Source organism: Hyposmocoma kahamanoa, unplaced genomic scaffold, assembly GCF_003589595.1.
Source record: "Hyposmocoma kahamanoa isolate Upper Pololo Valley unplaced genomic scaffold, ASM358959v1 138, whole genome shotgun sequence".
Lineage (NCBI taxonomy): Eukaryota > Metazoa > Arthropoda > Insecta > Lepidoptera > Cosmopterigidae > Hyposmocoma > Hyposmocoma kahamanoa.
The window spans coordinates 2,134,971-2,207,059 of record NW_020653492.1 but is presented as its reverse complement, the minus strand read 5'-3'; the positions used below and the strand labels follow the sequence as shown (position 1 = coordinate 2,207,059).

Here is a 72,089-nt window from a genome sequence, read left to right as displayed (position 1 = left end):
ATAATCTCAATGGAGCAATCATAATGGAATTGCCAATGGTGTAAAAAAAAATAAGAAGAATTGGGAGCCTGGGCAATGCTGTCCACGATTGGTCCCCACGGTGCCAATATAGCGACGACTTGAGAACACTGGAACCTTTGCTCTGCAGTTAAAAACTTACAGCTATTTGAAAAACAAGATGCAGTTTATATTAATAGAGAAACGCTGGAAGAAAAAACTTAAATTTAATATAGTGCCTATTTGCCCACTAGCGTACGCATATTATAGAGAGCTGCCGTTAATCTACTACCAATGTTTCAAATAATTTCAATCCTTGAAAATGAAACGTCTTATTCGTATCTAATTTCCCTTTTTATATGAAACCAGGTGCTGGGACGAACAAGTCTCGCGCTTAATGGTAAGCGACACGCTTGTCCATAGCAGTTGTAGTACCACTCAGAACTTTAAATTGTAAAGGTCTGTGGGGCACAGTGCCCGTCATCCTGAGACATAAGTCAACAAGCCCCACGTGCCTGTAATTTCACCAGTACATTTCAAAACCGTTTTAGTAGCAGTAGAGCTCCTTGTGAAAGCGTTCGTTCAGGGAAGTACTGCCACCTTACCTATTTCTGCCACCATGCCGTATTAACATTACTGCGTTCCTGCGTTTACTGCGACTGTTAGGGACACTGACTTTATTTCTGAATTTATTTTCTTACAAACGAAATTAAAAGCAGTTGAAAAATGTATTTCGTATAGTATACGTGTCTTTAGTAGTTCAGTTAATATAAAAAGTCATATAAAAAATCATTTTTATTATTATTACAATAGATACAGAATATTTTTTGGAATATACGGATACGTACACACAGGTCAGTTGTTGGCGCTGTACTGTTTCAGCTTTCTAATTTGTGTTTTCAGCGCTAACGAGAGTTGATAATTATAAGTGATGTATCACTGATAAGTTACCAGGAATGCATGGCCCTTATTTCGTCTCTATTTCTAGTTATATCCTCGATGACCATGGCGGTCATTGGACGCTTTAAAGCGTCAATGAAACCATGTGTTATTAACCGACTTAAAAAAAGGAGGAGGTTCTCAATTCGACTGTATGTTTTTTTTGTATGTAACCATACATAACTCGGTAACTTTAATATTTGTGAACCGATTTTCATGATTCTTTTTTTGTTGGAAAGGGGGTCTTCCATAGTGGTCCCATTTTATTTTGAAGAAAATCATCCACCTCTAAGGGTGGCTGTTCACGCATGAAGATTCATTTTTATAAATAGCGCCTAAATTTTACTTAAGCAGCAATTATTTTAATGGTTGATTTTACTATTTCTCCAATTTAAGGCGTTTTTCTCTCGTACTTCTCGTCTTTTCGTCTAGTTTTCGTACTTTGAGTAGTGAGAACCGATTTTTATTATCTCTAGTGTCAAGTCCTGTATAGTGGCGAACTAGGGAGTATTTCAATAAAAATTAGCAAATAGACGTAATTCCGCGTACTTTTGAGGTCGGTTTTTTTAGTACTCTGTACTGAGATTATTTGTATATTCTATTTAAGTACGGATTCATAGTTGCATTTTACGTTCAGTTATGTTTATCTTTAACGAATCGAATTAATATAGGTAAGGTCAAAATTCTTAACATGTCACAACACTAGACTTGGCGTGTAGGAAACAAAACTAGTGTTTGTCAGTGGCGGTCAAAAGGTTATACCTCTCTTAAACTGAAACTTTGCAATTTCATGGATGTGGCCTTTTAGCACCAAGGACGGACTTACATTCCGACTTAATTTCTATCCGAGTTACTCACTTTTACTTGCTAAAATATAAGGTTCAGTAAATATTGAACCCTATTTAATAAAATGGGGTTATAGTAAACGCTGCGTCAATTCCTACTCTACTCTTATAAGAATAGAAGTGGTTCAAACAAGATCTGAACTTGCGACACGTGTAACTGTGACCAGTTTGACAAATTGTGCCATCGTGTTTTTTGCACCGTGCTTATCTATTCGGACGAACAACAATTACGTTTAAACGGAATACGAACATGAGACACGTGCAAGTTGTCAGACGGAAGGTGGAAAGAGGTTTTAGTGCAAAAAATTAGGTGATACGGTTTTAGGTACAGCCAAGAGCACGTCAAGATTTTTTGTTTATGATACAAACTGACGAGACGAATAAGTCTTGTGTGAAGAGCTACTGCTACTAAAATTCACACTTTGGCGTTAGGTCAGTTATTATAGCAAGTGACATAGAGTTTAATTCAAATCTTAAGTTTGAAGCTAGGCGTGATCTTGACTCTGTACCTAGTCCGTTACTACTACGTAACGTTACACTTACAAACTGAAAAGCTGAGCCACTGACATTAGAGTTTAATGCTAAGTATTTCTGAAGTTATATTTACTTGTAACAGATACCTTTTTGAAATGGAGATAAACAACTAATGCGTTATAAGATTTTTAGCACGTGTAAGGTTATTACAACAAAATCTTTGTTGTTTACTTATGCCTATCAAAGAGCATGATTCCATAAATAAGGTTAATAGTCCTTAATTATTGTTTTGACGAATTATTCCTGTCTTCATCAGAATATGCAATGACGTTTCATTTACAGTGATAAAATGGATACTACATCATACTACTACATACATTTTTCTGAGACTGCTGACATATAAATTTGTATACTTATTTTATTCGATAGTTCTTAAATGTACGTCTAATTTAAGGACTTACATTTACTTACTTACATCTACGGAAGTACTTATATTTACTTTGCAAATACCGTGGTTTGCTAGCATAGGAATGCAAATTTACTCCTATTGCAATGCAAGTTAACTTTAAGCAACTTCGTAGTTTGTATCCATAAATAAGTAAATAAATAAACTGTAACAAAAAAAAAGTCATACTAAATAAGTGGCTAAAGCTTATTATTTTTGCCGCCAAGTGTATATTGATTTAGTAAAGATGCGAGTTAAATGTCAAATGAGGGTAATTGTTCGTTAAATAAATTTTAATGATTTCCAGAAAAGACGGAATTAGATATATAATTGTACCTATATATTACTGTCTTTTAACTTAGCAAAGTAAAGGTGACAATTGAAAGTTGTATGAAGGAATTTGAAAAAATATACAGTTTTTGAACGAAAACAATGCTCTAAAAAAGAACACTGAGTCAAACGCAGCAGTTGCTACAATTAATTATTAATTATTTGTTGAGTATTGGCTATACGAGTAGAGTTATCAGCTTCTGGAACTATTAATTAAGAAACTTAAAACGTAATAATACTTAAACTAAAAATTAATTTGTAAAAACTGCAACTACGTAAACTTTTTTCCACTAGACACTACTATCACTCATTTTTCTTTTCTTCCAGTCGCTACAAATGTTTTCGCATTTTTTTGTATTTTTTTTTTACCTTTTTTTGGCAGTATGATTTAGACAACGAATTACGTTTCTACTAACCTTTTTTTATTTTCCATGCAAATTCTATTTTTTTTTAAACTATTTATAAGGCACTTAACTTATAATCGAGCAGATTTGTATGAAGCTAAATAGATTTGTTTACGCTCTACGAAGATTAAGGCAAACTGTCTCTCGAGAAGCAGTGTTGACGGCGTGTTACGGCTACGTTTCGTCTGTGCTTAGCTACGGTCTTATACTGTGGGGCAATTCAGTAGCCGTAGAATATGCGTTTAAGGTTCAGAAGAAGTGTGTTCGGGCGATCTACGGTGCGTGGTTCGACAACAGCTGTGAACCGCTGTTCAAAAAACTAAACATCTCTTTGCAATGCATGTATACTAGGGATATCTATGTATTTGTCAAAACTTATCCTCAATATTTCAAAACACGTGGTGAAATTAATCAAAGGCAGACTAGACCAAAAATTATGAATCTTTTGCACCAACCTCGTTGCCATAAAGTAGTTTAAAAGAAAAACTGCTTCAACATCAACTTTCAACTGCCAAATGTAATTAAATTGTTGCAAGGACATACTTTTAAAAAGCTTTTAAATTACAATAGACAAAATGGCTTTTGACACATTGCTTCTATAGTAATAAAGAATACTTAGAATTTAGAAATAAAAATTTACATTAATTTGAAGTGCAATTAACAGTAGAAACCAAACACGAAATTAATATTTGCACATCTGCTTGCAGGTTGAATACAACGTACCTAATTTTATTTAAGACCTTCATCATTACTGTATTCTGGCAAATAAACGTATTCTATTCTATTATTTACACGCCATTGGGTATCTGAATTGATAAATAATGATGTTCTGCATTCAAACTTCGAAAAAACCGAAAAACCGCATTTGCCTACATTTTAAATTGGATAGATTTTATTGGAGTGTGTTTAATTTTTGAGGGGAAAAAATTATAACTTTTTCCATTTGTTTCTTTTTTTATTTTTATTAATTCCACAAAAAGGACGTCTCAACTACAGGTAAGACAATAAATTTATAATTGTAATGGATTAATTGCCACAACACGGCTCATAGTCATGCAGCCTTAATTTTTTTTTAAAGAAAATTTCCGTTTATTTACGGATCAATAAACTCATGTCCTGAAAGAGTATTTATTACACTTAATATTAACGTTTACAAAAGGTGCTATTGTTTGCGGTAACATACTGGAAAATTAGTTTCAATTATGTGTTTAAATAGAGTAGGGTCCCGAGCAATTCGCGAATAGCAGTGTAGGTAATTATTACAAGACATGTTTTCAATTTTTTTTTATGGTTTATCTTTTTTACTTACAATATGAACGTCGAAGATGCGAATAATGTGTGTCAGGAGTATCCATTTGCCAAAAAAGCGTGAGTCATCTGCATTACAATCATTATGTATTGTAAAATAAATAAATTATTATTATTATTCATAAGCTTGAATTCTGCCTATTCTTACATCGTATAATGAAATAAATTAGGGAAAAACGCATTTAGTTTTCAAGCGTAATTTTGGCCATGTTTTTTTGTTACTTTTCCCGTAGTATGACGGGAGGAAAACCAAAACCGAGAAATTCTAAATTTAACGGCACTTGCTCATGCCGCTTTTTTATGACGTAGGTACTTTGTCATTTGCACATCACTCTTCACGTTTCACTCATCGTTATTACCTGATTCACATTCATTCAGCCCGGTACTACTTAGTATTAGAGGTAGGTGTTTAAAAGAAACGTATTTAAAAAAGTTTGCTTTTTAAAATAAGCACTTAAGCACACTTTGTCAGTTCTTCTTTTGAGTATTCAACAATAAATTTTTTTACAATGTGCCTAAGTTTCAAATCCCACCAGTTATATTTCCTAAAAAAATGAGTTCGCCAATGTGAATAATAATTTTATAAACTCGTGTTTTACAAATAAACTTACATATCTTAAAACCTTTAGTGGTCTACTCTGGCTTTTCGCTATCAACACAGCGTTGCAAGCTTTTTTAATATAAAAGTCTATGCGGTTAAACGTTTTCTAAACGATTTTTTAAGCTTCAAACTAAAAGTCTAAAAAGCACGCTTTTCTAAAAAAAGTACAACGTTTAAACTTAGCATTATATATTTAAACAGGGTCATTTGTAAAATACTAATAACCGCGCAGGACGATATTATTAACATCATAAACAACAACTTTGGTATCATGACTTTTTAGAAAACATAATAAATTTACCAAAAATAAAGTTTTAAGTTTTTGTTGTACAGTCTGACACTTTTTAGATATATTTATTACCAAGTTCAAACATGCAAGCGTGCTCACCAACAACCCCAACCCCGTTCCTACGATTTGCATCGGACTGGTATTTTTACACTGGCGCTTTCTTTTGCTACCGCACAGAGTTATCACCATTCAGAGCGATCTATATAAATACTTTTATTTTTGTACGAAAGTCAAGTCTGGTGAATTATTAAGTCTTGGATCAAAAATTGTTGTTTATGGTGTTAGCAACATACTCCTGCGAGGTTATTATATAATACAAATAATCTTGTTTACGAAATGAAACTATATTTCGGATCTAATCACGTATATTTATTTTTTCAAACAAACCAACATTTAGGGCTCGTATCCGCGGTACCTATAAAGGGCCCTTATTATATTAATAATATAAATATTTTATTTGTCATGATTATCCATAAGCGCACAGTGGTTCGACATAACAAAGGCTACGGCGTAACATTTTTTAAAGCTTCCATGAACTCCAATGGACATACTGAAATTAAAGTTTAGGAATGTTGGCTCCACTTTCACTGGTAGCTCCAGTACTAGCCCGGAGAGTTAGTAGAGGATGAGCTAGACATGCTCCGGTCCTTCCAGTCGCGTAAGTTTCTAGAAATTGGAGAGACACTTAGGCGGTAACCTATCATAGTTAGTTCGAATTTTCATTACCGTGAAAACCAATTATAACGAAACCGTTGTTCTTTCAGGATATGTTGGATATTTATCGCAAAGACACGATTAGGTTCGGTTAGGTTAGGTTAAGTTAGGTTTAGAAGAAAAAACATTTTCCTCTCAAAATTACTTTCGAGGTTATGAAAATTCAAGCAAACGTTATTTCTGGAAAATGTCACTTCGGACTTCTAATAGGTTGAGACAGTACCGGTTGCCAGTTCACAGTCGATATAGGAAATGAAACTAATTTTGTTTGTAGTATTAGGTCCCTCTTATATTATAAACTGTTGCCACCGCTAAGCTTTTGACTCTACAGTTCACTACCCTATCTCCACTTTGGTGGCGGAGCTATCGGCACGCCCACCCCTCGACGCCGAAGCGGGGGAATCTCAATTTTGATAACTTTACAGGATGAAGAAAAAACTTGTTTGCGTCATTTATATAGCATCTGGTTTATTAAATAAAAATACGTAGTTTTTAAATATTTTTATTACACATGCTAGTGAAAGCAATGGAATTCTTGCAACGCTGCGTGAAATCTTTAGAAAATTGAGATAGTTCCAGTTGCTAGTTCATAGTCGATATACAGAACTTTTACGAAAATTGGGTAGATAGGAGAGGTGGCTGTCTGCCCCTTAGAGAATGGAAAATAGTCTAAGGTCTGCCCAATACACTGACATTGGCAGACATTGCCACTGAAATTTAAGGAGAGATACACTTACGCAAATATCAGGAATAAAAATGTATATTTTTATAATGTGTGTATGATTGTATTTTTATGATAAATAATGAATTATTTATTCATTTGAAACTTAGAAACTTTAAAAAACCAATAATTTTTTCACAGCCTTATTACTGTCCATTCTTATTACGACAAATAATCAAACGGTAAAAATAAGTTCTCATTCTCATTTATTAAGTATACCTAAGTTCATCTGGTGACTTTAAAGTAGAAGACTTCATTGTATTTATATATATTTTGCTACTATTATTTCTTTGTACTTGTTATATTATTGTCTCCTGCCAGTCTCGTCATATAGGTGTATCTTTTGAAAGATAAATTGTACAATAGGCCTCTTCATAGACTTTTCACAGATTCAGAATACAACACTATTATAAATTATCTTTCACGCAATAAAGCAATTCAAGCCCTATTCAGACTATAGAATTGGGCCGACAATGCCAATGGATAGAATCGCCCGTTATTTGTTCTCACAGTCCTAGGCAGTGAGCTAGGCATTGCGACAAGTCTATAGGCTGACTAGACTGGTGTGAAATTCGCACCGACCACGGCTTTCGATTCAATGCCGGAGATTGATCGAGAGAACCGGTTGCGGGAGGGCAGAGCGCTCACTTCGGCTAGAATCGGTTGGGAAACTGTAAGACCTAGGTTTTAGGTGTTTCAGACGGTCATTGACTTGTTCATAACGGTTTTCTTTTGTTCCAATTTTAAAAATCTATAGAGATGAGTCGAATTCCAGTTTGATTGTTCGCCAATTATCTATACACATTAAAAGTTCAATTTGATATTTGTTTAGTTGTGGTTATTTTCCTGTATTTTGTTAAGTGCCCACGTAATTAATACCTAAGGTAGCTTTTAGAGGTTATGATAAGCAAGATAAGTAAGTAATATAAAGATGCGTGCTAATAAGATACGCGAACGGAGCACAGCCCGCTGCGGGAGCCAGCCGGCCGCAAGACGGCGAGCGAGGGGGCGCGCAGACCGGATCTCAGACCCTAAAATAAAAACATCTATCGAAATAATAATACGCACTGCTTACCCGGGACAAGTACGCGAAACGAATGACGTTGACCCCCCGACCATTCCCATGCTAACTCGACGACCAACTGGATTTTTCTTAGGGTACCGTGCCACTACGCTTATAGAGTTGTGAATAGGCCTTTCAAACGTGTGTTTGGACTTATTAGCTTTTATTTCTAAGACTAGCTTTCATGGGAGCTGTGCGGTGGAGATCGTGCATCGCGAAATTGATGAATGGCTTTCTAAGACACGAGGTGTTGCTGGTATCGTGTTACCGGTGTTGTAAGTAGGGAGTTATTTTGCTGTAACACGAATACTTTTACATATTGATGAAACATTGTAGAGTTTTAGGACATATTAAGGACGCATTGCGAATTGTAGATTGCCGAGACGTTGATGCAGACACATTTTTAAAAGAGCACAGTTGGAGTAAAAACGCTAACTTCCTTAATAAAATTTCCAGTCGGCCATGAAGCGTCTGGCTGGCGTTCTTTAACGACGTATTACCAGTACCATGCGTTTTACAGCGAACAACATCTTGTAAGCGTGTTTTAACTTGGCCTTTTAATTGTCAGTTTCACCTTGAGCAAGAAGTAATTTGGTCTCGCATTTCTCCCATATATATCGTGTTTCTTATTACCGGAATACATTGAGAACCAGATATAGAGACGAAATGTCATTTCATTTCAAAATCAAAATCAAAATCAAAATCAAAATAATCTTTATTTCATAGGTAAGCATTATTACACTTGAAATCGTCACAATGGTTAAACTCTACCGCTCATTCGTAAGGCAGATTCCCCTGAGAAGAATGAGCAAGAAACTCTAGGGGTTGCTCTTTGTAAATAACATTATTATATACAATATTTTTTTATTTGAAACATCAGATTGAGACTACCTCCATGAGCTAAACGGGTTACTACCACGGATTTTTGTCATCCAAGTACGCAGAAGTTGTATAATAACCTTTAGTATAAAGTTTTTGTTTCACTATAGTTTTAAACCTCGTGAAAGGCAAATTTTGTATATCAACCGGAATCTTGTTATAGAAGCGTATACATTGCCCCTTAAATGATTGTTTGACTTTGTGAAGACGACTATCAAGAAAAGCTAGTTTATTTTTATTCCTCGTATTAATGTTATGTCTGTCACTATTTTTCATAAAGAAATTACTATTCCTTTTAACATAAATTATATTTTCATAAATGTATTGTGAGGCTAGTGTAAGAATGTTAATTTCCTTAAACTTATCTCTCAAAGATACTTTGGGGCCCAGATTGTAAATTGCCCTAACTGCACGTTTCTGCAGGACAAAGATTCTATTGATATCGGCGGCATTACCCCAAAGCAAAATGCCGTATGTCATTAGACTGTGAAAGTAGCTGAAGTAAACCAATCTAGCGGTTTCGACGTCTGAAAGTTTCCTTATTTTTTTAATCGCGTACACTGCAGAGCTGAGCCGTTTTGACAACTTACTTATATGGGGACCCCATTGCAATTTAGCATCTAACGTTATACCTAGAAATACAACTGTATCCACAAGATTCAATTTTTCGTTTCTAACTACAATGTTTGTAACCGTCTCTCTAACATTGGGTAATGTAAATTTCACACAATTTGTTTTTTTCTCATTAAGAAGTAGGTTATTAACAGCAAACCAATCAACTACTTTAGATATAGCATTGTTCACATCGTCATAGGAACATTGGTGCCTTTTAACTTTAAATAATAAGGAAGTATCATCAGCAAACAATACTATCTCATGATTTATACCCTCCATAAGGCTAGGTAAATCATTAATATAAACTAAAAACAAAAATGGGCCTAGAATTGAACCTTGAGGGACACCCATGCTAATTACAGACCCTGACGATCTCGTACCGTTAACATCGACCCTCTGTACCCTACCACGCAAATACGATTTAAGAAGGTCGAGATCACGTCCCGCCACACCATAATGGCGAAGTTTCCTGACCAGTGTATCATGGTGCACACAATCAAAAGCCTTGGAAAGGTCACAGAATACACCAATAGCATCATGTGAGACTTCCCATGCATCAAATATATGATTAATCAACTCTACACCAGCGTCGGTTGTAGAGCGACCCCGAGTGAAACCAAATTGTTTAGGAGACATTAAATTATTACTATAAAAATGTGCACACATCTGATTTAGAATAATTTTTTCAAATATTTTACTGAAAGTTGGTAGTATTGATATAGGTCTGAAATTGGTGGGGTCAGAAATACTACCAGATTTGAAAAGTGGAATAACTTTACTTTGCTTCATGAGGTCAGGAAAGACACCATCATCAACACATTTATTAAAGACACAGGCTAAGTAAGGCGCAATACAATCAACTATAGAACTAATTACTCTGACTGAAAGACCATCAAGATCAGCAGTATTTTTTATATTTATAGACTTAAAGGCTTTAACAATATCGTTTGGAAATACATGACGGAACCTTAAATTAGTGCTACTAACTGCATTATTTTCTTTTAGTAAGGATTCAGCGGCCGTGGGAGATGAATTTAACGAATTAGTAGTCAAAATTGGAATGTTGGTAAAAAAATTTTCAAATATTTTAGCAACTTCTGCGTCTGTGTTTACAATTTTGTCATTAAATCTTAGTTGAAAATCTAAGTTACGAGGTTTGACCCTTCCAGTTTCGCTATTTATAATATTCCAAGTCGTTTTTACTACATTCGCGCTGCTTTTTATTTTATTATTAATAAACATTGCTTTGGCTGCCACACAAACACGTTTAAACATTTTCGAATATTTCCTAACAAAATCATTAAAACTGTTACTAGTGTTATAAGTTCTTTCATCGTAAAGATCATACAGCCTTTGTCTACTTTTGTGAATTCCCACAGTCGCCCATTCACTAAATTTCAATGAATTATTAATAGTTATGATTTTGGACTTAAAAACATTATCACGTTCACTTTTCACTATGTTGAAAACTGAATTATACAATTTATTGGGATCGTTAACGTACGGAATGTCAGTTAGTTTAAGCATTACGTTATTTCTATAAGCTTTAAGTCGACCATTATTTATCGGAACACATGTGATATCCTTTTTCGGCATTTTGTCAACAGTTATATTAAAAGTGGCCAATTGACCGCAGTGATCTGAAGTTAATTTATTTATAATAGATTTATTACTAGGTACGGCGTTGGTATAAATGTTGTCTAAACAAGTGGCAGTAGTAGAAGTTATTCTAGTAGGCACCAAAAAAAGATTCACAAGGTTATAACATTGGAAAAATGATATGAGCCTACTGCTAGCACTGGAATCTTCTAATAAGTTAACATTGAAGTCACCACAAACAGCAATATATTTATTTATATTATTTAATTTGGCTAAAACTTCATCTAATCTTTTTTCAAATAGTTCGTAAGATGAATGAGGGGGTCTGTACACGCTTAATATAACAAGCCGTTCAAGCTCTATGCAGGATATCTCTATAGTCCGCTCAATAGATAGGCTCACAATATCTGTACGTTCTTTAAATTTTAAATTATTTTTAATAACAATTAAAGAGCCGCCATGAATAGCTTTTTCTCTGCTGAACGAACTAGCCACCTGGTGATTGTTGAAGGTAAACATGAACTGATGTTGCGATAGAAAGTGGTGTTCAGTAATACAAAGAATATCAATATTGTTACAGTTAATAAATAATTCTATTTCTAGCTCTTTGCCTTTCATGCCTTGAATATTTTGGTGCACCACGGTTTAATATAAAATTTATTTTATTTCTGTGTGTTTTAGGTTGGTTTCTTACTGTCAATGTGTTGCAAGAGTATCTCTCCGTTGTCTTATTAATTAATTTAAATAATTAGAAATTGAATTAATTTCAACAGAATTATTATTGTCAGTAAACTGACCTATGTCAACGGACTGCTCAATAGAAGCAGCCGGTCTGGTAGCCAATGATTTGGCTGAATTATTAATATAATATGATAGCATCTCTGCTATCTGTCTCCTAAAATAACTAGTAAGATAATACCTATCTTTAGTCAAATAAAAATATTTACTAATAAAATTATTAGTATCCATAAAATGAAATTTACTATAATGAAATGTCAAGCTGTGTAATGTCCTATTTAAGTTATGCCTCAAATTATTTTCACTTGTTGTGAGGCAATTGCTGAAGGGAAAAGCTAACAAAATAATTTCTTTTATATTAATTAAATTATTTAATTGTGAAAAATATTGTATTAAATCTTTTTTGTTACATTTTCCTCTTCTGCCAATTAAAATTATTAATGTAGTGTCTTTGTCAAACTTAGTTGACAAAATACTATCTAATATTTTACAGTATGTTGCACCTGGCATGCAAATATTTGTTAATTTTAATCCTAGGTGGTTAAGTTGCAAACCTATATTTTTACCCATTGAAAACTATTCTGCCAGATTATTACTGTGACAACTTTACTGCGTTCGGATTGGCCAGCCCGAATTCGAAACAATTGACGGGTGTCGTCAATTGTTTCACTTCAAATCGACCAGTTTAACTTGAGCTTTGATACAATGGACGTAAATTGAAAAAAATACATTTATAATATTTAATTACCGATGAAATGTGATTCCGTTTGTTTTGTAATTAGATGTTTTGCTGTTTCCCACACCACCAAATGGAACAGCCCCCCCCCCCCCTGTTATTATCTTTATTACAATAAATACATAATATTTTTGGAATATACGGAGACGTACACACAGGTCAGTTGTTGGCGCTGTACTATTTCAGCTTTCTAATTTCTGATTTCAGCGCAAACAAGAGTTAATATTTAAAAGTGATATAAGGCCCATTTGCCTGATGAATTGCCAGGGATGGATGGTCCTTATTTCATCTCTATTTCTGGTTATATACTCGACGCCGGACTACTAATAATCCAACAACGCCTTATCTAAACAGTAATAAATGTGCATGAGCCCAGCAACGACAGGAATGTATTTAGAATGTAGTTTATTTTTATATTTATAGCTAATTGCGCAGTCACACGAGATGACACTGGTATTTTTTTTAATGTAAAGGTTTTTTTTATAATGTCAAGAGACGTGACGAGCAAGTCGTGCACCTGATGGTAAGCTACACACCTGTCCTTATGGACAGTTGCAGTGCCACTCAGAGCTTTAAATCGCAAAGATCTGAGGGGCACCGCCACTGCGCCCGTCACCCTGAGACATAAGTTGACAAGTCCCATGTGCCTGTAATTTCACCAGTAACTTGAAGGCAACAGAACAGACGAACCACTTGATACGAGACAGTTATCGTCTGCGATAGACGTTTGCAACACCAGAGGAGCTGCCTATACATTGCTAGCTTTCGAGAGTCCTGTTTACTTGCTTTTTCAAGAGCTCATTCCATACCTTGCAGGTTCGAGGAATGACTGAACGTGATGCTTGCGTGGTCTTAGAATACTATGGGCTCTCCTCCTCTCTACTCCTTTGACAGGAAGTGCTATGGAAAAGTGGCGGTAGTGGCACAATTTTGAGAAGTCCTTCTGAGCACTCGTTACGAGTGTTGCGCATCTGGCGTATCGCCGGAATGCACTTCGCGTGACTGCGCCCAAAGGTGGTCATAAATCACTGTAATTGTGAATTTAACATAGATATGCATAGTATCTCGCTCGTCTCCCTCTCTGATAGGCAGACTACGGAGTTAATACTTACGTCGATTGTTTCTATTTAAATTCAAAAATCTTAATTTTATATGCAAGCAAAACATTTGAAATCTTCACTCATTCGTAAGGCAGAGACTCTAGGGTTTGCTCATTGTAAATAGGCAATTGTTCCCATTTATCATTTAGGAACTTTTAAACGACGATATGTCAGTTCCATCATAACCTGAACTATAGTTTACGTGTCTGGGCGGCGTTACCGAGGTCGATTTAACAAGTAAGTATTTTTGCCCGTTTCATGTGGGGGTTACCTAGTATATAATTTATAGCACCAGCGGATGTTTGGTTGATCTGCAGGTCTCTCATCAACAACGGCCTGTGTTGCTCGTACCGGACATATTCCATTACCAAGTAATATGCATCTTCTACTACTCCGCGTAACTCGCAATTTGGAGAATTGTTTTTTTTTTTTCATCAAGAAAGCAAAACTGTAATAAATGTTCTTAGCGCCATAAAAACTATTTTCCTTCCATAGTCGCATTCTGCAAACCAAATTTTTTTAAAAGATTATAGACAGAAATTACCTGAAAGAACTGCACAGATCATTCCCATGAGTTTTATCATGCAAGTTGTATACTCAATAATCTTTTCAGTCAACCGTGACAATGGGACCAGTAAAATCCGAAACGTTGGTTTGTTTGAAAAAAAAAAAACAAATATACCTACGCGATTTAAGATCCGAAAAAATACGTTCATTTCCTACAATTATCTTTTGTAAAAAAAATCACGATAATTTGAGGCAGATCTAGCCGATCGGACGCGACGGCGGTTAACCGCCACCCTTTACCAGGTCATCGGGAGGCCTATGTTCAGCAGTAGACGTCTTCCGGATGATATGATGATGATGATGATGATGAATTTGAAGCAGTCATAAATGGCAAATTTTGAATAATAATAATAAATGTTTATTATCTCTCACAAAGTTCCAACAAGACAAGCAATGATGGGTAATTATGAAACTTTTAAAACAAATGACGTATATGGTAAAGAACTAAGGACTATTTAATTCCAACATTGTTTAACTATCTTCCGTCACACTAAAAAAACATTAAAGGTACTAAAAAGTCTGTTAAAAATTAAATAAAAAAAATATTTGTTAGATACAATGTAATGTTGGTAACTGAATGTAATGTTTATTGTTTATGTAACTGTAATATTAAGGGTAGCAACCAAACTCTCCCGATAAACTTTCGTAAAGTTTGGGATAATCTTATATTATTTGTAAAAAAGTCATTGCAAGGATAAATAAATTAAAATTAAGTATTAGGGTTTTTTAGAACTCTACTCAATGCTCAAGTCAGGATTGCATTGGAAACACAAGCACTGGAAATACGACCCTAATGGCAGGGACTTGAGTATGATTTCGAGTGCTTTAAACCATATTCAAATCCTGAGTTGAGCACTGAGTAGAGTTCTGGAATACGACTTAGTCTTATTACAGTACCTAGTGAAGTGACTTAGATAAGCATTGTTACTTCATTATGTCTGTGTGAGAGACTGGCGTAACAACGACTTTTATTATAAAACAATATGTTCGTTAGAATGAATTTGTGACTTCGTGAAGACGACTATCGAGAAGAGCCAAATTATTTTTGTTCTATATTATTACATTAAAAATAAAAATATTTTATATGAGGCAATTACTAATTCTAAAAGCAACTTTATTAGCTAAATGTACGTACTAATGTATGAGACTTAGTCTAATCGTACCCTATAAAATTGTCGTCAAATGCTTATAAAGATGGGTATAATTTTAAGGTCTTGCCATCGCTTCACATTTGACCTGTTTATTTTAAGGGTGTTCCCAACTTTCTATAAATACATGTGACCTGACCAGTCTCGGTGCTGTATAATTTAACCATGCCGTCTTTTCTTCCATTATGCTTTTGTCCGCCGAGGGCAGACTAACCCGTTGCCGGTCCGATAAAAAATATTTAATGGATGTCCCAACAATGGGAGAGAAATTGTGATAGGTGAGAGCAATCTTTTACAGCCAGTGACAATTCTTGTTCTTTTATTTTCCGTGAAGATGCCCGTTGTTGAGGTTAAATAGGGTCACAAACTAGCAACTATTCGATGAACTCCAATTTTGAATTGTAAATTTTGTTTCACTTGCTCGTCTGCATTTTATATTCGACCGGATCACCAAATTAAAGCTTACGAAATGACAAAGGGCGCGGTAGGGGACACTTTAAAGTATTAGGAAAGCAATCCGACTAATTTGTTTAGAAGAAATGCATATTATTATATTGCCATTATTTAATAAACTATTATTAGAAGGTTCTTAATATCTATAATGATACTGTAGTGACTGTATCATTATAAAAATCATGGGAACTTTACCATGTGAGTGGAAAATGCTTCGCGCATGTGGTAATACCTACTGTGATTTCTCCGCAAAAGCCGGCTCCGGCTCTACCACACAAAGAGAAAATTATGTTGAATTTACGAGAGTAAGGAAATTGAACCTATAGCCGATTACAGTATAAATGGTCTGGAAACAAAGATCGCATCACAAACATTAAATGTAGCAAAATTAAACCAAGTCTCGTGGCACTTTCGCTTTAAAAAGGCGTGAGATCTCATGTAAAGTTATGTCTAGCGATTTTTTTTACTATTGACTATTTTCATTGAACAAATACTTATGCGGCGACTAAAAATCTGTATTTCCAAAAAAGTTTTGTGACGTACTTTGGTGGGTATAAATATTCTGATTTAGCTAATACACAACAAAGATACATAAATTTGTATAGATAGATAAATTTTGATAAAAGGGTATAGGGTAGTATTGTCTCTCGTATATAGTACCCAATCGGAAACTTTCAAATGAAACCGTTAAAATTGGTCTGTGGTTAAATACTATGCCTCGATTTGTTTTATACAATGTAATTGCGAATAAAAATTCGATTTACAAAATATAATATGGCAGAATTTTCGAAATTGGCATTACTTACATAATTAGATGATCCTTTTTAAGTAAGGATGATAATTCCTCCTGCATTATAACAGTAATTTATAAATATCCTTATGGACAGCTTGTGCTAACAGACTTATTAAAATGAACCTGCATTTTTTTTTACGATCGGATATCACCCTAAGCATTGACAGTTGTTTGTTTACTTGTCTACATTTTTGATCTCGAATAGCACCGCTGAGTAGAATTGATTAGCTTTTTACATTAACATAATTATTATATTTTCTGTTTAAAATATAGTTTAAAAAAATCGTTGCAGCATTATCGATTTACTCAATTTGTATTTGTAAAGTGTTTTACGTGATATTTCACAAAAAACAAAATGTAGTTGTATTGATGTACCGCTATGACGACTACAGTTTGATCTTCGTCCGCCACGTCTTCTACAGATACATGATGGTTAACTTTTGATTGATGGGTTGAAATCCGTAACATCCCTGGTTATTTTGCTGTGAAATTCTTTTTAACTCGGCTTGTTTCGGAATGAATTTAATGTTTGAGTAAAATAATAAGGAATGATGTATATACTCATACTTTAAAATTGATTTTCTACTAATTTAAATTAAAGAGAAATAATTTTTTGATATAGTTTTTCGGCCCTGGTTTAAAGTCCTATTTTTCGAGATACGACAATATCGCTTTACGGCGTATATATACACAAACGCTATTTAATTTTTTTTTTAGTAATATTAATATATTTTTAATGGTATACAATTCACACATATCAGTCGGTATCTACGCCTGATTGAAGGCGGTATTATCAACAGCATTCAAGCTATAACTTTTGTTCGAATATCGCCTCAAGAGCAACGGAACAAGATCTGTCAAGTGCAGTTTTATATTCTGCCGTCTGTACATCACCTTAGCAACACAAAACATACCTTGATGATCATAGGATATAAACATAATCTATTCAGTGTATTATGAAAATAACCGTTTTTTTACAGTGGACATGATGAAAAATCAATACTAGGACACACATATCCGATGCGGTACAATCCTTCGATGACCTGTAGCGTCACCAATCCGTATTGGACCAGAAAGGCCATGGCCTAAACCCTCTACTTGAATAGCAGTGAGATCTATATATGTTGATACATCACACTATCATAGAAAATTAGTAGAAGCGGTAAATCCAGGACATAGACAGCAGTCTCTCTCACATCGTATATTATTGCCGCAGTGAAGGATAAGCGCCCGGTTTTTAACCCCGCGCTTTTGTACCGCCGGGTTTAAATTGGGTTAAATATTTGTAAATCGAGTTTTGTTCAAATGTAATGAATGATATTATTACAAAATGTTTATTGCTTGCTTAAATATTTTGCCTTTTTATTGAATGCATTCGCTTGAACATCGCATTGAAATTATCGATATAAAAATCGTTAGATCGTAAACTTACACTTGAATCGATTGTCATAAAAATCGAATCGAAATGTGGACCCATAGTAGAAAGTGAGAGTCAATAAAATTCCGAGGGTATTGAGCAGCTTAGGGCATCGGAGCTTATTCGTCTTTGCATGAAAAAGTTTTTACATGAAAATTTCTAATAAGTATGGAATATTAATTTGGAATTAATTATACCAAAGTCCGTAGTTTTGCGCGTATAATGATTTTCGCCCACGATTTTGGGCAGAAATAGGTTAAAACCCGGCTTTTGGGTAAGACCTTGGTTAAAACCGAGTCAGGTTGATTGGGTTTTAACCCAATGCCCATCTCTGATTGCAGCAGCTTTATTGCCAACGCGCTTGCCAAATGTAGCGATTATTCCAAATGGAGAGACCTTTGCCCGGAAGTGAACCGTTCTATATAAACTGATATAATCATGATGTGAAGTACGCTATGCGAATTTCTGAACAAAGGAACTGTTGAGGCGTTTCAATTACCGCGTGACAAAAATGATTAAAAGAATCTTTCGTCATGTGCGGACGAAATGGGTGCATACAGCATCATTCAATTCTAAACATCAGCGAATCGCGACTCAAGGCGCGTTTCGTTCAATGTCAAGACCAAAATGGCCTGCAAACAGATTTAGAACAGAGAATGTGGCGACGGACATACGACATACGAGCAAACAGCGCGTTAAAACCGCAGACATTCACTCAAGATTGCAAACTGCACTTAATTACGCCCGTACAGCGAGTACAGCAAGACCCCAGACGTAAATGACCATAAATAGGACTCACCAGGTGGGCGTCATAACCTACCGCTTAATTAGCATAGGCCTAACCCATCAAGGCCAAGACGCTTCAATATTTAAAAAAAATGCGGCCTGTTGAATATGCGACGCGGCGCACACGCAGAGGTCGAGAACCTCGTCAACAATAGCACCAGACTCTCCACCGATTTAATTGTGATTTACTCGCTTTGATAAGCCAAACAAATGAACTACATAACAACAGATTTCGCCTCCGTCCAGCTACCGTTGACAAACAGTAATAGAAATACGAACGCCCTTGAATTTGCAAAAACAAAACAAATACATAATTTTGTAGGCAATGACCTCGAAACACACGATAGACACGTTTTGCTCTATTCAAAGTAAGTCAGGTTAGATTAGGGCGAGTACGCGTTTTGTGAATACGGCATTATTTGCTAGAACTAGAATCACCGGCTAGTATAATTTGATAACGTGACGTCACTGCGTCTGGGCAGTGGGCCCCCAAATTTCGACGTCATCTAGTGCGGCGACCTACAAATCTACAGACACAATAAAAATTCGGCGACGCGCGTGGTGCAAACCGCCGCGGGTCAATGAACTGTTGACGTATTTAAAATACGTACAAAGTACCTTATCGTGAATGTAGTACGCGTTACGGAGAGCGGAGAGCATGTTATGTTATGTATGTTTGCAAAATGGTTATTTATAGACGTGTGTGTCCATGGCAAATGATTCCAGCTATTACCAAGTTGTGCCCGAGCTATGGTGAGTCGAAATTTCATTAGTAGTACAGTTAATAAAATTCGGCAAAGTGCTTTTCAGTTTTCTGGCTGAACGACGTCTATGCCTTACTATATACCTACAATACAATCATGATTAGCAAGAAAGATTATAGTAGGAGTAGAAATATGTATATACTCAATTGTATTGTCTAGAGTAAGTTTTATTTATTTTTCATACAGTTTTTTTTATAAATAAAGTTGTTTTTTATAAAATGATACCTACTTAAATAAAAAGAGTAGTGCCGTAGAAAATATCACTAAACTAGTGCAGTGTAACACGTAAGAACAAAAAGTTTGTAAATTGATTTTGAATTCCTTCACACCTCTTTAATTCTATTTATTTTTATCCCGTTTTATCTGAATTCTGGCCAGAAGATTGATGCCAAAAAATTTGAATAAATAATAATTGAAATGACATTCGGAAAGAACTGTCAAATTTTCAAATTAGTGATGTTTACTTCATGAGATAGATAATTGATTATCGGTTTTATTTACAATAATAAATTATTATAATCGAACAAAAGCGTCAAGGTTTCATGATTAAAAGGTCGATCGCTGTTGACTTTCTTTGAAATGAGTCTGAATAAAAACCAATCATGTGAAATAATCTTTCTCTAGACATTATCCAACGCCGGAAACTCTGTGAGAGTTCATTTTACTGGTGTTCTTTAACGCTATTGATATGAAGAAAATGTGAGAAAGGAAGTGTGTCTGTTGTGCCGTGCCGCTACAGAACACTTAGTACTAAAGTTCTTTGTGCAGGAAGAGTCCGTTTTGGATAGGTAAGCGATTTTCAACGCGACACCTGGTTTATTTAAGATTCATATTGGCGGTGAAAGGACTGCGTTGGAACCTTGTCCGTCCACACTACAAAACGAGGCACCCGCAGTAGCCGCCCTACCTACCTATCAACATAATACGGCGGATACAGATCCAAGTCTCTTTACGTACACATACAAACGAAGTACGAAGGCCATGAATATGTGTATGTGTCGCGAATACATACGGCTTCGATGATCAGCAGGTGTAAGCGAACTTAAAGCAAGGGGTTATTGCGATTAACTCTTTTATCCCTTCGTTTCCATATCAAAGAGTAATGAACCTTGTCCCAGTATTGGACGTTGTCGATTAGTGTAGTAACCGTGTGATCTTTTGTGGTGGACAGACATGTATTTTGAGAGTTTTAACAGAGTCAAACTTAAGTTATATTAAAGTAATTATTTTTGATGTTTGTCTTATATTTGCGAATATGAATTAGAAAAATCTCTCTATTGGTTTTTAAATCTCACTATAAAATTTAAAAGTGGTAATAGAATCCAACTTGATAACGCGTCAGTTATGTCTCTTATGTACTTAAATGTTGTGAGACTGGTTCTTACAGTTTATTGTTTTTATCGACATTACTGCTAATTTGTAATGTAGAGAAGAGTGTTAAGAAATTCCAAAGAAACTAATTGTAATAACAAAGGCAAACTCTGTCAGTAAATCGATTACGAGTAACGAAGGTCAGAGCGTTTGCCAGTGTGCGTGTATATGCAAGTATGCAGCGAGCTCGGTGCGGCGTCGCTGCTGCACGCCTGCACCGCCAGTTGCAACACCCTCCCCCCTTCACTCTCGGCTTCTCGCTCGTCGCCGTCTTGCCGCTAGCCTGTCTCACCTCGCGGCCGGCAGCCTTGCGCGACGCGCCGCGCTCTTTCACATTCAAAATTATTCGCAATCATTGCAAAAACTCTCTGTGCAATAAAAATATCTCATCTTTCGCTGCGGTCGCAATTGGTTTATAAACAGAGAGATTCTTAAAACTTAGTAATAAAATTAAGTGCCTTTTAAAACTTTGAATGCACTCCTCGTTGCATGTCCCGCGCGCGTCGTTATGAGAACCCCGTACTGGCGGTCACGTTGACGTCGCGCGGTGCCGCCATATCTGTCTCGGCCACCAACTAGCAAAATTAATAGGTAATTATTTTCGTGTACAGTGCTCCTCGTTAATTTTTTTCGTACAGTGATTGTGTCTTATAGTGTTATCTATCTTCTTTAATCCTCTGTGCTCATTCCAATTGGATTCTTTCTGGAAATTGAGGCGCGCGCCGGCCGGTTCTTATCGGGTGCAATGCAGTTGCAGTCTCAACTTATTGCAGTTTTGCATTCACCAAAGTTTTATGCGCGGAAAGTTTTTAGTGGTTACATTTCGATACAAAAGGACTGTAAATGTGTTTTAAAGTGAATAATCGGTAAAAGTGATATGTGAAACATTTTTAAAAGAGCTGCCACAGTTTACATTGCGGTGTTATTTCGGTCATTGACCGCCGGAATTCGCAACTCTTTTATTGTTAGATGTAGTTGTTCAATTTTTTGACATAATTACGATTTTTGGTTTTTAGGCTCAAAAAATAGTCACATCACTAGAAGAATGCAATGACCCGCGCATTCGCTTTTTGAAATTTCGCCTTCACCCGGATGGAATGAGGAGTGCACAATCCCATTGTTTCACATTTTCATATGTTTGAACATCATTTGTTTTTTTGTTTTTCGGACGATTAGAGTGTTATCATTTTCTTCCAAAATTACAAAAATTCAAAATAAGGTAAATATTATTCTATTTGCACAGTTTTATTTATTCTTATAATTTACAAAATTTGCAAAGCCTTTAAAAATATTAGTTGGCATCGGTCACACGCGTGGCTTTCTTGAAATTGTGATGATGACATCATCTGTAGGTGAGCCATGGACCAATTACAATTCTCAGTGCAGCAAAAGTTGTAATAAAAGTTTGTTTAGAAGTACCTAATGAACTGTGAGTCTAAGTTATATAAGTAAAGTGCAGTGCGTGTACATGTTCTGATGATTGTGCAGAATGGCGGAGGGCAATGGAGAAATATCCCTTGAAGAGGTACCTGGGAAGGACTCCGATGTTGGCCGAACACCAGATTACCACAAACTCATTGAATGTGGCTTGGATGCAAAGGTGAGTGCTATTCCGATCATAACCATGCTTAAAAAGTCTAAAATCTGATTCTGTACTTCACTTTATGCTCATGATTCAAATGACAAAAATTGAATTTGAATTATTTTCATTCCGGTTGACTTGACAAGTCGACTTTCCCTTATTCACATGTTTCTACAGTGCTGTCAAATGCATATGGTGGAATAAAAACTATTTACAGTATGTAGCATTAGTAGCCAAGCCTGTAATATCCAATTAGTTTTACACATCCCGAGCTGTCCGCTGACTGCTGCCAGCTCGGAGCTTAAGAACACGAATGGAGTAAAAAAACTGGTACAGCCTGAAAACAAAGGCACATTATGTATTGGGGCATAATAGGGGCCAATTGCTGTTAACCTCAGAATTATCAATGTGTCCTAAGTATCTCATTGGAATGAAAGTAAAACAGCAAAAATTATATTTTGTTCCAATAAGAATCTTATGTGAAGAAAAGTTGTATACATTATCCTACGTAACAATAATCCTACATAAAAGTTCAGACTATATAACACTTATATTAATGGTTATTAAATACATAATTTATGTATGTACTTAGTTGTAATTAATAATGTTTTCTTCAACAAGTTATTCCATTGCACTGTTAAACCTTATCCGCTGCCTGCTGTGTAAGAATTGTATAGGAAGTAAAAAATTAATATACATTTTTTATAATGAAATAACAGGGTATCTGAGAAGACAGTATTTATGGTAGAATGCATAGGTACTGTGCACCCAAGTCACCAGACACTCAAATGTGGGTAACATTTATAAAAATTTTATATTTTCTATCACCACAAATTAAATTACTAGAACTATAACAACTAAGTATAAAATACAACTTTGTTTGACTCACTTCAAAACTTAAGTGTCTTATAAACAAGAATATCAGTGTAATATAGATTTGATAAATTATCAAATTTGTGAGGGTTCCATAGGTGTAGTTGTGCCCATGGAATGTGCTGTCCACACCCTACAAGAAGTTAAATATATTTTGATGAGTTTAATCAAATTTGTCTGAAGAACTGTGGGTGCCATTTACATGAAGTTAAATATATTTTGATGAGTTTAATCAAATTTGTCTGAAGAACTATGGGTGCCATTTACATAAATACAAAAAATTTAGTCAAACTAGAAAGCTATAAGAGTTTGTGGCATCTTATAAGATGTTGTAATGTCTTATAAGATGTTATTGTTAAATTATTACATTTCTACACACCATTATTCAACTCTGCCAGTGATTTAAATATACTAGTATATAAGTTTGATTTGTCTGAATAACTTGGGTTACAAAGGGTCGTATTCTAGAACTCTAATCTCGAGCTCAAGTCAGGATTTGAGTATGATTCAAAGCAATAGAAATCAAAAGGCCCTGCCATTAGGATCGTATTTCCAGTGCTTGTGTTTCCAGTGCAATCCTGACTTGAGTATTGAGTAGAGTTCTAGAATACGACCCTTAGATGTGTATTCTTATAGCCTCCTAAATAGGTTGAAAAAGTTAAAACAAACTAGACACTTATAAGAGTTTGTAATATCTTATAAGATGTTGTAACCTCTTATAAGGTGTTACAACATTACATTTCTGTACACCATTGTTCTTTTGTTGTTATGTCTAGTGTCTAGACTATACATCTGTTGTAAACAATAATTGTAGACATTTGGTGTTTTAAACTGTCAAAGTAGTCGTTCATAATACAAATTAATTCGCAAAATGACTACGCGAAGTTAATTTAAAAAGTTTAATTTGTATAATATTAATACAACTTAAAACATTTATACAACTTAATTAAGGTACCTGGAAATAAACAGAATAAGGTTGACTATAAATTTGATTAGTAGTTACTATAATCGATGTTCAATACTAAAATTAATATGTTGGAAAGAATTTATTAACGCAGGCAAGTAAAACGTCGTACTCGAATTTTATAAGGGACCCGATTTTATTACTCATTGTAACTATGAGACATAGCATGTCTATACTTTGGAATCAAGTCTTATTTTCGACTTTATTGGGGTTTAGTGCTGATAGCACTGTTTTTAAAGTAGCTTGTTTTGCTTCGATATTGACGTTTTGCGACCTCCAACTCTTTATCTGCACCTGCAAAGAATAAAGGTGATTCTTTGTTTATATAGGCAGGCTAGTTGCTATGTAAACAACCATATCTATAAATGGTGTCACTTGAATCTATATAAACAACCTTACTCTTTTGGAGGAGACATCAACGTAATTATTTACACCACACGACATCTATTCATAGCAGTAATCCCAATTTCGACGTGGTTCCTTCACGAGGAACTAGATGGCAGGCGCGTTGGCAATCAAATCGACTTTCTAAGTCACAGGGAGACACCGCCCCGGCGGCACGGTACTGAATTTCACCGACATGCACAAGATAGTGTAACAGGGGAACCACATGGCGGACAATTCGAACTTTGGACGTCTAGGTGTGGCCCATTGGAAGAATATTTTCTTATTAGAATGATTCACTAGTTCAATAAGACTGGGTCGGTCTATTAGTCATCTTTACGTTGATAATTTCACCGACATCCACAAGCCAAACTACTTTAATATATTAATTTTTTACGAGTCTTTTTTTCAGACAAGGTAAAAAATCAATATACTTAGATTAGTTTAAATTAACATTGAAGGAACATTCTTTACTAAGTTACCACATAGCTAAAATTTAATACGTGTTCGTCATTATCAGCGTAACAATATTTACTGCAGAATATTATCTATTAAAAAGTTTACCGCCTATTTTGCACCTTACTGAACGGTTCTTGAAACAGTTCTTTATCGTTCTAAGTCTCCAGGTCTTTTTTTACAAGATTATCAAGGTGACGAATCGGCAATTCCAGTGTCTTTTTCTTTTTCGGCGTTTTGTTATGACTTGTTCGTATGTCTATCTAGGACTAATACCGCGCCGGGTGATTTAGTCGTATGATTCGCCATACGCCATTTGTAAATAGAAGATTATCTTTAATTGCCACATTTTGTAGTCGACTTAATAATATTTTAAAGCTGCGAAATATTGAGCTCATTATCGAACAAAGCAAAAATAAAAGAGAGTTAAGTTAAAAAACATCAGACAGTCCTACAGAGTGTTTATTATATCTAAGTCCTGTTTTTTGGGGCAATAAAGCCGTGTGCTGTATGCCAATAGAACTGCCACCTAGGCGGCTATGTAGTTTTAATGCTGCAGAAGGCCGAATACACGAAGAAGCTCTTCAGCCCTTCATTTGAATTTATACCCAAGTTCATAGCTTATTTTAAAAATCCTATCGTAACCAGCAACTCCATGTGAAACTGGGTGTTGTAGTAAATTTTTGTCCCTCACGACAAAGCTACAGCGTGCGAAAAGCCATACTGCCAATCTTTGATTTAAATCTTTCTTCAATCAAAACTCATATTGTACTTATTAATTGGTATTATACTTAAACTAAAAATTAATTCGCTACTGCACCCCGACCGTGTTTTTAATATATGGTTTTCTTTCCGAATTGCAGGTAGCCGCGAAGTTGGACGACATTTATAAGACTGGAAAGCTAGCGCACGCTGAGTTGGACGAACGCGCGCTAGATGCCTTAAAAGAATTTCCATCCGACGGTGCTTTAAGTGTTCTTGGACAATTTTTAGATTCAAATCTCGAGCATGTATCTAATAAAAGTGCTTATTTATGTGGAGTCATGAAGACCTATAGGTAAGTTTGCTATACTCCATTACTTTGCAGTTTTTAACAGAGCCCCCGAGTCTGCTAATGTTAAATCATCTTAGTTGTGTGTCGATACTGATTTGAATGGCAGGACTTTGTACGTTTGCTATTCAGCTAAAGTTGTGTCAGTGGCAGCCATCGAGCTACCATTCAACTGCAATTGCAAGTTTTTGGTATTCTGTGTGTCAACGGCAAGTAGAACGTCGATAACGTAGCTAGTAATTGACGTTTTTTTGGAGGTTTTTACTTATTTGTTTATTTGACTGCGTATATCAGTTATTTTAAAAACACATTCAATTTAAAGACTAAATTGCTAATATGACAGATATGCATAGTAATTTATTTACATGGTAGTTTTAGTAAGGCAACATCGAGAGACAAGATTTTTTGTGATTGATTGAATGAATGCCATTTTACTGACACACTTCTTCTTCAGCCTTTTAGTCACCCACTGTTGAGTGTAGGCCTTCTCATTTACACGCCATTCTCTTCGGTCTCGGGCCATTTGCATCCAGGTCTTTTTGATTACCTTGACTATATCGTTCGTCCATCTAGCCTTCTGGCGGTCGACGCTTATGGTACCGGTTCTCGGTCTCCACTCCAGCACTCTTCTGGTCCATCGGTCATCGGTTTGGCTTATGTGACCCGTCTAACGCCACTTTCTTTGCGCAATGATACGTCACACGTCAGATAGCTTAGTGCGACTCCGGTTTGTTACTGTATTGAGACTCAACTGCTTTTGCAACGAGATTATAGCAGAACAACAAATACATTATCATAATTGCAATATACTCGATGAATTACAATGATCAATGGTTTCACTATAATCTCAGTACAGAGTACTAAAAAAACCGACCTCAAAAGTACGTGGTATTAAATCTATTTTTGCCAAGTCTTACTGCAATATCCCCTAGTTCGCCACTTAGGGGTCACCACTACACGGTTCGCCACTATACAGGACTTGACACAGGAGACAATAATATAAATCGGTTCTCACTACTCAAACTACATTGAGAGAGAAAAACACCTTGAATTGGAGAATAGCAAAACCATCAATTAAAATAATTGCTCCTTAAGTAAAATTTTGGCGCTATTTATAAAAATGAATGTTCATGCGTGCTCAGCCACCCTTAGAGGTGGATGATTTCCTTCAAAATGAAATGGGATCACTATGGAAGTACCCTCTTTCCAACAAAAAAAGAATCATGAAAATCGGTTCACAAATACCGGAGTTATCGCGTAATATACGTACAAAAAAAACACAGTCGAAACTCCTCCTTTTTTGAAGTCGGTTAAAAATTAGCAGAATTGGGATTTAGGTGCCGTAAAAATCATCGAAGGTTTAAGTTGGTCGTTGTATAATTGTAAACTTGCATAGTGCCTTTTCAGTAAAATAACGCTAGTCTGAACCATCTCCGGAATTTTAGGTTGAACCCTATTGTTAAGCCACTGTAATATAATTCAGAATACTTGCTCTAGAATCCCTAAAAAATTACTAAGGGAGTCTTAGGGCGCGTTTATACGACACGAATTTCCTCGCGCTCACCCCGCGCGGTCAAAGAGCGGAGGCTGCGGCGGCCGCCGCCCAGCGACTGCGTGCACGTGTTCAGAGACCGAACTGTCATGGCAAAATACGCTCTATTTATTTACCTTTTATCTGGAAGGCACTAGCTTGTCTTTTGTCTACGCGGTCGTCGAGCGGAGTCCGCTCTTCGACCGCGCGACCGCCGCCGCGGACTCCGCTCTTCGACCGCGTGGCGGTCGCGCGAAAACTTTCTTCTCGTGTGTCTGGGCGCTTAGGATTCCTACTCGTCTTTTATTCCTTAAAAGACTTGCATTGGTTACAATAAAGGAATTGTTTGTAATGTGTAAGTTATGTCTATCACACATAAAGGCCTAGTCGGTTGCACTTACGTTTCCACTTGGCAACCTGAAGATAATATTGGATGATTGCCAAACGGGCGGTATCTGGGTCATTATAATCTCGTAAAATTGATTTGACACGTTATCGCAGCGTTGCCACCAGCGAATTAGATAGTCAGATTGATACACCGTCCTCCTTTTTGCCAAAATGTCCACTAAACTACAACGATTCAAGTAACTTGCTGAAGGATCACGATAATTGCATATAAGTGAACACTATGAAACTGGTGACAATGACTCATTCTCTTTGTTCGAAATATCTTACATACCTCGTGTGACGGATGCCAATAATATCACGTCCAAAAATACACAAATGCAGAAACTGCAAAGTGCTTTAAACAACGTGCTTTTAATTTACTGTCTGCTCTTGGAGACGGGTGTTCGGCTTAAGTTTCTCCAAACCAGTTTGACCTTGTTGTTAAGTTGAAATAACCGACAGCAAACAGCCGCAATGTGAATACTTACATCGAAGAGCAAATCAATAATACCCGATCAGTTCTAAGCTTCCACGTTTTCGCGTGCGGTTGTCATTTACTTACGCCCTATGTTTGCGCCGAGATTAGATTACGCGTGGTCATTACCCCGCCGCGACAAAAACCTGTTTGCACGATGCAAATGCAAAATTGCGCATAGCCTTCGACGGCATGGGAATACGTTAGATGTCGTGGCGTGCAGTTTTAAAATGACGGAATACTTTGAATCTTTTGCTTCAAATCTGATAGTACCGCACTGTGGAACATCTTCATTTGGAACATTACCATATTACTTTTTTGTTCGTTTTGCTCAAAGTCCAAAGTCCTCTCGTGATGGAATAACGACGCTCATTCATTGCGACTATTGATATGAATCTCATTACCATCTCTCTTTAAATGGCTTCTTCGTTTTGTTAGCGTTGATAATGCCACTTTTTTCTTACAAATTTCATGGTAAATAATTTAAAGTTTACAATATTGTAATAAATAAAATAACAAAAAATAAAATGTTTTCGGCACTTGGATCTTATTTGTACATTTCCATCGGCACTCAAATATGATTTCTGTTGGTTTCCAGACAGAAAAGCAGAGCGGGCGTTCAGGGCGCGCCCGCTCTGTCCTCCGCTGTCCAGGTCAAGGGCCCCGACGAGGAGAAGATCAAACAGATCCTGGCCAGGACCGGCTACACGTTAGACGTCACCACAGGTTAGTGACCCTGCTCAACGTTACATGAACATCGCGAATCAGATCCTTAATAAATTGGACTCAAGTCATCACCCAACTGTCGACGAGAACCCCGGAATAATATGTTTAAAATACTTTTTTATATTTTATTGCATTATTGCACATTGTGACCTTTCATGTACAATTGTTATCGCACATTACTATTATTACGGCTGTGGTCTCTGTTTACTCCTACGGGAAAAGGACGTGAAATAGATATGTTATATACACAATTATGGGTAAAACTGGATATGATGGCTTTTATTTGTATATACATGTATGCAAGACAATTACACATGTCTTATTTCGCTTAGACTTTCACAATACTCAAGTAGTATATTTATTGCATTCATTACGGTGATTAATTTATTGTTAGCTAAGTACAGATTTTAATACTGATTTTGGCTGCCTCGCTACCTGTATGAAATTTTGGAGGGTAATAACTTGTTAACCAGGTTTACAGGATCGTAAAACGTAACGTTTACGGCGGGTATAAAATGTATGCGCAAGAGTTTACCAGCCATTTATTTAACTTCTTGTAAGGAGGATAATAAAAAGTCCAACATGAGAATTGTTTCGTGTGTAAACTGCGCCTTTCAAAGAATCTCTTATCAGTGATTGCGCTTATAGGTTTTCAATTCATTCGCGTATTGGCAGCTACCTATATATGTACCTATTTACTTAGCTAGGCTAGTACAATGTTATACGGTATCTGGTACTTTATGGACGCGAAGGCAGATACGGACGCTGATAAAAGCGACCAATCACAGCCTTTGGCTGTGTCTAAAGTAGGTAGACCTTCGAAAAAAACGCCTTGCTAATGGGGACTTCTAGGGACCTCGGTATCATGATCATCATCGAACTTAAGAGCTATACATATAAGCTATACTTTTGTTGTAGGTTCTTTGTATCTGGTTTTTAATGACTTTTTAGAGACAGCGCCATCTATGAGAAATCTATGAAGGTATTTCGTCGCCCAGTTAGGCACCTTTATAGCGGCACGCCCTGGCTAGAGATGTCGCTATTCACTGTAATTAAGTGTTTTGTTGAATGTCATGATGTTTCTCCATCATGACATTTAATTATTTTTTGTGTAATTACTCCACTAGCTATAATTATTAATAAAAAGATCGAAGAAAAAATTCCTTCGATCCGGCCGGATTCGAACCGACGTCTTCTAGCAAACCGTACCAGACGCTATGCCGACTAAGCATACTCTTAGAGTTACACTCATGTCGGTGGAGCGTCTTCCAATTATCTCTTATATAAGCCAGCTCCTTGACCTCCTTATATGACACCGGCCCTTTCTTTATTTGGTCTATCTAGCTGCGCCTAGGTCTTCCCCTCTACCCTTCGATTTTTCCCTCTAAAATGGTCTTTAAGAAGTTGTCCTGTTGCATCGAGCATATAACCAGAAATAGAGACGAAATAAGGGCCATCTCACAGGTAAATGGGCCTTATATCACTTTTAAATGCCAACTCTCACTGAAATCACAAATTGGAAAATTGAAATAGTTACAGCGCCAACAACTGACCTGTTTGTATGTCTCCGTATATTCCAAAAATATTCTGTATTTATTGTAATAAAGGTAACCTCTAACAATGAGGGCTGTTCCATTCGGTGGTGTGGGAAAAACAGTAAAACATCTAGGTAATTACAAAACAAACGGAATCACATTTCATCGGTAATTAAATATGTAATTTTTCAATTTTCGTCCATTATAGCAAGGTCTAAGTTAAACTGGTCGTATTGAAGTGAAGACGACACCCGTCAATAGTTGCGAATTCGGGCTGGCCAATCGGAGTGCAGTCGTCACAGTAATGATTTGGCAGAATAGTTTCCAAATAAATTAAATGACATTTCGTCTCTATTTCTAGTTATGTACTCGATGTCGTGTCGTATCAAATGGATTGTGTTGGATCATGGAGAAATTTGTATATATGTATATAGAAAAAAATCAGAAAAAAGGATCCGCAAATTCTTATGAAAAAATCCGTTTTTTCAACAATTACGCAACATTACTTAATCGTGGAAGCAGTCTTTGTGATTAGTGTGTTTTGTTCCTCAATTACAGGCCAACGTAAGTACGGTGGGCCGCCTCCAGGGTGGGAGGGCGGTACACCGGGCGCCGGCTGCGAGGTGTTCTGCGGCAAGATTCCCAAGGACATGTACGAGGACGAGCTAATTCCTCTGTTCGAGAAGTGCGGGTCCATCTGGGACCTTCGCCTCATGATGGACCCGATGACCGGCACCAACCGCGGCTACGCCTTCGTGACCTTCACCTCTCGTGAGGCGACGCAACGTGCCGTACAGGAGGTCAGTAGTAACGCCGCCTCAATGTTCATTCGTATAAGTTGCCTAATGCGATACCTTCACTGCGCTCCGTTGATTCTTCAATATTTTATTTTTCCCTTTGTGGGTAGGTTGTTTCGGACTATAGATAATTTTGAGTGGTTGCCTATCAGAAGTCCGAAATGACATTTTCCAGAAGTAACGTTTGCTTGAATTTTCATAACCTCGAAAGTAATTTTGAGAGCAAAATGTTTCTTATTTTAAATGTAACTTAACCTAACCTAACCGCAAATAATCGTGTCTTTGCGATAAACATCCAACACATCCTGAAAGAACAACGAAAACCGAATTATAATGGTTTCGTTATAATTCGGTTTTCGGGGTAATAAAAGTTCGAACAAACGTTATTTCGGAAAAATAAATTCGAGTTTGTGGTAGATAACCTTTTGAGTTAACGTAGCGCAGTCCTTTCATGTAATGAATGTCGTTCAATGGAAGCGTGAATGGGTGTCATTAGTGCAAGAGAGTGGTGAGTTTCGGCAAAACTATGTTCCCCATTAAAATGTTTCTTAATTGAATATTGGTTCCACAGTGAAGACATTTGCCGCTCTATTGCAAATACCACGAACATTGGCGTCATACTTGTTTCTAAATTTAAAAAAAGATGTGTTTTTCTTTCGATAATATGTCCACCTAAAGGATACTTCAAAGATGTCAATGTTCGTCAATTAGGTAAATGGATGTGAGCACATCTGTCGATAGAATTATCCAGCACTGAGTGTTATCGTAAAAAATTAGTCCGTTACCGACTGTCTATTTAATTGGTCACACCAAATTGTGTCAAAAATCTCCTTATCTTTAATTTGACTTGTATGATTGGTGCGATATGAATTTGATACAAAATTCTAATTTGAAATCTAATTTCAGGTGTCTCGTCGATGTTTTTAAGTATATTCCCTTAAAAGATATCACAGCACTTAGTTGCCGCACGTTTACTGGCTTCATGTTTGTGTAGAATTTCCTTTGGTTTTCCACATAAAACTATACACAACTTAGCATACCTTGTTATTTACTTCGAAAACGTATAAAAGATTCTTTCTTTAGTATTTTGTATGCTTTGTATGGAAAGCCCCCTGAACAACACGTTCGTAATTTGCTAATTACTGTTAATTTATAATCACAAAGTTATGAACTTCGTAATAAAAAACTTTATCTCTCCATGCTGACTTTTCGTTAAAACTTTCTTTCGAAAGTGTTGTTCTGCTGTGAAGTCGGTAAACTTAGGCGCCACTTGCAAGATTACTAGTTCCATCAGCCAGTATTTTTGCAAGTCTAATCATTTGCCTGTCGATATATCACAGTCACACTTGGGAGACTTAGATTTAAGCTTTTTATATCATTTACAAAAGCATGATATTAATATCCCCCACTAAAAGCGGTCACTTGCATTCTTGTTGGAACACCTGTCGTCGACCCGGCCTTATATGGAAGTACTTGATTGGTATCTGTGATATCTATGAACAAAAGGCACCGTTTTGCAGCAATGAATTCAAGCGACCGCCTTTCCATTATAATCACCGAATTTGTGTAAATGTGCAATGATAACACCTATAATGATCTAGCCTCGCTTGTCCTGAGACATCATCCCGTTCTTACTGTTGCACCTCGTTCAATTTTAAGTTGCTTTTCATTTTTTTTGTTACCATCACACTGTACTCGCTTCTTTTATTTTCACTCCATCAAACGGTCCACTTACAGGGTTAACTTTCCAATTGGCTTCGAAAAAGTTCTCCGAACTGAGAATTAATACATCTCAGGCTCTCCTCTTTGCTCAATACAACACTATCGGCTTATCATCAAACTACAGTACAGTTAACTCATCACGATTGGCTCTAACCGTCATCATCGTCACGCCTTGACCGAGCTGCAACGGCCGCGGTGTCAGTTCAGTCCACCAGCCCGCGTTCGCCACGTCTGTACAAAATTCATCATCAGGAACCCAATCAAAATTGATTCCTCTTTTTTTCAAAATTTTTCCCTTTTATGTTTTTCCCACAGCTCGATAATTACGAAATAAAACCAGGGAAGACTCTGAGAATTAAGATTAGCGTACCAAATCTGCGACTTTTCGTCGGCAACATTCCCAAGTCTAAAGGCAAAGAGGAGATACTGGAAGAGTTTGGTAAATTAACAGGTAAAGTGTCACTCGAATGTTAAAGAGTTAGTTGTGGGTTGATGCGTGGGGAGGTGCTTGGTGTGGACCGCTGGGTGCCCCGCTTGCTCCCGCTTGCTTCCCGCGTCCGAGAGTCCGTCCCGCGCCGACCAGCCTCGCGCCGGGCGCGGCCGCCGCTGCGCGACCGGCCCGGCCGTTGGCTATTCTCCTCGAATTGTTCTTGCAGCTGAATGATTATGAAATTCGAAAGGGGAAAAAGATTGGCGTTACGGTTTCCTTTAACAATCATCGTTTATTCGTGGGGAATATCCCTAAGAATCGAGATCGGGACGATTTGTTTGAGGAGTTTACTAGGCACGCACGTAAGTCCTTGTCGAATTCATAATACATAAGTGCTATTCAGTGGTTGGGCGCGGCTCGGGGCGAAGTGACGCGACCTGTCGCGACTTCGCTGTTCACTATTTTATGTTACGACTCGATGTTATCACCCTCTCAGATCTGTTGTATGGGACTTCCCTCTTCGCTTTGTTTGTTGTTCATTAGCGAGATTCTTACTATAATTGGCATTGCATCATGGAGATTTGCAGACAATGTGCGACTCTTGCCGAACGCTTTTGAAATCCAGATCTTTACGCTTACAGGTTTAAACTAAATCGCAATGTTGAAGCACATTATCTGCAGATTGGCCAATTTGTGACTATCTTTTCTCTCCCCACTTCGACCCGCGCCGCCGCCGGTGTGTTTAAAAGTAGCAAACAAAATTTTAACCCAACGATCTACGAATTAGAATGCAGTTCAAAATGACGGAGAAAAGATTTGACTCCAGTATGTGTACTCCTGAAATATCGTTTGATTTGCTTCATATTTTGTAGTCGTAAAGGAATGACGGGGACCTGGGAGCTTTACATGAACGCTTAAATGTGTGCATGAGGCGCTCGCCGCTGATTGTTGTCGTATGATTGCAGCTGGCCTCATGGAAGTTATTATATATAGTTCGCCCGATGACAAGAAGAAAAATAGAGGGTTTTGTTTTTTGGAATACGAGTCTCACAAAGCCGCATCACTAGCTAAACGTAGACTGGGCACTGGTAGAATAAAGGTACGTATACTGACAGCGATTGCAAATAAAGGATCACAGGCATAAGAAACGTGGTCATGCCCGTTTTCTGCGCGACTGCAATTTTGTACTTGGCTTAAACTATCTTTGTACCTTATCGAGTCGTCCTCCATAGAGTATATAACCAGAAATAGAGACGGGAGTAAGGGAATAAGGGCCATCCATCCATGGCAACTCATCAGGCAAGTGGATCTTATATTACTATTAAATATCAACTCTCGTTTGCGCTGAAATCACAAATTAGAAAGCTGAAATAGTACAGCGCCAACAACTGACCTATGTGTACGTCTCCGTATATTCCAAAAAATTCAGTATTTATTGTAATAAAGACAATATCTCTAACAATGAGGGCTGTTCCATTCGGTGGTGTTGGAAAAACAGCAAAACATCTAATCACAAAACAAACGGAATCACATTTCATCGGTAATTAAATATTAAAACCGTAATTTTTCAATTTTCTTCCATTATAGCAAAGCTCAAGTTAAACTGGTCGACTTGAAGTTAATTGAATTGACGACACCCGTCAATTGTTTCGAATTCGAGCTGGCCAATCGGGGCACAATTGTCACCGTAATGATTTGGCAGAATAGTTATCAAATTAAATTGGCATTTCGTCTCTATTTCTTTTATATACTCGATGACTTCCTGATTTGTGGGGCAGATTCTGTCATTTTAGAGGCTGCAGAACTGCTGTCAATGACATAATTATCATCTGGAGCAGACCTTTTCTTCTGCTGGATTTTTATTTTGCATTCATTGTTACCAAGTGGATATAAATTGGTATACTAATGCTGTTGATACCGTGATTTGACCAGCAGGTATGGGGCTGTGATATTATAGTGGATTGGGCCGACCCTCAAGAGGAGCCGGACGAGCAGACTATGAGTAAAGTGAGTAAATCTTACAATTATACACTTCAGTGATATATTTTGGATTGAATTATGATAATTCACATCCAATATGATGATGGTTTCAATGCCATTATCAAAAGAACAGCATCATTGCTCAGCAGACTGAGGGCCAGTGCGAACACCATTTTAAAGATCATACCTGGTATATATGGGCTACCCACTATGAAATCTTTCATTCGGGTCCTGATTGAGAGGGCTTCATGACCACATTGACCTACCAATAAGTGGACGAGGGGTCTAATATAAAAACTAAACAAAAATTTCCGGAGTTAACCTATACACACGTAGTGACATGTAAAGAAATATAAAAAACTAAAACATTTAGAACGCCATTGCAATACTGCTCTATCTCAGAGCAATGTAGTTGTTACTACCATTTTAACAGGCCAAAAAGTTGAAAGTAACTACCACAACACAAGAAATGCAATTAGTAAGGATGTGTGCCAATTTGAATTATTCCCACGGAAAGACTTCAGTGCATGGTCATGTTTGCGAGAACTTTTCCCAGAATCTGAAGAAATGACCAAACCTCAGAAGTACTTTTTGAAGCTGTGAATACGCGGCACAGGGTTGGCACAGGAAATTGAACACACGTATGCCACAAAAACTAACCCTGGTGCGATTTTTATTCAAGTTGAAATAATCTCGGTACCGAGTAGTAAAAAAACCGACCTCAAAAAACCGTAGAATTACATCTATTTGCCAAGTTTTATTGTCATCGGTTACCGGAAAGTGCGCGAAACCGGATTCGTTCCCTAGTTTGCCACCCTTAAAGGTGGATTATTTTCTTCATATTTAAATGGGACCGATACTGAGATACCATCTGTCCAACAACAAAAAAAAAAAAAAGATAAAATCTTTTCACAAATCGCGTAAACGCGTAACATACATAAAAAAATCTAATTGAGAAACTTCTCCTTTTTTTTAAAGTCTGTTAAAATCATTGACTTACAATTATATGGACGTCGGGTCCACGCTAAAAAGTGTCCGAACTTATAGGGCGTTAAAGTCGTATACAGAGCGTCATTCACGCTTTAGTCTTCGTTTGTTCGACTGACAGCGAGGCAAGCAAAATTAGACAGTACTGCGATGACATTACAATTTAAATTCAACGTTTTAGCTTTTTCATATTCCTTTACATGTCACTACGTTTAAAGAGGTTGACTTGGGACATTTTTTTCGTGGTTTTTGTATTAGACCCGTCGTCCATTTATTTGTAAGTCAATAGTTAAAATAATAGAAATACCAAGAGGCCAGAACAAAAAATGCTTTGTTTATCGATGCTACAAGAAAACGGCGTGACATTTTATTCCAAAGTTGTTATAAAATAAAAGCTTCCAAATAATTAAAAACCGCTATGAAATCAGTCCATCTATTTTGGAGTAATGATTCTAAAGACTGACAAATACACAGACAAAGGCTTCCTTCCCACAATCTCACTTGATGTTAAGCGACAATGTGATATCGACGATAACGACGTGTTATGCGTTTGTCTAAAAAAAGCCTGTTTATATTGAGCTATATTGGTAATATAAGAACGTTTCAACATCCATGATAATACTGGCCCCGCTAAAGTAAGAGTCGATTGATTTGTTTACAGGCCTACCGCTTAACTGAGTCGGTTCCTGAAGTAGACAAGATTTTTCCTGACGATATTCAATAACAAGTTTGTGAACTTTTCACCTTCATTCATCATCACCGTTTTCTCTGGTTTCTGGCCACTTACTTTAGAAATTTTGAATCGTTTGAAAACTTACTTTTGAACTGTAATTCTTTTTCTTCGTCATTCTTATCATTATGTTGTGACGACAGATAATCGTTCAGTTTAAAGTGTCGAGGCTTTTACCTATAGTATTTATTAGTTGTTCACACATAGAACGACACGATTAACTGGCGTTCACGATTTTTTGACATTACGTCAACAGACTGTCGTGACAATGGAAAGAGCTAGAACGGCAGTCGTCTGACGATAAATAAAACTTCACGATTAAAATGTGATGACAGTCTGTCGTGTGAACGACGAGGCGGCTGCCGTGAACCGATATATTGTCGTCACGATCTAGTAGGAACAGCCAGACACGACAGTCGTTCAACGATAAAATAAACGTACACGACACAGTCACGACAGATAGTCGTGATATGGGAACAGGCTAAACGCGACAGTCGTCTAACGGTAAATAAAACGTTACGACGTAATGGGAACGCGCACTTACTTGGTTTCGTTCCGTCGTCACTCCCATCATAATTCTCGAAGCGAGTTTATACTGTTTAAAGGTAAAAAAAAAATATTTTTTCTATGTTTTATAAAAAAGGAACATAAAATGATGTGGAGAATTGTTTGTTAACATACACCTATCAAGCTGCCGTAAACAGTTCCTGATACGACAAATAATGATAAACCTCTACAAGGACACCAACAGAATACTGAGAATACTGAGATACATACATGTGTAGATACAGACCGAAGATACATACATGTGTAGATACAGACCGCTCGTGACAAGTTGATTGAAAAAAGTTCCAAATATCTATTCACTTGAATTCTCAATTAAATCATTGACTAATTTGGTGGGCACTTTTTTAATCGAATTGCTATTGAATATAGTCAGAAAAATCTTGTTGAAATTATCCCGTGCGCACCGCGACATAACTTACGTAAACTGTCACTCCTCCCGCACCGCGCAGCTATCTCAGGAACCGACTTAGTTAAGCGGTAGCAGAGAACAAAAAAGTAACGCGGTGCGCCTGTACTTGTGTCGTATATGTATGTAAGAGTGGTAACACACGCGTGGTTACGCGTTCGTGAAATCCGCGATTGTAGCGCTACACTTACGATTTATAAGCGATTGCATCGATGCAAATGCGCTACTGCAACCGATACAAACGCGATTGTATCAATGCAGTAGCGCGCTTGCATCGCTTTTGCATCGCTGCCTAAAATCACGCGCGTGTGTAAAGGTAGACGATTACCGACAGCGTCGCTACTGCCTCGTTTGCATCGCTGCTAAAAATCGCCGAGTGTAACCGCTCTTACAGATGAAAATAATAAAATATTCTTTATTGAATATCTTGATGTTTTTGCTACCATAATTTTGATATATTCTGCAAACATTCACCATGTGTAGATAGCATGTGTGACAAAGTATTTGCCTTGTTTGCTTATTCGACAAATGCAGCAAACAGCAAACTCGCGGTACTGCGCGCTGGCCGGGTTTTAGGCGCACATCAAAGGAGCCATAGCCAAATACGCAAGGAAACACTCTGGTTATATTTATTATTTTAATTTCTTATTTTTCTTCAAGTGTAGACAGTCATATTTGTCAATGACTACATGTTTATCTGTACGTGAAATATTTTTCCAAATACAACAATTACCCAATAGCTAATTCAAATAGCCATGTGAAGAGCCACCATTTTAACTAAGCTCGAACAACACAGAAAATGTTCTTGGATCAGACTGAACTAGAACAATTGTTGCTACACCGGAGCCACCGCTCTTGAGCTTACGAATTTGTCTATGTGCTTCTTGTAGAACTTAGTATTTGGTTTAAACGGCTTGTTTTGCCATTAACACCGCCTGTGAGAAACTTATGAAAGCAAATAAACTTGACTGCCTCTGTGGCCGAACAGTTACGATGCTGGATTGCCACGCAGCGATCCCGGGTTGGATTCTGGAGCCGGAAGAAATATTTATACGACCTATATTTATATCTCTGAGTTTGGATGTAATTTGTGGGACAACCGTTCCCGTCACACAGGGAAACCCTGTGTCACTGGTGCCATGGGCACACATAAACGAAACACAACAACAACAAGTGAACCCCCAGTGCGGGGCTGTGAGTGTGTGCGTTAAAAAAAAGAAAAAAAGGAAAAGAAAATATTGTGATTTGATTTTGCAGGTGAAAGTGCTGTATGTACGGAATCTAACACAAGAGATCACCGAGGAGGCGTTGAAGGAGCAGTTCGAGCGCTACGGCACCGTGGAGCGCGTCAAGAAGATCAAGGACTACGCCTTCGTGCACTTTGAGGACCGGGACTGTGCTGTCAAGGTATGAAACAACCGCTTTTGTACGTCAGTGTCAAAAACGAAAGAAGGATAACCTCTTTTTGACGCTTAATTTTGACATATTTTTTATTATCATCCATTACATAAAATGTGATTTAGATAAAGTACTATTTGAATAGACATTTATTGCAACTTCACAACACATACATACAAAAAAAAAACAAAGTAAGACTGAAAGAAGAAAGAAAAAAGCTAATTTTGACTACAATTTTGTAGGTACTGTCATTTGCGCGGTTGTGGCGTACGCAAAAGGACGTTATTCAGCATAAAGCCACAGCCATGATTGACTGTGGCACTGGTTTTCAATGAGCAGTGGAGCCGAGATGAGTGACGGATGTGTGTGTCGCGAAATAAAAGAACTTATAATAAACTACTTAAACGACCGATTCGATTAGATATTGTACGATTTCTTTTAATTTTTATTCACAATAACCGAATCGAACGTCAAACTGTCGTATTCGAAACCGAACCGCAATGACGTCACACCCGTACGATTACTCGAACTTCTCGACCGGCAAAGGCTACAGACGTTATTCAGAACACAGTTATCGAATGAAAGTTACCGAACGTCCTATTGTTTACAAAGCAAGAATGTAATATGAAAATCTTTTATTATTTTAAATTAAATCTGGATTTTGTTAAATTGTATTAATTTATTTTAATGCGAGACTAATGCATTCCTACATTTTAGTCATTTAAAGTCTTAAAAATGTAGGTATATAAAAGGATTTCATTTTTCTTATAATCTATTTGACCGACTAACTCCGTAAACGCTGTTAGATAATGACATCGTATACGAATCCGAATGTTAAACAGTAAGGTGTTTGATAAGTGGAGATGTATGTGTAGAAAAAATATCAGTAGTGGGTTGTGGGTTTCGACTGCGAGTCATTTTTTTGTAATATCAAGTGACGGGACGAACAAGTCGTGCGCCTTATGGTAAGTTACACGCCTGTCCATAACAGTTGCAGTGCCACTCAGAACTTTAAATCCGCAAAGATCTTATGGGCACTGCATCTCCGTCTGACGCCCTGAGACATAAGTTGATAAGTCCCACGTGTCTGTAATTTCACCAGCACCCTTACCCTTCAAAACCGGAACACAGAATGGTCACATTACTGCTTAATAGGGAGAAATGGGTAAGGCGGCTGTACTTCCCTGGACTAACTCTTTCACAAACAGCTCTACTACTACTACTAAATTAATCTTCAAGAGTCCATTAATCGAGGGTTTTAGGTAAATAAAAATTAGTGGGTATTTATTTGGATTCTAGTACTTTCCATGTAAGCGTACAGAAGTGTACGAAATTAAAAAAAAAAATTATGTCCCGTCCCACTGAACTGTTTTAAATTTTGTGTTGCCATAGCTCGGTTATAATTTGTTGGTGTTGCTAATAACACTTGCCGGATTATTTCTTAATTACTATACTCGTATTATAACAAATCAACTGTTTCTGTAATATATACCACTTTCGTGCACGCCAACAAAAACACATGACTGTTTCAGGCAATGCAAGAACTGGATGGAAAAGAAATGGGTGGCGCCAAACTGGAGGTGTCGCTCGCCAAGCCGCCTTCTGACAAGAAGAAGAAAGAAGAGATCCTTCGCGCTAGAGAGAGACGTATGATGCAAATGATACATGGCCGTGGCGGGTGAGTGTTGTATCCCTTTCTCTACGTGAAGTCACTCTACAAAAACTCGCAGTGAAAATGATTTCTACAGGTGCATAACTTATAAAGGGAGGGTTCGAGATTATCAAGATATTTATTGTCTTTGATAATTATCGTGATGATTATCCTATAAATATCCATGCTGATTTATTTAACTAAATTATACTATAAGGGTCGTATCATAATGACTATATCATCAAAATGACCTGCTCAGTATAAGGACTAGATCGCAAAACGACCACCTCTGCAGAAAGACTATAATTTACAATGACTTGGTAGCAAAACGACTAGATATCGAAAAGATCGCTTCGTTAAATGGACCACATGGTAAAACGACAAGGTAGCAAAATAACTAGATTTTGTTTTTCCAAAGTACAGTTTGATTAAAATTTAGTGTCATTTAAAAAAATAATAAAATTTTTATAATTCGTAATTTTTATTTGTTTACGGCCGACCTTACCCCTTAATCCTCTAATTAATCCTCTTATTCATAACATCTACAATGTGGTTTTTACCTGGAATCGCATGTGGAATATTCGAATACAGCAAGCAATAAAGTGAAGTTTGTTCCACATTGAACTTTATTTTCATTAGTATTTTTGAACAAGAAATTTTCAACTAAACTGTACATTGTCGTTTTACCACGTGGTCTATTTAACGAAATGGTCATTTCGATATCTAGTCGTTTTGCTACCAAGTCATTGTACGCTCTAGTCTTTCTGCAGAGGTGGTCGTTTTGCGACCTAGTCCTTATGCTGATCAGGTCATTTTGAAGATAGTCATTATGATACTGACCCAAACTATACATAACGAAAAATCTTTGCGATTTATAGAGATTGACATTTCGATGTCTTTCTTTCTCAAACACGTATCTTATATATCTTATAGTGTTAATTTGGACGCATTACTTTAAGAATAGGTAAAAGGCCAGTGCGTGAATATGAAGGAAATGTGATGTGAAATCAGCTTGCAAATTCGTATTGACAACGCATTTTTTGCATTTCAGTTTGTGCCATCGAGTATATAACCAGAATAGAGACGAAATGTCATTTAATTACTTTAAAAACTATTCTGCCATATTATTGCTGTGACATTTGCGCTCCGATTGGCCAGCCCGAATTCGAAACAATTGACGGATGTCGTCAATTGTTTCACTTCAAATCGACTAGTTGAGTTAACTTGAGCCAAAGCTCAATTTAACTGTTTGTGATTATAGCAAACTATAATGGACGAAAATTGCAAAATTACATATTTAATATTTAATTACCGATGAAATTTGATTCCATTTGTTTTGTAATTAGATGGTTTGCTGTTCTTTCCCACACCACCGAATGGAACAGCACGCCATTGTTAGAGATATTATCTTTATTACAATAAATACAGAACATCTTTGGAATACACGGAGACGTACACACAGGTCAGTTGTTGGCGCTGTCTATATTTCAGTGCAAACGAGAGTTGATAATTATAAGTGATGTACATTGACTTACAATTATATGGACGTCGGGTCCGCGCTAAAAAGTGTCCGCACTTGTAAGGCGCTAAAATCGTATACAGAGCGCGACACTCCGCTTTAGTCTTCATTTGTTCTACGGACAGCGCGATACTGCGATGACATAACAATTTAAATAGGTTGACTTGGGACATTTTTTTCGTGGTTTTTGTATTAGACCCGTCGTCCATTTATTTGTAAGTCAATGGTGATGTATCACTGATGAATTAATAGGAATATATGGCCCTTATTTCGTCTCTATTTCTGGTTATATACTCGATGCTTTGTGCTTTAAGATACGAGTTTGAGAAATTAAGGCGACGATTTGTTACGTTTGGATACGTCTCAGGAAGTCCACTCCCGTTTTCCATCTGACATGCGTCCGAAACAATTTTTTTTTCCGAAACAATTTTATGTCAAATAAATAACACTCGATTAAATCAAAAGACAGTATCAAGTATGAAGCTTCGTTCGCAAATTGCGTCTTTTAGGGTCGTATTCTAGAACTCTACTCAATGCTCAAGTCAGGATTTGAGTATGGTTTAAAGCACTCGAAATCATACTCAAGTCCTTGCCCTTAGGGTCGTATTTCCAGTGCTTGAAATCATACTCAAGTCTGCTCAAATCCTGACTTGAGCATTGAGTAGAGTTCTGGAATACGACACTTAATTTGGACGGATGTCGGCCGGAGAACGGAAGGTTTCAAGGTTTAATTGTATTATAGTTTATTCCATATTGTTGTGCAACTAGCAATTGTTTTACTATGGTAGTGTAGTTAGAAGAGTTTTTTTTTTGTGAACAAGTAAGTCAAATTATCTATTTTAATCGGTTTAGGTTTTTGTGATTATTACACATAGGAAATGAAACTTTTTTTCGGATTTAAATCGCGTATATTTGTTTCTTTTTTAACAGACTTCAAAAAAAGGAGGAGGCTCACAATCCGACTGTATTTTTTTAAATGTCTGTTACGCGATAACTCAGGCATTTGTGGACCGATTTTGATGATTCTTTTTTACCTCAATATTGGTCCCATTTAAATTAAAGAAAATATTCCACCTCTAAGGGTGGCAAACTAGGGAATGAATGACTTTTGAGGTCGGGTTTTTTAGTACTCTATACTGAGATTATTAACAAAACATTTTGTGACCATGGGACCTATAAAGGGCCTGAAAAAAAATTCTTTTTCAAATCGTCGTTATCCTGCGGTGTCTGGAATTTTCGCAGAAAATTACTTAATACCTATTATTAACCGCGACAAAATTGTTTATGTAAAATGCAAATTAAGGTAAAAAATTAACGTGTGATGACCATGGTATGCATAAGAAATATGCGTCGTTGAAATTTCAATTGCATTTATTTGAAAGTCGAAATTTTGTGAAATAATTGTGTTTCCCAAACTAATGGAGAAATGTAACTTTTGTTTTAATCTTCTGCCTATTCTTTTTAATCGCTATCTACTGTGTATTACTTGTTTTATAATTAGTTAAATATTCTTTCTATTCTGTATATAAAACAAAATTATTTTTTCAATTACAAGTCTATTCTCGTTTACCGCTGCAACAGAAAGTATACTTAGTATGAAAGGATCGAAAATATGCTTTTTATGTAAACTTATTACTCTTTCATTTTCACTCCTTGAATGTTTAGAATCTTTATTTCCATCGTAAACAGTTACACTAATACCATCTAGTGTCGTTTAGTGGAACTAATATTTTCCCCAAATTTGTTTTTCAATGTGTAACCTTCGTAAAACGAGACGTTATTGCAAAGTTTTGATATAGCATTGGGAAAAGGCGCGTACCTGCAGTAACACATTTGACATGAGAGAGGTTTAACGTTATTACTTTATTTCAATGGCTACGACTTTCATTACATTTACAGTAATCATTAATTTATGTCGTTTACGGACGGGTAACAATAGATTCCCGTAATTCACATTAATTTGGTTGCCACAACATTTACGCGGATTTGGACACTAAATTACCCAAATGAAAACACAATCCAATGTTAGTTACGCGTAATTCCACTATTCCCGACGATACGCATTTGTATAGCTGGGAGATTCCTTCTTTTATATTCTTTGTTGGTTCCACTAGTCGCCGCTAGAGGTTGTTTGTTACCTGTAGCAGTAATTTGAAACATTACTTATTTTTGTTACTTACGTTTTAGTTTTATTAATAGTTTTTAGCACGATTTGTCGGGACAAAAAATATTTATAAATTTTTATTTTTATTAGTCTAAGTATCTATTTTGAGGCTGCTTGTTAGTTTTTTTGTATATAGCTTGAGCTGGGGAATGTACAATGACGAAGGAAAATAATTTGAAATTTATTTGTACTCTTTTAAAGGTGAAATTAAAAATTGCAATAATTTAATTATTTCAGTACCTTCAGGATTTCAGCATGTTCTTCCAAAAATGAGGGTACACGTCAGTTATTGGGTAACACTGACGTGATTGTGTTATGGAAAATGTGGTCATTACGATTCCCCAGAGTCGGGTTGTGTATGTAGTTAGGTCGATTGCATAACCTCGTGTTGTGTGTAATGTCAGATTTGATTGGTGCAGCTGCTCGCCCGTGCACGGCGCGCTGCGCGGCCGCACGCCGCAGCCCCCGCCGCGCCCGCCGCAGGCGCGCGGCGACTACGGTCAGTACCCACACGCTACACCTCTAACACCACACACCACACATACATACAACATGGCGAACTAGCCAAAAGTTGCCACAGTTTTAATTATTGACATCGAGGTATGTGCCAACAACTGAAATTTGAAAAATGAAAGGGCAGTAAAGGAATTACGAACGAGATTCTAGTAGAAGTCCGAAGTCAACGTTCGTTATTCGCGTACCGCTCGCGAAACATACAATGTTTTTCATCACACTTGCAAGTAAATACTATGATTACATGCAGGCTAACTTGACTATAATGCCCCAAATAAAACTCTCGGGCCTTTTTTCTTCTCATTACCGACCATGGCTGTGACCAAGGCCCCAGGGTTTATTTGAGGAATTATAGTCAAGTCAGCCTGCAAGTAATCATAGTATTTACTTGCAAGTGTGATGGAAAATATTTAACTGGTACATTGTGCCAATAACTAAAATTACAGCCACACCACTGATTTCATTATTGACGCGTTAAGTAAAATGTACGTGCCAATCATTGAAATGCAAGTGACAATGACAGGGTTTTTCTCTCTACACACGGTTACACATCGATGTGCGACCATATATTGACTCTTCGCTTTTTTTATACGAGATCAATGCGAGGTGCCAACGTGTGGCTTTACTCGACAAAGTACAAATTAATTTTAAGTTTGACAAAATGTTTGTCCTACCAGTAGCAAAACCCAGATACACAAGAGAAAGCTCTCTACTATGTTACCCCCTCTGAAGGACACTCGTACACAATCACAATGTTATTAAACTGACAGTGACAGTATTCGTCAACACTTAAAAAATCCAATTTCAGTGTCTAATTGGAATTCAATAAAATACAGTATCATATTGGGTTACTTGTCTTAATTATGATCTTCATTTCAAATACGCATTGAGTTCAAATTAGACATTTGAAAATCGATAAAAATTACGCTTATGTAATCTCGGTAGCAACACTAGTTGTTTTGTAACCCTTCAGCTACTTAAAACTTGATTGTGTCTTCAACTACTACGGCCCGTATTAATACTCGCATCTATTAATATGTCACTTGAATCTTCTTATTCTTCCTTATCGGTCGGCATAACGTGTATTTTTCTTCCACTTCCCCTATCAGCCGTCATTACCATACTCACACCTTTCTTATCCATGTCATCTTTCACACAATCCATCCATCTCTTCTTTAGCCTTTCTCTCCTCTTATATCCCTCCACACTAATACATAACACTCCTTCAGTCACATGACGTCCTTCCCTCCGCATGTTATGTCCATACCACGCCAGCCTATCACTTAATGTCACTTGAGTGTACATCAACTGTATATCCCTTCCGACTGGTTTGGTCAGAATGTCATTGTCACTACTCAACATATCGATGGTGGAAACATGAAATGTCGTATGGGACATTTTATCGCAAGGGAAAATGACCTTACGACGAAATGTCTATTGGGACATTTCAAATTTCCACCGTCGATATAAGAGAGGTTACACACGGCGACTTTATATTTATAGGCGATTGCATCGATGCAAACGCGCCACTGCATTGATACAATCGCAATCGCGTTTCCATCGCTGCTAAAATTCGCAATGTGTATCGAATTTTGAAATGTCGGAGCGACATTTTGTAGTAAGGGATATTTTCCATTACGACTAAATATTCCTCATATTTCAACTGTCGATATTGTTCAAAGCTCAAAAATCCCTTTAATGCCGGGTGTACGAGTCTTTCACTTGCGTTTTTCGCTTGCTTGCATTGGCCGGGTCATGGCGTAGAAATCTGCCTTCCGCGCAAAGGCCTTCACGAGTCTTCCGATTTGCGTTGCGGAGCGACTTGCGCGCATGCGCGACGCCTTGTCTTTGTTTTGGTTTTATTGGACGCGTGGACGCTGCTGCTCTGTGATTGGCCAGTGGTGCTGTGCTCCGCAAACGTTCCCTGTTGCTTGCGTGGAAATATCAAACATGCTAGATATCAAAAGCACGTAACGCAAAGAAATCCAACGCAAAGTAAGCGGCCGGCACAAGCGAGCGACTCGTCCGGTTCTTTGATTGCGTATCATTTGAGAATTCCCGATCATTATAAACGTGACTCAGCACTACAACTCAAAGAACTTTATTAAGTTCATGGCAGTGCAGGGTCTTGCCACTTGAGATGGTATATTTAAGACGCCGATGCTTGAGATGTATATGCTCTTTATTAATACGGACCTTAGTTATTAACTTGGATAGATCAATTTCAAGTAAGTTGCAACGACTGTTGTTACTAGGATGGCATAATTCTATAAAATTCTTTGGAAATTCATTATTGGCTCTAAAGAATACTTTTTAATTATTTATTGTAAGGAATTCTATCACATGTCAGTATTTTGTATTTTAAAATATAAGTTGTACATAGTGTGCGAGGTGCTAGCTCGAATTGACTACAGCCAAATATATGCCATTCAACAAGAGTCAATGGAGCGCAAGGCCGTCTCACACTTAGCACTATAAATGTTTATTGAGACAGGTGAAGGAAGTGATGCTTTTGATTTAAATATGTTGAGACGCATTTCCGTCCCCTGGCTCTATGCCACGATGGAAGTGAACACGGTGTGGTCTCCACGCGCACACTCGCACACTCCGCTACTGATCCTTACTAACAACTCTGGACTCGACTGTACGTACTTAAGATAACTGTGCTTTAAGAAACACATCTTTAACGATTTCAGAATGTCCTGTATGATTAAGAATTTGATAAGTTATATTTCACACAGAAGACAAAAAGATCATGTAAAATATCGGGACATAGGATAGGACATTAGGGACATAATAATTTCGTATTTCAATAAAACGCAGAATAATTGAGATATCGAGCTGAAATTCCAGTACACATTGCAGTACACATGTTACATTTAAGAATGGATTTTGATCTCGTTCATATGACCACCGACAGCACGTTTGCAGCGTCCATATTTCTTTGGAGCCAATTTTCCACCATTCTTACACACGCCCGAAACGTTGTCAATTTCGCGTATGACATTGTTCCTGAGGTCATTTAACATTGTTGGCTTGTTGGCATAAAACAACGACTTAATGTAACCCACTAAAATGTAATCCAACGGCGTTAAATCGCATGAGCATGAGGTGGCCATTCGGCCGGAACATTTCGGCAGCGAATGTACTTGCGGTGGTCATATGAACGAGATCGAATTCCGTTCGTATCACGTGCACTGCACTTGGAATTAATTTCAGTTGTAAATCTCAATTTTTCAGTGTTTTTTTTAAATACAAAATTATTATGTCCTTTTTGGAATACCCTAATATTACATTCACCTTGTTACTATTCGCGTAAGTGACCAAATGCGTACAGTCGAGGCCCCAAGTACATGTATCATTAACGCTATTTTCCAGGCTAGATTAATGAGTGCTAGGTCTAGGGCCGATGCATGGTTCCCACTCGACGACGGTACACCAATATTGTTGATGCAAAGTTAGGCCACCACAGTCGAGATTCATGTTAATAACAATATTAACAAACCAAATGCATGACAGTGTAACTCAGTTGGAACTTAGACGCAAACATTCTGGAATATATGTTTCACAAAGCTTTGAACGGTGGTGGGAGAAACTGTGTAACTGCAAAATATCAAAATTCAACTCCACTTGTCCCGTCGTAAAAGTGACACGAAAAAACAGCATGTTACAAACTGAGACGTGACCGAAGACGAGAGCAGCGGTTACCGGCGCAGGATGCATGTTGTTTTGGTGTGTCGACCCATGTAACACGATGCTTGATCACGGAGTGCGCACTCAGCAGCAGCGGTGGTGGAGGTGACCGTGTGTCCGGATGCGTGAGCATGCGTGCTGTCCCGGTACGAGTGTCGTGGAGGCTCGCAGTCGCTAGCCTTACCCCTGTATGGTAGCTTGTAAGTTAGCGTTAGTCTAGCTTAGCCTCTAAAAGGCCTGTGTTGTGTGTTTATAGATTATGATTACGACTATTTCGGGTACGGTGATTACCGAGGTGGCTACAATGAGCCATTTTACCGGTACGATGAGTTCTATTTTGATTACGCGGGGCCACCGCAACCGTCCGCCGTCCGCCAACCTCCCAACAGAGCGCAACCGGTGGGTCCCACACACACTCACTAATTTATCACTCTTATTACTAGTCACTAGTCGCTGTACTCATTACCTTTCGATTTTTGAGTTGCCAAATTTTCATATGTTTTGTTGAATTAATCCTGCCCTCGAATGGAGTTAGTGACTCGGTAAAGGCGGTAGTGTGTAGGCCTGACGGTGCGATGCTACGCGGCCCCGGCGGGGGCCCTGCGGGCGGCGGCGGTGGCGTCGGCGCGAGCGGGCGTCTCACCCTCAGGTCTAGGCAGCGCCCGGCGCCCGTCTCCCGCGCGACCCGTTGTTTCCGTTGCCTCGCCTAACATTCACCCCGCTTCCCACCCTCATGTAGTGCTTCGCTTCGCTTTTCTACTAATCCGCTAATCCGCTCGGAGCTTCGCCACCCTCGCACCCCTTAGGTGAGAGACGATCCCGACGCTTACTTGGAATGTTCCAATAAATGTATTTCTCGTTGTTGCAACGAGGTAGAGAATATGTTAAGAAGACTTACTGACCCGCTTGGTAAATACCTCACTCAGGACGACGAGCTCGGTCTCGGGCCCAACTCGCTTTACTACGATCTAACCGGAGGCATTCAGGTACCGACCACAAATTTTATCTTTCGACTTGAGTACTTTTCTGCTTAGATGTCGTATCGGTGTTAGCTGCATAGAACTAGATCTTAGATCTATTATTGTTGTCGTAGAGTACGAAGGAATGATTAGTTATGGAATGCATTCGAAATTCTGTTTAGGTACCTGGTTGTTTCTAGATATTTACTTTTACATGAATACATTTGATGCCTGTTAGGACAACATGTTAACTATTAATTCTTTTGAAAGCAATGCGATTTTATTTGCAGCATGATTTGACGAGTTTAGCGACAATAACTCATCACAAACGCCATTACAGACTCCAAAACTGATGAAAGAATTAACGATGTGCTATTGTCCGCTTAACTACTTTATGCTTTATACATAAGCTCGGTACATACTTCGTTTTAAGAAATACAACTGTAGTTTAAATTATTTTTTAGTTTTATTATTCGTAGCTGTAGGTGTAATTTGTAGCAAGCAGGCATTTTGAGAAAAACTTAAATAACTTACGTTGTGTTAGATAGTACATAAAATTGTACCCTCTGTAACAAAATGACGTAATTAAAAACAATGATATTATTGGCAAACCCGACAAAATAAATAAAAAATAATAACAAAGCTATTGTTTCGTATTGTCGGTGCTTTGTAGAAAGGGCAAAACCGCTATTTTGAATTTTTTTTCAAACAAGCGTTTTAGTTTTTCGCGACTATTTTAAAATAATTACGTCCTGTTTTAAATTCAATTTAAAAACTGAACTTTATTAAAACAAAAATTGAATTTTGAAACGGGACGTACATGTTTTAAAACAATCGTTAAAACCCAAAACATGCACCCCTGAATAAGAGTTTCGTCACTTTATTATTGACGGGTGCGATACATGGATGGAAAAATAGTATTTTAATTATATTGGTACTTTCCAGAATGTCCGCTTTGTTAATCAGAACGAGCCCGCTCTTTAAAAAACCGGGTATACGGTCTGACGTAATTATTTTTATTTTTTTTATTTATTTAAACGTTAAGTTCAACTTCCAAGTTGATTAGCTGTGGGTGAACATAACGTTTAACACTCAATTCACGAGAAGGGGACGTAGCGTGTAAATATAGGTACAAAACACAATGTAGATATAAAGCGACACGCTACGTCCCGTAATTATAACGTCGACGTATTGTAATTGGAATAAACGCTACAGTTGAAAACTAGAGAGACTGTGCAGTGCTGTCAATAATGGCCGGATTACTTTCTCCATGTTTAAAATGTGTCTTAGTACTTCTAAAACGAGGACACTACTCTTGGTTCCACTAGGATTTCGATAGTACCTACTTAAATCCCCATTACATAATATGGGTGGTGGAACTATTACGAATGTATAATGTAAACCGGCAATTACCGATGTAATACGATTTCACTTCCGACAGACGAGTGCCTCTAGCGAGCTCAACAAAGCGTGGCTCTGACTGCGGTATTGGTAGATTGGAGGTTGAGATGGTGTACGTGATTACGGGGGGCGGGGTCTGGGGGGCGGGGCGGGGGGGGGGGGCGGGGGGGGGGGCCGGGGGCGCGCTGGGCGCGGCGGGGCTGCGCGGGCGCGGCTGGGGCCCGTGGTGGTGCGCGCCGCGCCGCGCGTGGCCGCCGCACGCCCAGCGCCATGCGTGGCAACCCGCGCGCCAAGCCAAGTTTACCAGGTAACGATCTTCCTGCACGTGCCGTAGCAGCCGACACGTTAGTGGCTTCGGTGTCCGTTGGGAGCTGGTGGGGGTGCTGCAGCGCCCTGAGATTGCTGTGTATGACTAGTCGTCGGATATTCGAATGCTTTATACCCAAAGTGAATTGCTTTTGAAATATCCTCGATGTTTTGAAAGGGCGAAAGCGCCATATTGAAATTTTTTCACGGGTGCATGTTTTAGGTTTTGACGACCGTTTACAAAATATTCATGTCCGGTTTTAAAAATTTATTTTGATTTTGATTAAGTTTAAGTTTTAAAATTATATTTAAAACAGGACGTAAATAATTTTAAATATTTGAAAAAAACAGTCATGAAAAACTACAACACGCTCCCTGAGATGATTTTTCGAAATGACGCTTTCGCCCTTTCTATAAAACAACGACGATATGAACCGGTTTCTGAAAATATATTTTTTCTTTTAAAACCCGGTACACCGAAATGTTTCATTTTTTACATTTTAATTACACGAGGTTTTGACTCACTATAAATGTTATAAGACCAAGTGTCAAATTGACAGTTGACATTTTATTGGCTTCTATAAAACATTAAATCACACGAATTTTTTTTTTGACGAAGTATAAGTTAATTTAGTAACATCTTAAACGTTTACTTTCCTTCGTCAATCGTCGATGGCTTGCGGTATTTAGCAACCGGATTGTAGGTAAATAAGCATCCGATTATCCGACTATATATCACAAAATAAATCACATGATATGACTCAAGAGCGCTGCAACACCGCCAGAGCGCGTTGCACTGACACATCGATGCCGCCGAATCCTGATGACACGCTAGATAATTTTGTAGAACAATGATTACGACAAATCTTGTTGTGGTGCTTGCCTATGAGTGTGCTACTTTGTATGCTTACATTTGTTAAAATCCTATTTCTGGCCTTAGCACAAGATCACCTTGCAGACGCACATTACTCAGAAAAAAATCAATGTTGCGTTATCCCTACCTTTTTTACTATGTATTTGGCACAGGCGTCGGCCCTAAAACAAATGTACGCTACAAAATCGCGCTCATCAAAAACGTATCTACGTGTCATTTGGTTTTCTATTGTTACCCAGGATTTATAGAGAACAGCAAAATTCTAAATTACCATGTAAAACATTGGACTCTCTCTCGGTCGAACCCTGGTGCTGAAACCATATCCTGATCCTCTCTCCTTTCCTTTCAGCATGTTTGATGGTTTGCGTGTAATCTGGATCATGATACTTTTTATCGGTAAATATCCCCTCGGTAATCGATCCTTACACCTTCCTAAGAAGGTTAGCCCTAAGGCTACCACAAACTTTGAAAGCTCGATCGAGGGACGAGTCCCATGTTTGGCAGGCTGTGAAAAGTTTGTGGAAGACCTTTGAGGCCCAGTAGTTTGCTACCTTAGAACCCCATACCCTTATTTTTCTAATTCACGGCCAATAAAATCGGATTGCACATGGATAGGTTACAAACTATAAAAGATATCTATACCATTTGCGGTTCCAATATGAAGGACCATCTGGTATCATCGAATGATACTAGTGTCAAAGGCTACCTTGTCCACTTGTTCATTGGCAGACTTATCGATCAGAGATCTAAAAACATTGTTTTGTCATGTCTGTTATGTTTTTTCATATTAGTTTCTTGACTAGTTTTCGCATATTTGGAATCGGCAAACTAATTGTGTCAATCCGTGGGTAAATTTAAAAGTAAAATATGTGAGGTTTTGACACACATATATTTAGTGCAAGAATAAACCCTCCAATTCCCCCATTAGGCAACTTTACCTGTGGATCGATGACGTCAATCTTTTGAGCACCTCTACTGTCGGCTACATTCGTAAACATCGTACCTCCATTAATGTAAACTTTTGAGTTAAGCCGCCTAATCTACCAACAAATAAATGGAGTAGGCACAAAAAATAGAATAACTAGAAATAATTTTATATCTCAATATAATTTTATATCTCAATCTATGATATTTGATTACAGTATACGATTTAGTTTTTCCTATAACATTTGGACTAGAATTTATATTTTAAGCTTTAATTTTTGCGCTTGAAGAAAAAAAAGGTGTTTCGTCTAAAAACACAGATTTTCAAATTTGGCTGACTCTATGGTGACATCAATTGACGTAAGGTATCGATGAAATTGCCACCGCGCCAAAATATGAAAAGTTCACATTATTTGTTGCCTGATTTTATTGTCCCTGAGTGTATGGGATTTATATTTTAATTGAATACATTTAGCCATGTAGTAAGTTAATATAATGGTCTTCAGTCGTCCAAAAATGAAGTTTAATTTTATTGAGAATGAATTTTGTGAAAATATAAAGCCTGGTCGTTGAGACTTTAGAGCGACAGCGCAAGTACAGCGTCGGTTTGTGGTGCAGGTAAACGTAAATTGGACGGGGGTCACCAGAACCAAGGGGGGGAAAGTAAGCGACGCCTGGGCGCGGCGGCGGCGGCGGCGTGCGGCTGGGGCCAGCCCCTGGGCTCTGCAGGCGCGCAGCCGAGCTAGCCGGGCCCGGCCGAGCCTCGTCGCAGCGGCGAGCCCCTGTCCCGGAGACACTACAAGCTGTGCAGGGGGGCCCTCGCCCGCTACCCGCGATCGCTCAACGGTTCATGGTTACGTTTACGTCCGATCCTCGCTGTGTAACGAGAGGATCCGTCTTTTTTCTATATATGTGTTTTTTTTATTTGATTTTCACGTTTTCGATTTTGTATCGCGACGATTCCGTAAAAATCTTAAAGTAGGACGTTATGAAATGTTTCGAATGTAAGTTTCCCGTTATGCTTATGTTTTCACTGTCGTATTAGCCGTATATATTTAATATATACTTTATGTTAGCGCGCGGTCGCGGTTGCCTGTTTGCGGCCGCGCGTGGGCCGCGGGCCCGCCGCCCGCGTCCTCCTCGACTGTTTTTTTACTACATGTTATTCAATATATTTTATTCCTGCGAACGCATTTTGCGATGTGATGTGTATTTTAGCAGTAATTATTATATTATAAGGAGTTTGACTGTTGTTTTTTGACATACTTACAACTTAGGATACACGAGAATGAATTAATTGAATGAATTGAACTCTAGGACTAGCAATTACGGCTAAAATAAAAACACCTCTCTGTAATCGATAACATTTCCCGACTGTGTTCCTGCTTTAGTTTTTTGCTTTATTTTTATTACATATTTCCCTTTAAAATACATTAGTGTGAGGAAAGTAGTATTGTAAAGTTCAGGATTTCTGTAATGTTTATTATTGCTGTACTAAACCTTTTTTTGTATTTCGACCACATAGCATGTCCATACTGTTAGAACTCTGACTTGTATCAATCTTGTATCAATATGTGGAATAAATTTGCAAAACTGTGTTTGCCTTATTATCAATTTGTTTTCCTTTACATTCTACCGTTTCTTGTTGGACTGCGTCGTAAGTAAATTGGTACCCGTTATTGGTCCCCCAATGGCCCGTATCGTATAGGTGGGTCCCATTATTCCCAATGGGACTTTCCACTATTTCCGTTGTGCCTTCCCACTGTTTCCATTGGAATAACGGACGTTTATTAGTCATTGTAAAGTTTTCAGTGTCCGGATGTAACTTATCTAAAAAGGAAAACTCGCAGAATTGTATATTTCACATGTAAGAACTATTTAAATTTTTAGCTGTCTAAAAGCACTACCACAAAAGTTTTTTACTTAAATATATCCGCAAAATTATACCATTCAAGTGCATTAACCCAAATGTATACGAATTCAATTAAAAAGTATATCAAATACGTGAATTTCTGAAATTCATAACCCCACTTTCATAGAGATTGACGCAATCGATAATATGTTATCGAGATGTCATTAACTGAAAAAAAGAAAGGCAAAGGCGTGACTTGCATACTGCCGAAATCATCTTCATACTTAATTTTTTTTTTATTGAATCAGAAATTTCTGGATTTAGTACTTTATATTTAATTAATATTGCATTAGTACATTATATTTTGTTTACATTAAAACGAAAATTTCTTTTAATAGCATAGTTGAGGCACCCATTTTTTATGTTAATTATTGTTGTTGATTCAGATTTCCTCAAATCATTGAAGTACGACAGAAATGGCTTATTATGCCAAAGAGAGAAGACGGGGTTTCCAAAAAGTTTTCAAAAATATGCGGCAAATAAACACTTTGAGGAAAAATGCTTTTAAATAATGCCTTTAGAGGCAAGCAAAGAGTAAAACTACGTTCTGGTTCTAAACCCACATTATTCATGCGGTATGTCTTACAATTAATTGATTTTTGTGCAGCACTACTCTCATCAACAACAAATCAGCGATTTATTGTTGTTAGAGTTCTGTTCTGTTCCGAAATATGATGCTGATTTTTTCAAATTTGGTACACATCTGCATTTGTGTGACCAAAACGGGCTACGTAAATAAATTAATTCTAAATTTTTAAGTCACTATTGGGAGAGAAAGTTCTTAAGAATATATATTTTTTGTAATTTTGAAATATAAATATTTTTAAGTTGTTTAAGAAAATAGACAAAAATTGATCATTCTACCCTTTATCTTCGAAACTACAGAGCCTAAAGTTTTGAAAAAATACAGAAATTATCTTTAAATTTCCCGCTATTGTGCGAATAAACCTATATTTGCTGTTGGAATCTATTGGAGAACATATTCTTCAACTACAATGTTAAGTTTGTACCGAAACCTCTCCGCGCGAGTTCAACTCGCACTTGGCCGGTTTTTTGGTTCTATTACTTATCTGCAAATTCACTGCTGTGATGCACTTCTATGTTATCATATCATACAATAATTATAATAGTTATATTTGTTTGTAGGTTGCGGTCGTCAGCTTGGTTCGTGGCCTCCATACTATCGCGCCGTAACTGATCATGGGTCTTATCACCATTTTGTAGAGCCATAGTGTTATCTTGGGTGAAAGTCCCCATTGTTTACCTACCATCCTATGGCACTACCAGTAGGTGATAGTAGCTTTCTTAATTTTCTATTGAATCATTAATTAACTAGTTAATTAACGTCTCGGTATTTTGCGTTAAGACATTTTGGTGAATACAACGAATGAAATGCCGGTGTAATATGTTAATCGATATTTAGGTTAAATCAGTGGATGGCGCAACACTATTTATCTTGCACACATGCACATTATACGCACACAGATGTATTTTTGTTTTGGTCTCGTCTCCAATACGTCAGGGCCAATCTATGGATATACTAAATCTATGTAGGCACCTCAAATTATCAATATTATTATAGAAACTGAACATTCCAAAAAAATTTACAAATAGATACCCGCCCGTGGACCACTTAATTGGTTTACCTGGATGGACCACGGGCAATTATTTCTTCCCGTGGTTCACCTCTTACACGTATAAAATACAAATGCACAACTTATCTTGCTGGTGGTCCACCTCAAACATTAACAGTTTGATGCTGGCCATTAAAATAAATTATATCGTTTTAAAAAATATATGCGTAACTTAGTTTGATGTACAGAAAGTAGTTTGCGTGATATTTATTATAAATATTATTATTTGGATAAATACACAAATTTTACAATACTTATAAAACTTGCATATTGTTGGTTAAACTTAGAAATTAAAAAAAAATCGACAACTAGAAATCGGTACTATCTCAATTTTGACAACTTTACGGGTTTATATTATATAGCATCTGGTTTATTAAATAAAAATACGTAATTTTTAAATATTTTTATTATACATATATGTATGTACACTACGTATTTTTATTTAATAAACCAGATCCTGTACAAATTATTTTTTCTTCATCCTGTAAAGTTGTCGAAATTGAGATAGTACCGGTTGCCAGTTCACAGACGATATAACAAAAATAAAATTGTCTCTAGCATTTTAAGATATCAACATATATCGTCGCCTTACTTTCTCAAACTTGTATCTTAAAGCATAAAGTTACTGAAATGCGAGAAATGGATTGTATACAAATGGACCTATACAAATTTTTAAGTAATGCATCCAAATTAACACCCTTGATAACAAATTTAAAATAAATGTAAAGTTTTGACATCTCCTAAATAATCACTCTTTATAAGATATGAGTTTGAGAAAGTAAGGCATCGATATATCGTATCGTATTTTAGTCCTTCGGCCAACTACTGCCAACGAATACATTAAAATTTTCAATTGATAGACAATAAAATAATCTCGCATCTTTGCAATTGAAATGTTAAAGGCACGGGTGGCCCACGGGAAGAAATAATTGCCCGTGGTCCACCCAGGTGAACCACTCAGGTAGTCCACGGGCAAGAAGTGAAGGAAACGCTAACTGGATCTATCTATTCATTAGTTTCTGAGAAATTACAATAGGATTCGTTAAGATTCTATACACCCGTCATTTTGACTCACGTTCGCAGCAATTGGCCACTGGTGTCCTACTTTTAAATATACACATATGTACATCGCTGTTGCGGATTTTCTGAAAATATTTTCTACTTTGGGTTATTTATAGGTGCTTCAACTTTGTTAGTACAGTCGTATGCAGGAGTTCTTTTCGACATTTGTCGTGGTTGCAGTGAGACAAGATTTATCAATTGGTCTACTTTCCCGATCGGTCCACTTTCCCTATCGGTCCACTTGGTTTTTCCCGATTCGTCTATTTCCTATTTTGTCCACTTTCCCATTTGGTCTACTTTCCCGTACGGTTAACTTTTACAATCGGTCCACTTTCACTATTCGTCTACTTTACCGATCGGTCCGCATGTCCAAATGGTCCACTTTCCCGATTTGTCTATTTCCCATTTCGTCTACTTTCCTGATCTGTTAACTTTCCAATCGGTCCACTTTCACTATTCGTCTACTTTCCCGATCGGTCCGCTTGTCCAAATGGTCCACTTTCCTGATTCTGATACTTTTCTGTTTGCTCTACTTTCCCGTTTATTCTACTTTTCTATTTGGTCTACTTTCCCGATCGGTACAATTGGTCCATTAAACCACTCGATATAGACAACACGGACAAAATATAGGATGGTGTGTTTAGACCGGATTAACATTTCTGTTTTCGTCTAGAATAGAGGACCGTAAATAAAAAACAGTAATACGTTAAAGTGGTGTATTTGTGTAAGATCGTGTGTGGGGCGGCGCTCGCGCACGCGCCGGCTTGTCGTCATACGGTGTCCTGCGGAGGCACAGCCAGACGCGCAGCAGCGCAGCGCGGCGGCGGGCGTGGCGGCGGCGGCGGATGCCTCCGGCCTCTGCGTCTCCGCCGCCGCCGCCACAGCACACACGCCAGTAAAGTGACTCCAGTGCACCCGGCAGCCACCCACGACCAAATCCACGTGTAGCTCGGTGCCACCACCGCCTCTCCAGAGCCTAGACATACCGCACACCTTCGCCTACTTACGATCTGGGAATATGGCCCGTTCCATGCTTATCAAGGGCCATTTTATTTGACACCTTGCGACAAGAAGGGATGGAGTTTCATTCTACGTATTTATACAAAATATAATGAAACGGTTTCTTTTTTTAATACTCCATCTCTAGTCGTCGTTGTAGTTGGCTAATCTATGGTACCAAATTGGGATTCCAATTTAAGGTCAGAGGAATACTAAAGTTCTTCCAAAAGTGGAAATACCATTCCGCCGTATCTGACAAAAGATGCTGCGACTAGGTCGCGATGAGGGCGGACTTTTACTTCATTTTAGAATAGGTAAATTGTTATAATTTTTCAATGAGAGCTTAATTTGAATGTTGAGTGTGTGCATTATTATAATTTCATTATTTCGATAACATGTTTTTACTAATGTTTAGCATAGTTCTGTAAAAAAACTCTCACAAAAAACTATAAAAGTACCCAATATATTACTTTTAAGGTTAATTTTATATGTGGTTTTTTAAAATGATATTTTTACAGCATGCAACATTTACATTTAGGTAGTTTTGAATTAATACACGTAAAGCTGACAATGAGGTGAGACATAGATGTGACAGACATAAGCACTAGATTTAGCCTTCGCTCTTTCTAATGTTACTTACACGATAATTACCTAAACATGTTTTTATCCTTGACCTTTCAAGATTATTAACGAACGAGCGGTAACAACACTGGCTTTATTTCAATATTTATTTTTTTTACTAATAAAATTAAAACAGTTTGAAAAATGTATATCGAATAGTATACGTGTTCTAATTAGTTCAGTTGATATAAAAAAAAACTGGTATATGTAAATTGCATATTGAATACAGAGGTATTTTTGTAAAATTTCGAGGTAAATAGGAATCATTGACTTACAAACTTATAGGAATAGTGTTTTCACACCATATACTAATCAGTGTATATCTCAAATGTTACTATATATTTTTTCCAAAGTGATTGCTTCTACGCTTTCGCTGTTTTTGCGGGATCAACTAAGCCATTTGAAGTAGAATAAACTCTTTAGTCCATGTTTCTAAAGTTAGCACAAAACACAATGGTAGGCAATCAATTCATTTGAACTTTTCTTTATACCTACTAAAGTTTGGAGGAAGATCCTTGGGGATCTTGATATTACGATGGATGATCTTAATTTATTTAGCAGTTGTAACAAACGGAAGAAAAAGTAAGTTGAAACATCGAGTTCTTAGGTTTTCGCAATCGTTACACATTGGAAATGAAAGCATTTTACGGATCTAAATCACGTGTAAATAAAAAAATTATTGAATATCATGATAGTAAGACATCGTGATTTTCAATAAAAACTTGAAAATTACAATGATTAAATCGACATCTCTAGTCAGCGAAAGCGGAAAACCCGGGTTTCCCCAGTTCTGATACTTACAAAGAAAACCGGGTTTGATTTTAAAAACCCGGGTATTTGGAGTATTTTACTTATTTTTTTTGTTATGTATTATGTGTAAACCACTTCGAATACAATAATAAATGTAATAAAAACACGCTTAGATAAATAATTACATGTAAAGAAGCGTAGTTGCTACGTTTCTTCCCTACCAAACCACCAAGAAAACCAGCAATGCGTAAAATGGTATGAAAGATTTCTATATGACTTTATAAAATGTCTTGTAATTAACCATGCCCTTCGAAACGTGAGCATTACTGCTTAGAAGCAAATATAGGTCAGGTGACAGTACTTTCCTGGACTAACTCCACACAAGGAGCTCTACATCAGCCCGAAATTCTGACCATTTAATGAAGTAAAGTATTTAAATAATTTTTCTATTTATAGGTAATTTAGAATAGGGTGGTTTGCATAAATATTAAACAACGGGTTAATGACTCTACCATCAAAGTCAGCTGTGACCATGCGACTAGTAAAGGGACCGACACGTTGGTTAGTTTGAAAATATACACGATTTAGATCTGAGAAAATAGTTTAATTTCCAATGGAAAGTTTCCGCCTCGGTATTTAGAACTCTAGGATGGTGCGCAATGCGCTCTTGTATTGTGTGTGGTAGGTTTAGGCGAAAGCAAGATGAAAATGAGAAGCAACGGGGTTAGGAGAGAAGAAAGTGCGTGCGGGTAGGGGGATCAGATGTGGCATGAAGCGAAGTGAAGAGACTCACGTGTGCAGCGCCCGGTCAGTGCGGGGCGGCGAGCGCTAGCGCCAGAGCGAGCGCGAGGGCGGGAGCGACGCGCGCGCACCCCCCGCGCTCCCCCGCACCGCCTGCGCACACCGCGCCGGTCAGCGCCGCCCGGGGCAACAACCCGCACCCACCCCGCCATATGGCCACCCAGTCTTTCGCCACTTCGTGACGTCATGCATCACACGTTGATTAACATTTAACGACATCAATGGTAATCCATTGCATTAAATTGTTAAACTTATTACGTTCCACGTTAACCCAATACACTCTAGTCTGATCAAAAAGTGGCGACAAGACCATGTGACTCATATGAAGCGGTACCCCGGGCCCCATAGTGCGATGACTCAATGCAAGCTTCGTCCCATTGGAATCAAAAACATGATAACACATCGCTAGCTACTACGACGATACATTCAACTACCGATGCTCAACGCAAATACAGTACTAAAGTTAAAAAAAAATGGAAATAGGAAAATCCAACTCTCCTGAGTCATCACAGTATTGAGAAAGAAGAAAAGAACAGACAAAAACTATTTAGAGTGAAGAAAAAATTATGAATGCAAGAATGGTTTTTAGAAGAGATAAGGGGCGTAGTACTCGGAATAAAAATGTCCATTATCTTGCAACATACTCAATATATTCTGCTAATTCACCAACAATGTTAATATCTTTTAAAAACTTTCTAAACGCCTATCTCCCTAATATTAAAGTTAAATACAGCATCCTCTGAGACAAAGATTGCATTGAATCATCTTAATATTGAGAAGTTTAAAAGTACAGTGACGTTTAAACATAACATTATTAATTTGTTTAAGAGTTATTGATTAACAATTCTACTGTGTTTAAGATAAACATTGTCTTACAACGATATTAGAAGATAAAGCAGGAGTAAGCAGCAATTGGGAAAACAGATTGCGAAGCTGCCTGGTTGAGAAATAACTGGGGAGGGTGGATGTAGAAAACATAGACAAATTGTTGGAGGAGTACCTGATGTTCTGTGGCTCTAATGAAGAGGGGTACAAGGCAAAAAAGCCAACTTTACAAGGAAACGCGAAAAACAATAACGCTCAGGCCACACAGAGGCCGCCGCGGAAGCGTTCCGGGCGCGGGAATTTTTATAACGTACGAGTTCATATGACCCTGCCACTTTAGAATAATAACGCATAGAATGATAATCTCATATCAAACGAACTGTCACAAGTGAGGCAAAAATCAAATTCATGTAGGCTAGTTTTAGTAGTAGGTTAATTTTCGGTTTTAGTGAATATTAATATAAAAATACAAGTTGAAACGTTAATAAGCGTTAATAAACGTAAATAAGCGTTACTTCCTTGTGGAATGTGATGTTAGTATCTATTTTATGTTTGTCTGACGTATTTTTACACTCATTTACCGCACATTTCGTCGTTTTTAGGTAAAATTCTTGATCTGTTCGCGGTGCAAGTTGACCTTGAGCACTGACGGCCCGCCCGCTCGTGTAGGCCCTTTGGGAGCGCTTCAACTTGCCTCACTTAGCGTGTGCGGGCTAGGTTTCTATGCGTTATTATTCTAAGCCTGCCACACTGAAACGTGTGGCGGCCTACATTACAAAAATTCCCGCGTCCGGAATGCTGCCACGGTCGCCTCTGTGTGGCCAGAGGATTAACGCTTAATATCATATTAAGCTTTAACTGTTTTGAGTCACCTTGAGGTAGACTTTTTTTAACTTATACCCTCTTTCACTAGAGCCGTATATGCCCAATATACGCCATCGCTATTGTAAAGAGGAAGTAACTGTGTAAACATTTCAGTACTTTAATATAGTTTTTTTTCATTATGAAATGTAGGTTGCATCGTTAAATTAAAAGGAATCGTCTTAATTTTCATGCATGTCCTCCGAAAACTTGTCGAACGTGTCCATTTCACCTTAAAATCTACCATGCTGCTTACTCCATATAAGAATTCACCAACAAGCTACAAATTTATTAATAATTATTTATAGTAATTAGTAAGTAAGTACTGTTTTCATAAAATGCGACGACAAATGCAAAGGTGTAGTATACAATTTATAATAAAGTGGAAATATGCAAAGTGCGGTGCCAATCATATATAATATACAGTGACTTTTTATAGTACGCATTAATAATTTGGAAAACATCTAAATTACACCGATGATCAGACTGTCATTAGGGTAGTTCTATTCTATGGTAGATATAAACAAATGAACGTAAATGTAAAGTCAAATAAACTATCTTGATATGCGTGTTTTAAATTTTGTTGAATACCTCCACCGAATTAGATTTATTTAACTAACATTTATATTAGTAATATAAGGATAATCTAACACCGTAAATTTTTAATATAAATCGATGTATTTATACATCGGTTTTATTTTCTTAAGATATGCAAGTATTAGTTTTTATTCCACATTAGGTCATTTCTAAAGTAGACACTGGAAAAAACAATGTTGTTTATATAAAAGCATTGATAGATATTTTTTGTACCACCAAGTACGTAAGTACGTTCAAAATTTCGGTCCAAAATATAAGAACTGACCTGATATGCCACCACTGTAAAGTTAGGTTCCATAAAAGAGAAATTGATACATACTCGTACTTAGTGCAACGTAATCAGCGCTCTTTTTTGGAAATAATTCCCACATTCTGATTTATTACAATATTTTTTTAACCAACTAAGAACTCGTGACGAAGATTACGTTTAAAGTTTTTGGTCACAAGTCATCGCGCGATTAATTACTGCAATCTGTTTTTAGAGAGATATCAATTAATTTAACAACTCTATCAAAATCAGAAAGTGGGCGTTCTCGCATTTAACGTTCAATTTAGTCGGCCGACAACGCTCGTAAATTTCGGTGTTTTGTAGAAAGGGCGACAATAAGCGTAAGCGACATTTCGAAAAACTTACGAGTCGAACATGATCGATGTAATCGAGCAGCTTTAACGTAAGCGTTTGGCGGCACGCGCCGACGACCGCCTGTTCTTTAGTGCATTTCAGTAAGTTAATAATAATTTCAATAAAGTTTATAAATTTAACCCGTAACAACAACAATCACCAGGGTGATTGAACAGAGCATGTTTTAGGTTTTAACGACTGTTTAAAAAAAATATTTAACTCCGTTCTTAAAGTCATTTTGGTTTTAACTAAGTTTAAGATTTAAAATGGAATTTAAAACAAGACGTAAACATTTTAAAACAGTCGTGAAAACCTACAAAGTTTTTCGAAATGGCACTCTCGAACTCGAACTCCTTTTACAAACAACGACGATGTAATTTAGGAAATGCGCAAACGAGCCCGGAGCCGTCCTCGTGCCGAGGTCGAAGGCCGTGAGGTGTGTGAGAATGGTGCATACTAACAGTGCGGGTACTTGGCGGGGCGGTGGTGCGCGCAGTGCGGCAGGCCGGTGCAGGCGGCGGCGGGCGGCAGGCAGGCGCCGGCGCAGTCGCCCGGCGCGCCCGCGCCCAGCGGCGGGCACGCGCCGCCCTCGGGCACCGTCACCTCCGTCCACACGGCGCGCCAGCCCGCCGCGCCCACGGACTTGTCCGCTATTATAAACCTGCGACGGCGATATTCATCGCTAAGACCGCAATTCGGAACGGTAATGCGTTCAGCGGGGAGTTCGAGGTTTGCGGCCTACGTCCGATTCGTAAAAGGGGGGCTACTCTCGAGCTCCGTCCGACACCCCTCCGAAACAATTACTGTCAAATATGTAAGCTTCATTCGCATTACGCGTCTTTTCATTTGGTCAAGTATTGTTTATTTCGCAGTAATTGTTTCGGGCGGAGATTGAGAGTAGACCCCCACCTCCGAATCCGAGAAATGACGGTCCGAATCTCTACCTAATTATTTCCATCCGTTCTACATCAACCCCTGTTGTTGTATAATTAATGAACAATTGAATTTTGCATCATCACCTTTATTACGGGTATTTTCGAGTTTCAACAATAGCAACACTGGGAGTAGCGGGGTATAATACACCAACCGTTCTGAACGAGCTCGCTCTTCGGCCGAGTGTCGAGCAGTCAACAGCCCCTGAGGAGGCCTCGTGGAGAGGCGAAACACGTGTCGGGTATATTTTAGATGATGGTTTGTGACTATAGTTGCGCTGGTGTTGTTTATTTTATTAATTTTATGTGTAGGGAGGGTGGGATAATTAACTTTACTTTACTAAAAAAAAAATTAAGATAATTCACAATAAGTAATTTAAATGTGACTTTTAATGCTTGACTCCCGAATAGAACTAAAAGGCGTAAATTGTATTCAGTTGTTCTTTTTTTGTGTTATGATATTATAATTGAACTACGTAATAAGGGCACACGTCCGTACATTACTAAGTAAAAATCCTTTGATATTAGTGTTTTTAACGCGTTGAACGTCAAATATCACTCCAAAAAGTCTGATTATTGAAATCAGTTACGCCCTTTGAGGTTGCTATATATTCAACATTTATTGAGATATATTTCCATAAAAAAAAATAGTTACATTGGTCTTTATTTCCTTGTGCGGATATGTATGTAAATTAATTTTGATAAAAATGATGATTGGGCACAATCATCATATGATGATTGGGCACAATCATCATTTTAATCAAAATTAATTTACTTTTTCGTTCCGAGGGCGGAATAACTGCGCATTTGACCTGCATTTCACCTGATGGAAAACGACGATGGAGCATGCAATAGTTATTAGCTTGTTTGGCAAAGTTTATTCAATTAGGAATTTGCCAATGGCAACATGATTAAATTCATTACTTAATCTCGTGTTTGCTGCTGCATTCATTGTACCTACTTGACAGACTCGGATGTCATTTATTTCAATCACTTTTATGCAGTGTGTCTGTTAAAAACATCGAGTATGTCACCAGAAATAGAGACGAAATGTCATTTAATATGTTTGAAGACTATTCTACCAAATCATTACTGTGACAACTGCGCTCCGATTGGTCAGCCCAAAACGGATGTCGTCAATTGTTTCACTTCAAATCTACCAGTTTAGCTTGAGCTTTGCTACAATGGACAAAAATTGCAAAATTACACATTTAATATTTAATTACCGATAAAATTTGATTCCGTTTGTTTTGTATTAGATGTTTTGCTATTTTTCCCCACACCACCGAATGGAACAGCACGCTATTGTTAGAAATACCTATTATCATTATTACAATAAATACAGAAGATTTTTTGGAATATACGGAGACGTACACACTGGTCAGTTGTTGGCGCTGTGCTATTTCAATTTTCTAATTTGTGATTTCAGCGCGAACGACAGTTGTTATTTAAAAGTGACATAAGGCCCATTTACCTGATAAGTTGCCAGGGATGGATGGCCCTTATTTCTGGTTATATACTCGATGGCTATAAATCTACAAATTTAATACCCCTGACATTTCAAATTACCTTTTATGTCATCTATTGTTTCTCTGTATCTGATGTAAACCACTTGAAGATCGAGTTATGAAGTTTGAAAGAAAGCATGAGGATATCTTTTTTATTTGTGGAAGGAAACAGAGTAAAATACTAACGAGAGCCTAATCGAGTTGGATGAGGAGAGGTACTGCCAGCGGTCGGAAGGCGCCTTCTCGCCACACAACTCGAGCGGCGGGCCGGGGCTCTCGTACCACAGCCTTAACACCGCTGCGGGACACCCACGCTCTGCGAATCATTAACCATAACCACTGCAATTGGAAATCATATAACAAACAAATAAGGTACAACAGAGAAAACTGGCAATACAAAATGAGTTTAACAAAATTTGTTATACTTACAAGGTATTTAGACTTTTTTCGATCAACCTATGTTCCGTTTAGAGCTTTAGACCTTTTAATTCAACCTATATACCCTTTAGTGCTATAGACCTATTCGATCAACCTATATACCCTTTAGAGCTTTAGACATTTTTAGATCAACCTATATTCCCTTTAGTACTTTAGACCATTTCGATCAACCTATGTTCTCTTTAGAGCTTTAGACCTTTTAATTCAACCAATATACCCTTTAGAGCTATAGACCTATTCGATCAACCTATATACCCTTTAGAGCTTTAGACCTTTTTCGATTAACTTATATACCCTACAGTTGATCGCAAGTCGTATAAAAATTTGTGGAAGTATCTTTTATGTCTCTTTTTTGTGACCATAAGTGACGGGCGAACAAGTCGTGCGCCTGATGGTCAGCGGCACGTTAGTTCATAACAGTTGTAGTGCCATTCAGAGCTTTCAATCTCAAAGAACTGAGAAGCACTGCCACTGCGCCTGTCACCCTGAAACATAAGTGGAAAAGTCCCATGTGCCTGTAATTTCGCCACCACCCTTATCCTTCAAAACCGGACCGCAGTAATGCACACATTACTGCTTGGCGGCAGAAATAGGTAAGGTGACAGTTCCCTGGACGAACTCTTCCACAACGAGATCTACTGCTACTAAAATGTAATTTCTCTACTCTAATGTAAATTAGTTGAACTCCCTTTGATGTATATAGAAATATGAATGGAAACAAGTTTGAAAAAAACTCAACAAACATCAGAAACTTATACAATCTAATTCAAATCGTACCGGTGAGGTGTCCTTCAACAGCGAAGTGTTCAAAATTGAGCAAAAGTCTCTTTCCGGGGCGCGCGGTGACGAACCAGTTGCAAACGCGGCTGGCGGCGCCGCGTGTGGGCGGCTCGTATGGAAGGGGCCAGCGTGGACTGGTTATCACGCCGTACTCCACACCCGACATGTTGCCGCCGCAGTCGCCGAAGATGGACTTCGCTGGCTATAACACAATATAGTCACCGCTATCGATTTTCGCTCTAATTTCGACTCATGTAAAATAATCTCAGTACAGAGTACAAAAAAACCGACCTCAAAAGTATGTAGAATTACGTCTATTTGCTAAGTTTTATTAAAATATCCCCTAGTTCGCCACTGTACAGGACTTGACACTGGAGATAATAAAAATCGGTTCTCTCCTCTGAATTTGAGAAATAGCAATATGAACCATTAAAATAATTGTTCCTTAAGTAAAATTTAGGCGCTATTTATAAAAATGAATCTTCATGCGTGAACCTTACCTTACCGGTGGATGATTTTCTTTAAAATGAAATGGGACCACTATGGAAGTACCCCCTTTCCAACAAAAAAAGAATCATGAAAATCGGTTCACATATACCGGAGTTTTCGCGTAATATACATACAAAAAAAAATACAGTCGAATTGAGAACCTACTCCTTTTTTGAAGTCGGTTAAAAATATTATACCTACAAAGAGTTGTAGAGAAATGGATAAGTCCTTCGCTAATGTCAATTTATTGGTACAAGAATCAGTACATAATGAAGAGCGCTGAAGGTAGTGTATATACTATTTATACTACTTTTATTGGATATAGAATTCTACAGTGTAGACGAATTTCTTTTTGAGACGTAGTAATTTTACTTTTATTTAACGTCATTCTATTTCGAAAATATTATGTGTTTATTTGTATTTTTTAGTTAAGTATATTGCTTTATTTTATATTAACTATTACGGTTTATAATTAATAACGCACACACTCAACAGAGCCTCTCACTAAGGAAACCCTGTGTCGCGGGTGCTATAGACACACAAATAGATAACCACAAATTACACCCAAGCTCACGAGAGAAACAAAATGTAGACCAATTATTACAGATTCGATTACAGATTGTTGTGATGATACCTCGAAAACGTATCGAGCCTTGAATCCCGAAGCGACGGCATCGGTGTCGGTATGTAGCGCAATAAGCAGTCCCAGAGCACCGCGTGGCGATTGCAGCGGGCCAGGCGTGGCCAGCCCGCACCAACGCCCCAGCGGCACCCGCGTGCCCTCGCGCCCCGTCCACCACGCTTCCACCCAGTCCTCGCTGCACGTCGCGCCACTGAACACACAAATCGCCACACTCATTCCGGAATAATAATAATAACGCACACACTCAATAGGGAAACCCTGTGCCACGGACATACACATAGACAACCACAAATTACACCCAAACTCATGAGATAAATATATGTAGGCCATACAAATTTTCTACCGGCCCGGGAATCGAACCTGGCATCCCTGCCTGGCAGTCATGGTAATCGTTCGGCCATGGAGGCAGGAATAATAAAACCCAAGTGATAGCTAACGAATATAGAACAAATAACTAACTGTTTTGTTTTTCTCTTCAAGTATGTGTTATATCAATGTGTAGTTACTAATTTATGTTCTATATGCTATTGTGTTATACCTTGTGAAGTGGTTGTAAATGTCTGTTTCTGCTTGTATTTGTACTGAATAAAGGTTTTATCTACATATCTCTCTATAAGTGGTATGCCTTCTTTCACAATTGTTTCGTCAAAGATCGTTTACGCAGGTACAAAATAGTTCCTCTAAAACATCATTTTGTTCTGAAAGCAATTTAGAATATACACAGAAGTGTTTAGCGAGTTTTATCAAGATTGGAAGAACTTACACAAACATTTTATTTTTATTGAATATTGATTTTATATCAACATTAACCCATTACGTCCCACTGCTGGGTACGGGTCTCCTCTCAGACGACGGTTTAGGCCATAGTCCGCCACTGGCCCAATGCGGGTTGGGAACTTCGCACGTTTTCCAAGTGTTGTTAGCCTTCTTCGACGGTACCGGTTTCATCACAATGTTTTCCTTTACCGAAAAGATCTTAATAAATTTCAAATTAAATATCGCACATATTTTCCGAAAACCTCAGAGGTGCGAGGCAGTACCAGGCTTTAACTACCACGATATATTTTTGTGAAAATACTCCATTAATTTGTTATTATTATTGACAAAAAGATCGAACAAACACAAAGACAAATTTCTTCAAAAACCATCGACTGTTGCCGCAACGTGGTTATACAAACATGTTGTACAAAACGTACTCACCCGTACAAGCCAGCAGTAGCATTCCACGAATCAGCCCTGACCTTGAAGTGGTCGAACACCACAGTGACCTGTTCGTTGGGAGTCGCGTCTAACGTGTACGTGCAGTTAGTGTGCGAGGGGTAGTTGGAAGGGTAACGAGGAGAGTTGAACTCCCCGCGCTTCTTCGACTCGCTGCGGTACGTGAAGGCACACTCGCCGCCCGGCGCCGCCGTGCCTGGCACACGGTATTCTGTCCAAGAAACATCATCATCATTGATCTTATAAGTCTATCAAAACGTCACATATTTCGTATACATATATTTATTTATTAGGCGCACCATCAATCAGTTACTACGATAATTCATGTGTTACATTTCGAAAATTAAGTCATTTCACCAGGTCTGTACACACCCTTAAACACTGTTTAAACTTGTTTTTTTATTGCAAAAGGTGCGTACAATGACAAGTAATATATACAGGTATAATAAAAACAATATTGGAATAAAAAATGTTTCAACAGTATTTGAAGGTGCGTACAGACCTGGAGTGACCTGCATGCGTGCAATTAAATACAAAAGTTAATATATGTAGCGTGCGAGCGGCGCGCATACGATACGCGAACAGATTGCACAACATAATGCACGTGTACATCGAAAACGGGCACATTTGCAAGGTCTGTACGCACTCTTAAAGAAAAAAGTAACAAAAACAATTTTATGACTAAAAAAAGAAATAACTTAGGAAAAAAATTAAGTAAAACGTACAACACGATTCAGACACTAAATAATAAACAACGCTATGTGCCCGAATTACGAAAATTAAGAATTTTGTTTTCGAAATCTAGCAGTGAGTCAGCGAAAATATCCGCATGTTTCGAGCAGTCGTTATATCGTCTAATTTATATTAGACATACGAGGTACGGGGAGTTTGATTAGAACACAGTGCTGTTCTACGACATGGCGAGTGAAAAAGTCTCGGAAGTCTGGCGGAAATCTCCTCCAAAAGAAAACTGCCGAATTTTACATATGTAAAATTGTCTGTGGACTTGAAAATGGATCAGATTTCAAAATTAGACATCAGAGCTAGTTCGAGTTGTGAAGATATTATACAAGTCTGTAGATCAGAGCAACATTGAATATATTCCATTTACTTCATCATCAACCCTAATAGCACACTTATATTTGTTATAAAAACACACATATTTAGGAAATGAAACTATTTTTCCGCATTTAAATCGCGTATATTTGTTTTTTCAAACAAACCGACGTTTCGGACCCTTTACAGGTCCCTTGGTCACGATTGACTGAGGTGGCACAGTCTTCAACCAGTTATGTCTAATATTGATGCAAACCACC

The 72,089-nt window shown here is 37.6% G+C and overlaps 2 protein-coding genes across 11 annotated transcripts in view; one reads left to right on the top strand and one right to left on the bottom strand.

The window, feature by feature from the left end:
* The first annotated feature begins 21,347 nt into the window (after positions 1-21,347).
* Positions 21,348-55,039, top strand: LOC113240440 (heterogeneous nuclear ribonucleoprotein R). 10 transcript variants are annotated; one of them, XM_026477750.1, is made up of 16 exons: positions 21,359-21,687; positions 22,113-22,315; positions 22,585-22,696; positions 26,219-26,412; positions 29,398-29,525; positions 31,619-31,860; positions 33,895-34,030; positions 34,975-35,108; positions 35,942-36,016; positions 39,937-40,086; positions 41,610-41,755; positions 45,816-45,910; positions 49,874-50,016; positions 50,544-50,603; positions 53,507-53,553; positions 54,700-55,039. In XM_026477750.1, exons 3-15 carry the CDS (start codon positions 22,586-22,588, stop codon positions 53,513-53,515), a joined length of 1,623 nt encoding a protein of 540 aa, XP_026333535.1. In that variant the 5' UTR covers positions 21,359-21,687; positions 22,113-22,315; position 22,585; the 3' UTR covers positions 53,516-53,553; positions 54,700-55,039. The 10 variants fall into 10 exon arrangements, with proteins under 10 accessions (XP_026333530.1, XP_026333528.1, XP_026333527.1 ...); XM_026477743.1 differs by lacking the exons at positions 33,895-34,030; positions 53,507-53,553; positions 54,700-55,039 and adding an exon at positions 34,236-34,371 and having other exon boundaries at positions 21,357-21,687; positions 50,544-51,022; XM_026477742.1 differs by lacking the exons at positions 53,507-53,553; positions 54,700-55,039 and having other exon boundaries at positions 21,358-21,687; positions 50,544-51,018.
* Positions 55,040-59,311: 4,272 nt separating this feature from the next.
* The window catches only part of LOC113240400 (CUB domain-containing protein 2), a 275,798-nt gene continuing 263,020 nt past the window's right edge, over positions 59,312-72,089 (bottom strand). The window contains exons 11-17 of the mRNA XM_026477689.1: positions 70,756-70,984; positions 69,547-69,745; positions 68,421-68,625; positions 67,392-67,521; positions 65,227-65,426; positions 61,853-61,953; positions 59,312-59,665 (exon numbers count right to left, since the gene is read on the bottom strand). Of these exons, the coding sequence (XP_026333474.1) occupies positions 61,868-61,953; positions 65,227-65,426; positions 67,392-67,521; positions 68,421-68,625; positions 69,547-69,745; positions 70,756-70,984 (1,049 nt within the window). The 3' untranslated portion in view covers positions 59,312-59,665; positions 61,853-61,867. The remainder of the gene's footprint in view (positions 59,666-61,852; positions 61,954-65,226; positions 65,427-67,391; positions 67,522-68,420; positions 68,626-69,546; positions 69,746-70,755; positions 70,985-72,089) is intronic.

Excerpts from the sequence above, each read along its gene's own strand:
- LOC113240440 (XM_026477745.1), top strand. The coding sequence starts at position 22,586 with ATGGCGGAGGGCAATGGAGAAATATCCCTTGAAGAGGTACCTGGGAAG. Across the intron at positions 36,017-39,936 it reads ACGAGCAGACTATGAGTAAA|GTGAAAGTGCTGTATGTACG; the intron begins GTGAGTAAATCT and ends TTGATTTTGCAG. Across the intron at positions 45,911-49,873 it reads GCAGGCGCGCGGCGACTACG|ATTATGATTACGACTATTTC; the intron begins GTCAGTACCCAC and ends GTGTGTTTATAG.